This window comes from Siniperca chuatsi, linkage group LG3 (assembly GCF_020085105.1).
Source record: "Siniperca chuatsi isolate FFG_IHB_CAS linkage group LG3, ASM2008510v1, whole genome shotgun sequence".
Taxonomy (NCBI): Eukaryota; Metazoa; Chordata; class Actinopteri; order Centrarchiformes; family Sinipercidae; genus Siniperca; species Siniperca chuatsi.
Window position 1 is genome coordinate 20,450,872 of NC_058044.1, and position 57,937 is coordinate 20,508,808.

At 38.0% G+C, this 57,937-nt stretch overlaps 4 protein-coding genes and 1 long non-coding RNA gene across 10 annotated transcripts; 3 read left to right on the forward strand and 2 right to left on the reverse strand.

The window, feature by feature from the left end:
* Nucleotides 1–7,338: 7,338 nt before the first annotated feature.
* Nucleotides 7,339–11,404, reverse strand: LOC122873351 (CD209 antigen-like protein C). 3 transcript variants are annotated; one of them, XM_044189978.1, is made up of 6 exons: nucleotides 11,140–11,404; nucleotides 10,646–10,835; nucleotides 10,399–10,519; nucleotides 9,477–9,622; nucleotides 8,653–8,753; nucleotides 7,339–8,200 (listed from the first exon to the last, which is right to left on the reverse strand). In XM_044189978.1, the coding sequence occupies exons 1-6, from the start codon at nucleotides 11,319–11,321 to the stop codon at nucleotides 8,056–8,058; spliced, it is 885 nt and encodes a 294-aa protein (XP_044045913.1). In that variant the 5' UTR covers nucleotides 11,322–11,404; the 3' UTR covers nucleotides 7,339–8,055. The 3 variants fall into 3 exon arrangements, with proteins under 3 accessions (XP_044045913.1, XP_044045912.1, XP_044045914.1); XM_044189977.1 differs by having other exon boundaries at nucleotides 7,346–8,200; nucleotides 10,399–10,835; nucleotides 11,140–11,402; XM_044189979.1 differs by having other exon boundaries at nucleotides 7,348–8,200; nucleotides 10,399–10,835; nucleotides 11,154–11,399.
* Nucleotides 11,405–15,032: 3,628 nt separating this feature from the next.
* On the forward strand, nucleotides 15,033–39,688 carry LOC122874120. The gene is made up of 14 exons (XM_044191732.1): nucleotides 15,033–15,294; nucleotides 16,425–16,516; nucleotides 16,583–16,758; nucleotides 24,310–24,515; nucleotides 26,746–26,835; nucleotides 27,144–27,221; nucleotides 31,355–31,515; nucleotides 33,772–33,839; nucleotides 34,853–34,963; nucleotides 35,808–36,041; nucleotides 37,300–37,457; nucleotides 38,645–38,784; nucleotides 38,967–39,067; nucleotides 39,157–39,688. Exons 1-14 carry the CDS (start codon nucleotides 15,033–15,035, stop codon nucleotides 39,317–39,319), a joined length of 2,040 nt encoding a protein of 679 aa, XP_044047667.1. The 3' UTR covers nucleotides 39,320–39,688.
* Nucleotides 31,532–36,263, forward strand: LOC122873355. 2 transcript variants are annotated; one of them, XR_006377406.1, is made up of 4 exons: nucleotides 31,532–32,411; nucleotides 33,772–33,839; nucleotides 34,741–34,963; nucleotides 35,808–36,263. It is a non-coding gene; the product is annotated as an uncharacterized LOC122873355 (long non-coding RNA). The 2 variants fall into 2 exon arrangements; XR_006377405.1 differs by having other exon boundaries at nucleotides 33,772–34,963.
* Nucleotides 39,689–40,457: 769 nt separating the features above from the next.
* Nucleotides 40,458–46,511, reverse strand: LOC122873352 (C-type lectin domain family 4 member M-like). Of its 3 annotated transcripts, none has more exons than XM_044189981.1 (6): nucleotides 46,359–46,511; nucleotides 43,400–43,486; nucleotides 42,985–43,209; nucleotides 42,240–42,403; nucleotides 42,029–42,135; nucleotides 40,458–41,181 (listed from the first exon to the last, which is right to left on the reverse strand). In XM_044189981.1, exons 1-6 carry the CDS (start codon nucleotides 46,438–46,440, stop codon nucleotides 41,022–41,024), a joined length of 825 nt encoding a protein of 274 aa, XP_044045916.1. In that variant the 5' UTR covers nucleotides 46,441–46,511; the 3' UTR covers nucleotides 40,458–41,021. The 3 variants fall into 3 exon arrangements, with proteins under 3 accessions (XP_044045916.1, XP_044045915.1, XP_044045917.1); XM_044189980.1 differs by having other exon boundaries at nucleotides 43,400–43,508; nucleotides 46,359–46,500; XM_044189982.1 differs by lacking the exon at nucleotides 43,400–43,486 and having other exon boundaries at nucleotides 42,985–43,195; nucleotides 46,359–46,502.
* Nucleotides 46,512–51,131: 4,620 nt separating this feature from the next.
* On the forward strand, nucleotides 51,132–55,165 carry LOC122873354 (CD209 antigen-like protein A). The gene is made up of 6 exons (XM_044189987.1): nucleotides 51,132–51,312; nucleotides 51,819–51,908; nucleotides 52,686–52,763; nucleotides 53,695–53,837; nucleotides 53,984–54,084; nucleotides 54,310–55,165. Exons 1-6 carry the CDS (start codon nucleotides 51,198–51,200, stop codon nucleotides 54,452–54,454), a joined length of 672 nt encoding a protein of 223 aa, XP_044045922.1. The 5' UTR covers nucleotides 51,132–51,197; the 3' UTR covers nucleotides 54,455–55,165.
* Nucleotides 55,166–57,937: the final 2,772 nt, after the last annotated feature.

Genomic DNA, 57,937 nt, shown 5'->3' on the forward strand with positions numbered 1-57,937 from the left:
TATGGATATGGAGACTGACAGAAGTTGTTTTTTGTTGTTGTTTGTTTTTTTGATATTTGATATCCCATACTGTTTTCTTGTAATTGGTTGCCAAATCATTCTAGATGTGAACACCAACAACCAAATTAAGATCACCACTGTGAAATCCTGCAAAATGTTATGGTACACTGCCTATAGGTGGCTCAACAGAAACATGATCAATTTAAACTCAGTAACCACTGAAACCTTGTAGATGTCCCAAATATTAGGTATTTTCCAAAAATCATGGGGAAAAGGGAATCTGCTGAATGCGGATGTTTTTATGGTTACTGCTATACCATATTCTGCCAAAAGCTGGGGGCTACCATTCAAATCCGGGGCTTCAACAATTACATTCTTGGATTAACATTGAAATAGAATACTTAGAAAAAACCCCACCTATATTTGAACCTTTTTACCTGTCTCCGTCGGGTTTTTTCCACCACACAATTTACCTTTTAACACAGTCTTCCTGAACACACTTATTGCTGTTGCATTGATGCTGGGTTGGGTTGCTGGGTGGGATGAGTTTTTTAATTGTCTGACTTTGAATACCAGCATAACATTACTGATATCAAGATAATGCAGTGGTAATTGATCCTGTGGTACTTAAGAGGACTGACCCTAAAAATATTAGTAGGCCTATCATTTATAATTTGAATGTTTTTTTTCAGCAGTTGCATTTATATTACCAGGGGCATTTGTTTGGTTATTATAAAGCATAATATTCATACTGAACATAATAGCCTAAACCTAACAACATGTGGGATGCAGGAGGCGACCCCCAGTCAGTCTGTGGTCTCTGGTGTCAAAGCTCTGTGCTTTGTATGTCCAACCATCCACTGACAACCTCACTATGTAACCCTGGCAGCAGTGATGTTTGACAAAGCCAATCTGTAAACATATTTTGTAGGAGATAGGGGTGTGCTGTGATTACTCACAATTGCTTTGGGAACAAAGAAACATCACTACAACTAAGTCCAGTTTGGCAAGCAGTCATGCGATAGTAACCAACTCTCCAGTGTAACAATATTCTGTAAACATTTATTTGAAAGAGAATTGCGCTAATGTAACACAATGAATTACAACAGTGACAGAGTGTGGAAACTGGTTGTATTCAGTAAAATCTTTTGGCACAGAACATTTTAACATATCCCACCGATCTCCATCTTCATCTTGTGGCTTTTCTATCACAACCCAGTCTTCAGTTGATTGATGTAAAATATGTGTGACATGCTGATACATGCAGAGACAGAAAAAAAGCTGATTTCATTTCATACAATTAAAAATGACAAAACAAAAAATCTAAATAAAATATGCAAGGTCTTGCAAGGAACATATGAGGTGATTATAATAATATTTGAGATCCTTTTATTTTCTAGTCCTTTTATTTTCTAGTCCTCCTGTATTTTGCAAATGGTAATTTTCTTGTGCAATACCACAAAAACACCATGACTAAAATGAGCAGTGCTCATCAGGAGAGGCAAACCAGGCAAAAAAGTATTTGGGAAAAGGGGCCTCCGATGGCCACTCATGTTGACACATTTTGCAATGACATATAGATCAGGAGAAAACAGGTCGTCCCTATCTAACTTACTCTCCTCCAAAGCCCCCTTTATACAGCCTCTTTAAGGCGGGAATGTTGCCCGGTATTTCGCCTCACTGTTCTGTATAAAACGTTTCTTTCCAGAAATCATAACCTGGTTACTCAAGATAATCCACAGACTTTATTGTGAGCAGTTTCATGTAGGAACTATCGGTAGAAAGAAAATAGTTCGGGAAACTTTCCCCTTAAGCTGGCACTGGAGGTAGTAACATAGCCGAATCGACGTCTGTGCAAAATAGGGGAGCCTGCAAGACGGGACAGGGGTGTGACATTTTGATGATGTGTTATGTGTGTGTGACCCACTACTGGGGGATTTCAAAAGCAGCTAGCAGCAGTTAGCGTCTAGCTCGAAGAAGAAGAAGTTGGCAGCTAACCTACAGCAACTGAAATTGTCTACGAATTGGGGAGACAACTCAGTCCGGGAGCTCCTTACCCTCCAAGCAGAGGACGAGATCAACCGACAAGTTATACGTCACACTAGACACTGACGTTGTGTTACATGTCACGCCTATTTTGTTTCGTTCAGTGTAAAAGTGCAAAGCTGGTGTAATGACGGGTCTTTACGACAGTATTGCGGGATCTCTGCTTAAAAAGGGCTCAAGAAACTGGCATAGATACACGCCCGGGGGCCCCCAGAGTCTAGGATCGGCACTGAAAATGAGGACACATAGCTGGAGGGAACACATTTATACAGTAAGCCATGCAGAATTTGATACAATACCTACATTACATAAGACATTACCACCTGTGCACCTAATAGAGAAACCCTACATTACCAGGCATTTAGAACAGAAAATGTAAAAATAAGTTGAATCACGGTTATATACACAGTGACAGAGGAATGAATATCATTAATGGTTAATTTTGAAGCATTTAGTTTAACTTAAGATCCTTAAGAATTGCCTATTTTGATCGTTGGTGTACTTTATAATACAATAATTGATGTGTTTTTGTCTACAATGTAGTTAAATGATTTTTAAAAAGTTACTTTTCCACTTTGCTGTGTTGCTGTGATCTGCAAGAGTCAGGCAGCGTATGCTTGTTTACTGTCTAATGTCATCAAAACTGCTTCATTCAGGATGCCTGCTCTGACGTGATACAACTCAGTAAAAGAAATCCTTCGAAAATGTCCTAGAATTACACTTCCAACGCGCACTGCTCTGTGGTCAGCGGTGTCCCATCCACCCATTTCCAGTTTCTTTCTTTATCAGGGATATCCAGACCAGTCCAGGCACTTACATACCTTAGGTTTCTGTCCTGTGTTTCAAAGGGAGAGACATTTGAATCAGCCCCAATTCAAAGCAGTATTTACTCTAATAATTCTCTCTAATTACTACATTATTTTACAGTTGCTTTGGTTCACTTTTCAATGTCCCAAGCTCTTAATGCAAAGAGCCAAACTGACTTGCTAAAATGTTACCTTTGAACACAAAATGCTGTCCTTACAAACAAAAGCAAAACACTAAATCACATGTTCAATGCTCAGAATATAGACACCTCATGTTAGTCAATACTTAACTCAATGCAACATGTGTTTGCAAGCATTTCTCTTTATTTCAACAACTTTACCTATGTGAGCAGCATTGCAACATAACTGCTGATCACTTCACCACCACTGTTATTCATTTCAGGTGCATGGCAGTAGTGGAAAGACCTGGTCTGCACTTTGTTTTGGACAGAAACAGCTTGGGACAGAGTTTTGTTTCTGCTTGGAGATACACATGTGAAGACAGAGTGAACTTGTCTTCCTGGCTCATTGTCTCTTTTTCACTTTATTTCAAAAACGAGAGAGGCAAGTGCAGTCCATTATCACAAATCCCTGACGCACAGGTGGAACTACAGTACAGGTTAGAAGTGTGACCACCAGTGAAGGGTGCACCCAGTGCACCTCTGCCTACTTCCTACTTTTAGAGTGTGCTGTCTTATATGAGATAAATGTAAATATGCAGAAAATCAAACAAATATGACAGAAACATGGAGGATATTGTATAGTAATAGACTGTAGACAGCATAACTATTTTATCAATTGAATTAATTTTTTGGGTTGGTGCATTTTCACATATTGTACACATAAATCTCCCAAATACCTCATCAGTAAACAAAGATGATACAATATAAGTGGTAATATTTTACTTACCACAAAGATACCTCCAGAACTGATCTATTTCTTCGCTGAGTTTAGTGTAATTGGCTGTTAACTTGTCACTTGTTTTCCTGAGATTGGCAGTTTCTGCCAATAACTGGTTTCTCTCTTTTCTCCAGTCGTCGTTGTCTTTTTTCACTATTGTAGCAAGGCGAAGAACAAAACAGGAACTGAATATCCTCATATGTTATCAGAATATTACAGTCATTATTTAATCAACAACATGTAAAGTGCTAATTATGACTAACACCAAACAGAATTAGTAAAAACTCACATTGGGCCCCGAGGCAAATGAGGGCCAGGATCCCAGCAAGGAAGAGAAGACACACCGCACCCAGAAACACTGAATAAGTTCTGACAGGATTCCTCCTCCCTGAGTTTTCACTGACCACAGACACTTTACAAATAAATCATCAACATCAGGATCAGAACTTGTAAGACACTGCCATCTATTAAAATACACTAAATGCATAAAATACTACGTTTAGCTTTTTATTACTGTAAGCTGCGATTCATAAAATATAAGAAAATTACATTTAAACACCTGTTCAGAGACAACAAAATCACACTACCAAACCAAACCATACAGGAAACTAAACATAAATTGAAATTTAAACATAAAATAAAGGAAATGCTTGCTCATGCTTGTCGTGTCCATACCTGGGTGCTGATCCCCTGCAGGCCCTGGTATATTTGCAGACATGCCCTCCACCCAGGGGTTTTCATACACTCTCAGGCTTTCTGCATTCACATAGATGTCCACTATTCTCTCCTTGTCGTACTCCCTCTTGATGATGCCAGGCTCAGTGTACAGGTCCTCCGACATTATTTCTCTCTTCATACATCAACTACCCCAACTTAACAATTACTTTCACTACGTACTCTGTTGTGTCTGTTTTCTGAAAGAGGCCAGACTTCCACACTGGTGACGGCATATAAAAGGGGAAGAGCAGGAAAACAGGAAATCATGAGTACTTACCGTTTGGGCATCTGCTTGTTCCTTCTAAATTCACCTGATAATCAGTGACTCTTGACATTTGATTTTTTGGTCAATAGTCACAGATAATGGTCAAGATTCATTGACCACTTAATGTTAACTGAAAAGTCAACATACAGTAAATTAACCAAAACAGAGACAAGAAACAATGAGTGGGCCCTCTATGATTGTAGAATGGCTAAAAAAAGTACATGTTGAATATAGATTTATTATAAGATACTTTTCCACACAGAAAAATGTTTTAAAGGTTTCTCTTGAAAAGTCAAATGTTGTGAATGTGTTCACATTTATTGAAGTACATTGTCTCTCATATATTAACCACCATAGACTGGTAACTGCTAACTGCTGCTAACTGTAGCTGCCGTTAGCTAGTTAGCTCAGTTAGACTCTGCCCGGACTGGGAGCTCGGAGAAAAACAACAATGCATTTGGCCTTTGCAACCGGAAATGATATACGTGTTTATTTGCATATAGAGCGGGGAAGTGAGATCGGATTGCAAGTGGTCACTCGAGACGCATATGGAGACGCATTCTAAAGCCAGGTGTGAACTGATGTACTTGGAGCTGTCCACTTGTGATCAGATCACCCAAGACGCATGTTAATGCCAGGTATAAACAGGTGTGTCTGATGGCTTCCCAGCATGCACTTGGGCAATGGAATCATCATTGATTCTGATCCGTAAGGCCAGTGACATTGTGGGGGAGGAGCTGGACTCTCTGGCGGTGGTGTCAGAGAGGAGGATGCTGGCCAAACTGCCAATGTCATCTTGGACAGTGTCTCCCACCCACTCCATGACGTGCTGGTCAAGCAAAGGAGCACCTTCAGCGGAAGACTCATCCCCCCAAAAAGCACCACAGAGCGCCACAGGAAGTCATTCCTGCCTGTGGCCATCAAACTCTTTAACTCCTCCCTCTAAGGGTTAGTCTGTATGACCTTCTGAGCCATATGTTATTTCCGCTCAGCTGCTTCCAGCACAACGCCCCAGTATATCAGCTCATTGAATTCTACTTTGAACTGGGCATTAAGTATGCTGCTCAATAGGCATGTATGGTTATGTAAATAGTTAAAGTAAACTTAGGGCAGGTTCACACCAGTCTTGTTTAGTCCGGTTGAACTGAACCCTGGGGTGGTTCGTTTGGGTTGGTGTGACCTCCTGACTTGAACTCTGTTGCGGACCAACCACTCTCTGGTCTGCCTTGAAGGGGTCGTCTCGGACCGCTGTCAAGTGAACTCTGGAAAGGTTCATTTCCAGTGTGAACACCATTCGAACCAATCACAAGAAGCTTACCATTGTATGTGTCATTTTATTGGTTAAAAATGTCTTCTCTTCCTGTTTTGGTGACTGGTGAACTAGTAGCATTTGTTACCAAAATGACAAAACAGTGGACATCATATAAGGTGAGGTGTCCATAAACAATGCTAAATGTATTAACTTGAGAATCGCCACACTTCCATTACAATTAGACATATGGCTCAGAAGGAATGGAAGAAAAGTACTGCGAGGTAACGCAAAAGTATTGCGAGAGAACACAAAATATTGCAAGGTAACGCAAAACATATTGGGAGGGAATGCAAAAGTAGTCCTCAAAATAAACTCTGTAGCCTTCAAAGGAACATAAAGCTTAAAATAGTTGAAATTTTAGAAATGAATTGTATTATCTGAGCTGTATAAATCTGTCTTTATACTGAACTTTATGAACTTAAACCTTGGATAAACCAGGTCTGCAGCAGGTTTAAGTTCAACCTCAGATACATTGACCTCCACAGGAGTTTAGGTGATTTCTATAGGACACAGCATCTTGGTTCAGACTAAACCACAGGAGCAGTTTAAACTGCAGCTTCTGAAGACACAGCAATGGAGTTTAAGTGGTCACTTTGACCAAGACAACACAGGTTCTAAGCTAATGACAACAGCCCCCATGACTTTGGTTTTGATGTACAATACTAGCAATTGAAAAGATGCATGGCGATATCCAGCTGAAACAATCATCTCCTCAACCTTCTTTAAATACTTGACGTGTGGAAAAAATGAAATTCACCTGATAATGATTAACTTTTTAGTATGGAGTATTATTCATTATTAATAATAACAATGTACAAAATATTAACAACAAGAAAGTATTAGACTAAGCTTTATAGCTATGGTATGTGTATGGTCAGGTACTCAGTAAGTATTTCATTGGTATTTACAAAATATTTACACATTAATTTGTGGGTTGTAATTTAAAGTGTTACCATAAAGGTGTATACACATCATAATGCCCCTGTTTTATTACTCACCAAAAAATGTATATTTTTACAGCCTTCTGACCCAAATCAAGATTCTGTATATTGATGAAACAAAAGTATGATTTGTTAATTGCAACCACTTTTATGATTGGAAATGAGCAAACGGGTTACATAAATTCAACTGCTCATATAAACTATTGCAGTACTGAAATAAATATTGTATTGATTCGTATTTGTTACGATTTACAGACAGGCGGGGGACACCGAGGGTGACAGGAGTGAACTTTATTAAGTCACAGCCAGGAGTGGAGAGGGTTAGGATAGGGAAGTCACTGGAGGTAAGCGGAGACTGGGGGACCACTGGAGAAGCCACAAGAGACTGAAGGAATCAAGAAGGACTGGTGGAACCACAGGGGACTGGAGAAGCCACAGGAAACCGGAGACACGCTGGAAATGGGGGAAAACCACTAGAAACAATAGTAACGAGGGTTTTTGCTCAATGGTGTGACAAGTCCTAAACACGAACAAGGTCGGACCCAGAATGTGGTGAGTGGTGTGTTTATATACTGGCTGTGATTGAGGCTAATTGAGAGCAGGAGTGTAACTGGGAGCAGGTGTGGGTGATTACAGGCTGGTGAGGCCATGACAGGCTGTGACAGTATTCTTTTACAAAAAATATTATTTATCAGGATGAATTTTTTTTTTTAATTATCTTTCTCTTTTTTCTCTTTTTTATCTATCTCTTCATCAGCTTTCAGTCCTGTTACTTTATTAAAGTACCATTTGATAATGTTTTGATATATACTAAATCACTCAGTCATACAATTAATAAGGTCATCAGAGACAAATGTATTTAATGATTTGTTTTTTATTACATCACAAACACAACAAATAATGAATATAATATTACTGAAGTATTTGAGCTCAGAAGTTTTATACATAAGAAATACAGCACAGCACTCGTTTGCTTTCAGAGGAGGAGAATGTTCAGCATGATATTGTTATTTTACATGTGTGAGAGCAAAACAAATCAGCCCAAGAGCGTACCATAATAATGTGATTTTACTGAAGTATTTTCTCACAGATAAAGTGTACTGAAGAACTGCAGCTCAAATCATTCCAGTTACTTAAATCAGGATACCTGTCTGAAATCTCAGCACAGTTTTCACTGTTTTGATAATTATCCGGCTGTCCATTTCTCCAGTACCTAAAATATTAACAGATATTAGACATCAAAACTGTTGACATCTGTGAATTGTACTTCCAGAGCATGTTATTATGAGGTCCCAGGTAATTATGATTTTGACAGAACATGGAATATAAACAAACACAGAAAGCTCAGGTATCTCATTTGGGAGTCAGATCTTGGATGCTCATTATCACACAATTTCAGTGTAGGCAGAACTTGCATGCACAGCAGTTCTTTATTGTCAATACATAAAGCACAGAGAAGCTAATCTCTTCATCTGTGTTCTTAAATCTTTTATTTCAAGTCTGTGCAGACTTTGTCTCCAGAGCCACGTTAAGACTGCTGAGAGCCCTGGGCTTTATTGTATTGATCAATTCATTAAGTAGGCACCGTTTGTCTCCCTGTCTTGACATACATTTCTAATGTAGCACAGTGACAGTCAATAAATAAGACATTGGAAAATGTCTTACGTTTTGGTGACTTCCGTTCCATTTACCCATTTCCAGACTGTTTCGGTCTGGGCATCAGTTAGACCAATCCAGGCTTCCCGCTTAAATGAGCTGAGAAGTTCCTAGATTTCAAAGAGACATTCAGTTATAGTCAGTTATTTCTAATTTTTTCTTTAATATCCTTCCAAAGAGATTAGGTATACCTAAAGAGCCCCCCTTTTGACATGTCACAGTAGGAAAAGCACAGGTGTAAATAATGAAATGAATGATGGCTGAATTCCATTTAGCTGCTGCTGTTTCATCTGCTGTGAACAAGGTCTATAGTGATAATGCAGGGGGAAGAGTAAAAAACAGAATTAGCTTTCTCTATCACAATCTTCACAGGTTTCAATGTGCCATTTCCCTCTTACCCTGTTCATATGTTCATATTGTGTATTCACTTCTGCAGAAGTCATTATGGACTTCTCTTCCCTTTTTCACACATTTAAGGAGGACTGAACCTGCTTTGTCACACTGACTTTTCTTTCCTCTTCCATCTTTTTAAAAGGCCAAATGCCTATTTTTTTCTACCACATACAAAATCACAGTAACTGAACATGTAGGTTTCTTAATCCATTATTGAAAAAATAGGTTTGCTTTACTTCTGTGTTTACATATATTTCTAATGCAAACCTTTAACGGCATCAGATCATCATATTAAAATTATAAATTTGGGAATGGAATTTGTATTTTGGTAGCATTTACAATCCTTTAAAAACAGGAGTATATAGTTTGCAGATAATAAAATAAGAGTACTCAGTCAACAACAATGGGTCAAGAGAAAGAAACATTTTTAGTTCACTCACCTGTTCCTCATAGCTAGATATGATCACCAGCTGTGCATCTTCATTTTTACAGAAAGTTCTGCTGTCATTCCAGTTTTTCTTTGAGTTGGAAATTAAATAACAACTATTGCCAAACTTTATCCAGTGGTCAGGACAGCATGTCGTCTCTTTTTAACAACACAAAATGATATGCCTTCAGTCACAATACTGTATATAACCCCATGGCAAAATATAAGACAAAACACAATACAGAGCATCAAGGAGAAATATCACTCTCAGCCGTAGTATGCTGTACCGTATGTTGCCCATCTGCCCTTCTGTCTGAATTAGCTAAAAAGCTCTCAATTTCTAAACAGTGGCTTAAAATGAAAACCTTGTTGAAGGAATAGTTTGACATTTTGGGAAATATGCTGATTCCCTTTCATTCTGAGAGTTACATGAGAAGACTGATACCACTCTCATGTCTGTACTGTAAATATGAAGCTACCAGCCAGCAGCCTGTTCGTTTAGCTTAGCATAAAGACTGGAAACAGGGAGAAACAATTAGCCGGTTTAGGGGAGTTATGTTTGTTTCTTGGCCAGGACCTAGTAACTTACTGGAGTCTCTCCTCGTTGCCTGACAACTGCTCCCAGTCAAGAAATAGTCTGTTACATAACACCTCGATTTTACACTTTACACTAATTTGTGTACGAATCAAACAAATGCATTTCAATTAGTGAGCTTTAGCTTTACTGGTAGGCAGATGTTTTTTTTAAATCTTTGAACAGAGAGAGTCTAGCTATTTCCCCATTTCCAGTCTTTGTGCTGGCTGCAGCTACTGTATATGTTTACCATTGGTATATACATCAGAATGGTATCGATCCTCTCACCTAATGCACCTAGTGTAATTTTCAAAATGTCTATTCCTTTAATTAAAATCATTTTAAAAATCTTTTCACTCACCAAGCTGTGTTTGTAGTTCATCTCTCTCTTTGGTGAGGTTGTTGTTAATGGCCTTCATAAGGTCTTTCTCGTTCTCTAACTGGCTTGTAATTTGGGTCAGGTGGTGATTGAGACTTTCCATTTCACTGTAACTTCTCTGTAGTTTGTCTCTCTCGATGGTGAGGTTGTTGTTAATGGCCTTCATAAGGTCTTTCTCGTTCTCTAACTGGCTTGTAATTTGGGTCAGGTGGTGATTGAGACTTTCCATTTCACTGTAACTTCTCTGTAGTTTGTCTCTCTCTATGGCATTGTCCATCCACAGTTGATTTCTCTCCGTGTTACAGTTTTGTAGGACCACCAGGATAATGACAGCAGCCAGGAGGAGAAGACACAGCAGCCCCAGAAACACTGCAACAGCTTTGAGAAGATTCCTCTGTCCTGAACATTGACTGAAGTGGCTGAGGGCACAAATAAACACTGCTGATAAGAGTTCATTTTAAAATAATTACCTGAATTTAAAACAAAGAATAACTATGTTAGCTTCATTAAAAGTATATCAAGCAGTCTGTAATAGATTTACAGATTTGCTGTAACAAATATAAATATATAATGTCCGATTTTTTTAATAGTAACTCATAACTGAAAAACAAAATGCCTCAAAAGAAAATGTAATGTTTGCCCCAACACTAAAAATAAATAGGTAATCTTAAATACAATATCCCGTGTATGTAGGACATATGAGACAGGCAGATAGACACAGACAGACAGATAGATACTTTGCTGTTGGTCCTCGGTAGTCTTGTCCTGTGATTTCTGTGGCGTACCGCCCTCTGTCCAGGTGTTGTCATAAATCTGCACATTGTCGATGTTATTACAGACTGTGTTTCTGTCCTCCTTCTCACCTGCCTGAAATTTAACTTTTCTGGTGAGGTCTGGCTTGGCATAGAGATCCTCAGCCATACTTTTTTCTCACTTCACCTAATTCAACACCTAATATGTTCTCTGTTCTGCTTGGACCAGTCCCACAGTATGTTAGCATTTATATTACCATACTGTAGCCCTAGGGAATAGGGAAGTAATTAGAGGTCACTTGACATTAGGTTTTAATAAAGGGAAGAAAATAAAGGAAGTCACTAGGCCATGACACAGAATTACTGAATGCCCTGGATAACTGCAGTAAACCTGGAAGAGATGGTGCCCCATCATTAATCATCATAATTTTTATTATTTATTCTATGTCTACTACTTAACATTGTGGTAGTGGATTGTTAAAGTCAGTATCTATCTATGAGTAATACAACATCATCTATACTGTGAAGGTTATTTTGTTTTCTACTGTCGTAGAAAAGGTTTCAGTCGTACTCATCTGGACACTGTTTTCAGAATCAAGACGTTTCGGCTCCCATCCGGAAGTCATTCTCAATTGCGAAAAATAGACCGGGAACTCAGAAATGCAAGCTACTCTGTGTTACATAAGCCCTGCCCTCAGGAAGGAGTCTACCTGAGTATCTGTTGATTACTCTGCCTAGTTTCACCTGAAACTGACCTAATTGTTTCCATGTTGGCCCAGTAATCAGTAATCAGGCCTATTGTTTTCTGGATGCACCTCCCTCATCACTATCGTAGAAAAGGTTTCAGTCGTAGTCATCTGGGCACTGTTTTCAGAATCATTCTTAGAATCATTCTGAAAACAGTGTCCAGATGACTACGACTGAAACCTTTTCTACGACAGAACACTCCTGGACGAATGAGGGACTACACCGCCCTGTTTTCTACTGTCTTTCAGTAAATCAGAAATACATCTAAAAATAATCTGTACATTACTGGTACAACCGAAACCGAAACTGCATGTGGTCATACATTTTTAGAAGACAATGCTTAACTTCCTCAAGTTAAGTGTGTCAAAGTATGGGAAGTATCTATCTATCTATCTATCTATCTATCTATCTATCTATCTATCTATCTATCTATCTATCTATCTATCTATCTATCTATCTATCTATCTATCTATCTATCTATCTATCTATCTATCTATCTATCTATCTATCTATCTATCTATCTATCTATCTATCTATCTATCTATAAACAAAATGGAAAGCACTGTCTTGCAGCTGCAATGTTTGAGGTAAAAGTGATCACCTAAAAACATTCACCCGACAAGCCCTCAGTTTCCTGTTAAGTAGAAAATCACATGGGTGAACAGTGTGTTGCCACCTGTTTGACTGTATTTGTTACTTCATTTGAGCTCAGTTCAGAACAATAATTTCTTATTTCAGAAGTTCTTAAGACATTGTGACATTGAGGACCAAACTGTACGGACTGTTCCCAGTTATTGATTGGACAATTGTTATTAACTGTGATAGTTCACGATTCTATGATATCAGATTTTCACTACACGATTTTCATGGCCAAAAGAATTCACGATAACGATTTAAATTTGAAAAAATTTAGCTAAAAGCTTCTTTTTTACGTTTTACGGCAGGTGGCAACCAGCGTTAAGGTGCATTACTGCCACCTACTATTACAAAGATGAGACAAGAACATAAAGAAACAGAAATGATTTAAGAAGTTCTGGATTATTTACACGATGTTATCATAAGTGTATTATTAACATGATATCAATATTTCATTTTTAAATATCACTGCCAGTATATCACAACTCCCCTTCTACACACACATGTTGGATGTCATTACTATGAGATACACTAGAGCTGGACATTGAATGTTTACCACATAGTTCTAATCATTGGTGCTGATACAGACTGCCTTGTTGTTACTATTGCAGGGATTGTAATGCTATTTATGCATATTTGTGAAGCACAGGTGAAAGCCGGTTCAGCACAGTGCTGGACCACTGAAACATTTTGTTCACTTTTACACCAGGAGTTCAATTAAGTTGGAAATAGATACATTGTTGCCTTTTAGTTCTGACACTTCAGTGATTTACTATTGCACTTCCATAAATTTGGGGGACTCACAAGAGAAAAATTGAAACAAAACTTGTCCAGGTCAACAGCTCATGTGTGCATATTATGTCCACAGCTCATTTCCAGCTCAATACAGTAAAACTGTGCAGCTGAGCAATCTGGCTACAACACAAATATCTGCATGTTTTAAACCTTGATGACATGGCTTTACAAAGGTATTATTCTAAACAGAACAATAATTCTTTTAAATATTAAAGAATTGTTTTTTGCATGCCCACCAGCCTCTCTGAACATAACAACAACATTTTGGGACCACCTTGAAAATGACATGATATGTCTCAAGGGGTTAATCCTGATATAACGTTTGACTATGTAGTTTTACTGATACAGACCCTAAGACTTACAGCTTCTTTCAGTCAAATTATACACCTGATTAGAAAGTTTTGCATATGATCAAATCCACAATTGTTCCATAAACAATAATTTTTATCAATTCATTAATTTTATTACTGTGACATGTCAAAATGGCTTCTGTGAAAAAAGGCCTATGCACCTCTCCTTCACTGCTTAATATGATCAGTTTCCCACAGGATATCATTTAGAAGGTAGGTAAGGTTTTTCGGTAAGCCACCTGGATCATATCATATCAGTTTGGTTACAGTTAACCTAAACAATAGACATGTTAAATACACAGTATGGCACTTGCTGTGTGAAATAGTGACTCTGCCCTTTTTGCATGAAGGTTGGTATATGAATAAATACAGGTGTGTTCACGTCTATCTTCACCATGTTTTGCTCAGCTGCACTCAGGTGGTGAAGGACTGCTACCACATCCTGAAGGAGTACAGCTTCCCCAAATAGGGGCCATAATTGTTGAAGGGAAACTGATAGTGAAGATATACAATATACAATTACAAATTCAAGTCAAAGCTTAGGTCTATTTTCCATTGACTTTCCATAAAGTCTCTGAACAAATTATTGAAAAAATCTTAAAAAGAAAATATTTGTCATACGATGAATGAACATGACAATTAAATTTAGGCTAAGTTTTGTGGATTGAAACTCTGTTTTGATAACTGCGACAAAGCAATCGTAAAATATTGTAATAAAAACCCAAATATGCTGTTAATGGTAGACGATAATTTGATTTGGAGTTGAATTTATGTCTCACGAAACTCTGAAACTCCTCTGTGCGTAATGATTGGCCTATCTGTGCAATGAAACAACCACATTTACTGTATTGTGCCCCTAATGGTGCAATAACATGTGCTTTCATGCCATTTCACGTGTTGTTATTACGTTAATGTTCAGTATGGATATAGGCTGATATGGTGCACCTCCATGTGCACAATATGTCTCTGCTGCAAATACTGTGAGACTTTGCATTTAAGCAACCAAACTGAAAACTGCCTGTAATGATAAAGCTGACAGGACAGAACAAATATTTTGAGTCTCCAGAGGAAATGGTGCTTGAATTTTTATTTATAATACAACTGTGATTGAGCTGGACTCATCCTGAGGATGCTGCCATTCCAAATGTTTTTACTAAATAAACCTGGAATCTGTGTGCAACAGCAAACGTGTCTCATATGTAGAAAGCCCTAAAGGTCAATGCGGTTACATCCTGTGACTGTATAAACAGATGTGTCATTTAAACATTAACAAAACCTACGGTCAAGTTAGTTTTTCACAAGTTTCAATTGACGACCTACAGCCTCTCCTAGCAACATGGTGCCACAGCCTCCACCTACAGCCTCTGCCAGCAACCTGCAGCCGCAGCCTCCACCTGCAGATTCTGGAAGAGACCAGCAGCCAGAACCTCCACCTACAGGCTCTTCCAGCATCCTGAACCTCCGCCTCCACCTGCAGCCCGAACCTCCACCAATAGCCTCTGCCAGCAACCTGCTGTCATCGCCTCCACCTAAAGATTCTTGCAGACAGCTACAGCCTCTAGTGGATGACCTGCACTACCTCCTGAGCCATAGTGTAGGTTTATAACTTTTCATAAAACGCACAGGGAGAACATCTATAATGTTTTATGCCGAGTGTTTTTATGGGCGTTTCATCATTAATTTTCTATTAAATACATTTATTCACTTTCATCTTCACCTGTGGAAGATCATCTGTGGATTAAATGTTGTCACTTGTCTACACATTAAATAACGTCTATAATAAAATTTTAAATTAAAATGTATTAAATTAATTAATTAATTTTCATTACAGGAAACATGAATGAGCATGCCTAAATGTTAAATACCACAGCTCTCCACCTACAGATTCTGCTAGACAGCGTTCTATTTAATCTTGTTTTTCTACCACCACCATGGGTATTTGTGGTCTTATTTATTCATTCTGAGAAATGATGGTTTAAGGGTAAAATTTCAGAGGTTTTGCCACATGGCTCTAAACAAAATGGAAAGCACCATCATGCAGTTGCAACGTTTAGGACAAACAGGTAAAAGCGGTCACCTAAAATCATTCATTCCACCAGCCCCCAGTTTCCTGTCGAGTAGAGAATCACGTGTGTGAGCAGTGTGCTGCCATCTCTTTGACTAGGTGTTACCTTGTTTGAGCTCAGTTCAGAACAATAATGAATCATTTTTAGAAGCACACTCAAGACACTGAGGACCTTGGGCACCACAAGACCTAACTGAACCACCAATAAACATAATGGATCAACTGTCTGACATCTATGCTAATATAGAGAGACCATCAGGTAATCGTTTTTTATGTACTGTGCTCAATTGATTTCACTCACAACTCACAACCACAGTCACATACTGGATCTGGTCATTTTATTGGGTCTAGATATTGTTGCATCCTCTGTGCAGCTCTTTCAATGTACAGAAATGTTATGGAGATGACTGTTACTAATAAATTGTAACTTAGCATATTAATAATTACTAATTATTAATTATTAATAAATACTGCCATTTGATTAAATAGCACCTGCTTCAGTTCCAACTGGGGGATTGACTGACCGACTAACACTACTGTCCCTAAAGCTATGCCTCTAGTGTGGTTAAAACATGAACAAAAATTTGTGAATGAGTTGACTTGATTTTATTTGATTTTACATTGAAGAACAAACACATGAAAAATACTGACTTCTACCTTCAGGTGCTGAAGATGTAAAGAAGAGTTCCTGCAGAGCTGCTGCAGTGTGTCTGGGTCTGCTGTGTCTTCTCCTCCTGGCTGGACTCATAACTCTGGTTTTCCTATGTGAGTACTCTGTTAGCATGCTGATAAAGCTCTAAGCAGGTGATGTTTGTTAACAGTGTTTGTTTGCTTATGGTTTATGTGTCATCCAAGGCAACTCTGAGCTAGAAATGGAGATGGTCTTGTTACAGACCAGTTACAACAACCTGACCAAAGAAAGAGACCAGTTACAGACCAGTTACAACCATCTGGCTGAAGAACGAGACCAGCTCCAAAAAAAAGAGTTGAAGACATGACCAAAGAGAGAAACGATCTTCAGAGAAAGCTTCAAGGTAATTACTTAATAACTAATCCTAACTTAATCACTCAAAGCTTTGTTTTTGGCAAATCTTGGGTAAGTTTAATTCAACACTAAGCACTGTGTAAGCCCAACTGATATCACAATTTTACATGGGAAACGTACCTCAACAACTACTGCCCAGATTGCCATGATATTTTATAAACATGGAGCTCAGAGAATGATTCTTGAAGATTTTGATGACCCTTTGGTCTTCCATCTAACGCAACTGTTGGGTCAAAATTCCACTGTGACCAACTGTTTGGTGCATGACATAGTAGTTTGGAACCTATTGGAACGAAATGTACTCCTCATGGTCCCCAGAGGACAAATCATAATGTTTTTGGTGAAAACACTTCCCCCAACTTCCTCTCTAGCACCACCATCAGGCCAACATTTCAAGTCATATGCAAAAAATATAAAAATGTAATGGCAGATTATCATGAAATGTATTGGTCACATTCATGCTCCCCAAATTTATTTTGGATATTTTAAGTCCCTCTCTTCTGAGGATGACCCCATGAGGACCCCATGGACTTACCACTAGCGCCACCAAACAAACTTTGCATTTGAGTCCCACTACTGTAAGAAGCACTGACACTGACACCATGATATTCTGAGATGTTCTGTAATATCTGAGAAATAAGAAAATATATTGTTGTATCACTGGACATAAATTTATATTTAAGCCTGTATGGACATACTGTAACTTACACTTAATTGTTGTGCTGACATTCATTCAGGCACTGTGAGTTTCTTCTGGTCTTAAACTAAAACCATCAATGACATGAAACCAGACTCTAACCCCATTGCTGTGTTGCTCTTTCCTCTTTCCTGTGTTTGTGTGTGCCCATGTGTCTTTGATGCTCCACATTAATGTTTCTGTTATTAGACATTTTCTCATTTTTGACAAGTTGTTTTAGAAAATATAACCTTTCCTGTGTTTTCACTTATTTCGCCTGATCTGATGTGTGGGCATGTTCAGACCAGATTGACATCTGTCTCTCGTCCCTGTTAGTTTTGTTGAACTTGTTAGGGAGAGACTTCTTTTTTTTTTTTTTTTACTCATTTTTCTTAGTACATAGAGTTTGGTGACATCAGGTAATTCTCAGAAAGCTCAACTCAGCTCAACTTCAACCTGAGCAGAGTCCTAATTAGCCACAATATTTAAAAACACTTGTGTCAGTGTTCATAGACACCAAAATCATTAGCATGTTGTTCATTCTGTCTAACACTTGTGGTAGGTGATAAGAACATTACAGCTGTTAGGTGGGGTTTTACACTTTTAGCCATGTTATTTTATATGAATCTTGTTTACTAAACGACTAACATGGGATAGGAGAAAGCATCTCACAGTGCTTCAGCGCTGGATTTCATGTGAATGTCAAGTCAAGTCAATTTTATTTATATAGCCCAATATCACGGACAGACATGTAATAAATGTTGTGTGTACAGAATAGACCAACATAGTAAAATTACAGTATGGACAATCAGGATGACAAAATTCTAAAGAGATTGTAAACATAGGAAGAATGGAACCGAGAGCACGTTGAGCAACTTCAGGTGTCGCAAAACAGACTTGAGCCACATGACCTCCTCTCCACCATGGAGACCTGGTAGAGGACTGATGACACACAAGAGCATAGTTCAAGCTCACCATTCACATAGGTTGAAGAAAATAACAGACACACACAGAGGGAGAGAGAGAGATAAGGATAACATGCACACCACAAAGAGAGAGAGAGAGGTCCATCTGCTGTGATTCTATGTGAGCAAGATGAGGACAAATCTCTCTGTAATGTATGAAATGAAGAACAGTGAGTCACTGGTTCACTTGAAGTAACAGTTTTTGTTCTTTTAAGGGGATAAGTTAATACAAATTGATTATTGTAAATACTGTTAATTTGTTGCTGACACAGAGAAAATATGAGGAGGATGTCTGGAAATGGGTGCATGATACAACTTTGACCACAAGGTATCAAAAACAAGTTCTACGGGCTAACAGCATGTTAACATGCACACAATAACAATGCTAACATGCTGAGGGACTGTGTTTGTACCTTTTGTCCTTTCTGACTTAATGTAGGAACCTGTTAGCTATCTTCTTCTTTTCCTTTCGGCTGTTCCCTTTCAGGGGTCGCCACAGCGAATCATGTGCCTCCATCTAAACCTGTCCTCTGCATCCTCTTCACTCACACCAATTAACTTCATGTCCTCTCTCACTACATCCATAAATCTCCTCTTTGGTCTTCCTCTAGACCTCCTGCCTGGCAGCTCCAACCTCAGCATCCTTCTACCAATATATTCGCAGTCTCTCCTCTGAACATGTCCAAACCACCTCAATCTGGCCTCTCTGACTTTATCTCCGAAACATCTAACATGAGCTGTCCCTCTGATATACTCATTCCTGATCCTGTCCGTCCTCGTCACTCCCAAAGAGAACCTCAACATCTTAAGCTCTGCTACCTCCAGCTCTGCCTCTTGTCTTTTCTTCAGTGCCACTGTCTCTAAGCTGTACAACATCGCTGGTCTCACCACCGTCTTGAACACCTTTCCTTTCATTCTTGCTGATACTCTTTTATCACACAACACACCTGACACTTTCCTCCACCCGTTCCAACCTGCTTGCACTCGCCTCTTCACCTCTTTTCCACAGTCTCCATTGCTCTGAACCGTTGACCCTAAGTACTTAAAGTCCTGCACCTTCTTCACCTCTGCTCCCTGTAACCTCACCGTTCCACCTGGGTCCCTCTCATTGACACACATGTACTCTGTCTTACTGCGGCTAAGCTTCATTCCTCTGTTTTCCAGAGCAGACCTCCATCTCTCTAGATTTTCCTCCACCTGCTCCCTGTTCTCACTACAAATCACAATGTCATCTACAAACATCATAGTCCATGGAGATTCCTGTCTAACCTCATCTGTCAGCCTGTCCATCACCAGAGCAAACAAGAAGGGGCTCAGAGCCGATCCTTGATGCAAACCCACCTCCACCTTGAACTCCTCTGTCACACCTACAGCACACCTCACCACGGTCTTACAACTCTCATACATGTCCTGCACCACTCTAACATACTTCTCTGCCACTCCAGACTTCCTCATACAATACCACAGCTCCTCTCTCAGCACCCTGTCATACGCTTTCTCTAAATCTACGAAGACACAATGCAACTCCCTATGACCTTCTCTGTACTTCTCCATCAGCATCCTCAAAGCAAATACTGCATCTGTTGTACTCTTTCTAGGCATGAAACCATATTGCTGCTCACAAAGGCTCACCCCTGCCCTTAGCCTAGCTTCCAGTACTCTTTCCCAAAACTTCATTGTATGGCTCATCAGCTTTATTTCTCTGTAGTTGCCACAGCTCTGCCCATCTCCCTTGTTCTTAAAAATTGGCAGCAGTACACTTCTCCTCCATTCCTCGGGCATCCTCTCACTCTGACACTTGGGCTGAACAGTGGAACTTTTGTGCCGATCAGACAGTGCTCACAGAGTGGTTGATGCAATGGATCACATGTATTTCCCATAATCACATACAGATGACTTAGTGAACAGAAAATATTTTTTTGCAGACTCAGTGTGTGACAACACTATATTGTATCAATAAAAACATGTCCACGGCACCATGATAACATGAACATTGATAGTCATTGATTTATACTCATACATTCACTCAAACATTTTCAAAATATGTAATATATAAGTACCATATAGAAATAGGAAATAATATTATATTAGGTGTTTCGCTACCGTTTTAAGAAATGTGATGAAATCAAAAGCAAGAAACATAGAACAGCAGGGTATCTTGACAGTGTATCTTATGGTAACCTATGCTGCACGATTAGCCTCCAGTCAGATAACTGGAAACATGGAGTCATCATTTCTACAGGATTTCAACAGGGACAAAAATACTGAGTTTAAAATGAAGTTACAAGTAATAATAAACAGCAGTAGAGACATTTTCATAGGTCAGTAGAATCACTTCTGTTCTGGGTTTTAAAATAGAGCTTCTGACAAACCAAGTTTACCACTCTAAATACTAAATTATAGCTGCTAATTACTTTTTATACATTCACAAAAGTATTCATCACAGTGTTGATGCTTTTACACTCTTTTTCCATCACTGCAGCTCAGAATAACATGAGGCGACTTTGTGATAGCTGGAAAGAAAAAGTATACCCTCTGTTGTCTTTCATCAGAAAAATAATCCACACACTGTTAATCTCCCACTAAATTATTAGACTGTATCTGGCATGAACTACTTTTCTTCTCCTCTCCCTTCTCCTCTCTGCTTTGGCAGACGTTACGTTACTTTAAACTTTATATACATATATATTTATATATAATATATATATATATTTATATATAGTAGTTTGTACATCATGAGTCTTTGTGATTTTGATGAATTTATTAGCATACAAAAACAGCTCCCATGAAAAGTTTTTTATCATGGCATATCATACTCCATTGTAACTGTTTCTCCCTTATCCATGATTTCCACCCACGTTCTCCTCTAATGTTACCTTTCCAACTGTACACCTACAGCAACTATATCTCTCACCACCATGACTATCACCTTCTCGCTTGGCTTTCCTGACATGATGGACAACACATTGCACAACCTTGTTCTTCTAGTATAGTATAAGTTGATGATTTTATTTCTAAAAAACGACTAGTGACAAAGTTAGCAACTTATTCAGACCATCAGGGAAAAGTCGAGAAATATATCCAAATATATTATATTGTAATTCATTCCCATGCATGCCGCGGCTCTTCTGCCAACAGTGTCTCTCTTCTCCTCCTCTTCCTTTGTGCGCAGGAAGTCAGTGTGTGCGGCAGCTTCACTCTTTCTTTCCGGATCTCTGGATTAGGATGTTACAGCTTGTAAATATGTAAATAGTTAATAATCTTGTAAATTTTACAATTGTTTGTTTGATCTTCTCCCTCCTCCCTCCCTTCGTAGATTTAATTAATTCTTTTTACTTTTTTACTTCAAATACACAATGTCCCTGTAGTGAGTTGTGATTTCTCTGTCTACATTTTATATGTCTTAAGGTGATCTCTCCCTCACTGCAGTAAGCTGTATGCAAATGAATACATGGTGACGTAAATTAGTCCCAAACTCTATGTCAGCACTGGCCTTTCAAGGTTCAGGGTGATTTAAAACAGTAGATGGCATGTTGAGCCATTTTCAACCCATGAAATACTACTTTTCATAAATTTGGTAAGAATGATGTCATAGGGAAAACCTCCCTCTGGGCCAGATGGAGTTAGGTCCCCCACCACAACATTAGAATTATTTTAATCAATACAAACAAACTGTTAAGTTCAATATGACATAGGTTTTAATGTAACTTCAAACAGAGTACATGTTAAAACCGAGTCGGGTCCCGAGAACAACTGAATGGACTCCAATGTGCACCTTCATTATATTATCTCTTTACTCTGCCCTTGCTCCTCTTATTGTGGGCCTTCAATTAGGCCCACCTCTCTTATGCTTCATCTGTCCACCTCAGACACCATTATTTCTTGTTTTCATAGCAGTTTTTTTTTTTTTAAATAGCTGCGATTTCCTTTAGATGGCATCCTTCGCACATTAATTCTCTTTTGATTCTTTCAGCTGTACTTCACAAAATAGCTATTTCATTATTCCATTGTGTGGTTTTAATTACAGAGCAAATTTCTTGCAGTCAGAAAAGTGAACCATTCAGTCAGACTGTTTTTATTGGAACTACCTTCTAACAAATTAATAGTCTCTATGGAAACTGTTGACATTGTGTTCTGAGGATCCAGAGTAACAGGGTTTATGGAAGTAGATGTTGCTGCTGAATTGTTTTAAATACCATTTCATTTTCAAAACTGTAAGAACAAACACAATTCCATTCACTTCTGTTGTATTGGGGTGGAGGCAGAACTCTCAGAGACTGCTATCTCTGTACCTGGACAAATAAAACCAAAACTATTTGTGTTGCTAGAGACCACTGGAGGTAAGTAAGAAATTAAGTATTTTATAATTTGGGTGAAACTACCCTTTAAATTAAGTACCTTTTACTTTTACTGTACCTTGTTCACTCTTTGGATGAAATATCAGTAAAGCATGTACTTCTGCTTGAATGGGTTCAATAAGTGTTGTTTGTTTATACTGACTGCAGTCATGAATTCTCACAGTTCATCACTAGTTGTTTAAACTACAGAGAAAGGATGTATACTGGTTACATCTGGGGACTTGTGCGGGTGCTATTATCTATGTGCCATATAGTAACTGCAAATAATATACTGGGTGTTTTGTCACCACCACAAGTTATAAGAAATGTGACAAAAGCAGAAGTCTGACACTGATGAAAAAGCATATTTTCAAACTAAACAGTCTAGAGAGATCTCAGAACACACAAGCCTGATTTCAACTAAGCATGAATCATTAGTTGAGTGCTAATCTGTAGTTATAAAATTAAAAGCATATCTTGATTGTATATCCAGCCGTGTTTTGGAAAGAGAAATTCTGTGGCAGTTTTCAAATAAAATAATTACATTACTGCTACCTTATGATCACTTCTACCAGCATACCACTAAGAATCTGCATATGCCACTGAAACAGTCAAGACTGCTATAAATTAAGTCGTCCCACTTGTATCAGCCTCAAGTACACACACAGTGTTTTACTATACATTTGGTTTTGTATTGAAATAATTTGGTCCAGGGCAGCAGAGTGGGACAAGAGGTTCTGGGTTTAAACCCGCCGTGTGGAGTTTGCATGTTCTCCGGGTTTCCTTCCACAGTCCAAAGACATGCAGGTTCGGTTGATTGGCGACTCTTAATTGCCTGTAGTTGTGAATGTGAGCATGTATGGCTGTCTGTCTCTATGTTTCAGAATCAGAATCAGTATCAGAAATACTTTATTGATCCCTGAGGGGAAACTCTTTCGTTACAGATGCTCACTATCACGTCAATGCACACAGGAATAGAAGTACTAAGCAAATCAAAATACAATACACTATACACTATAATACAGCTAAGAATAAATTAAGTACAAAGTGGATATAAGTATAAAAGCTAAAATAAATGTAAGTACAAAAGTGGATTTACAGGTTGATAAGTAATGTTGATAATTAATTGGATTTTGTTATTCACAAGGTTGGGCAGTGTTGTTGGGCAATAGAGCCCATGCTCACAGTCAGAGTTTTAGTCCATGCTAAAAGTTTTTGATGGGTTAAAGTCAGAGCTATGCACATGCCAGATAAATTCTTCCACACAAAACTCAGAAAACCATTTCCTCATAGAAAGAGAAAAGGGCCCCAAACTGCTGCCACAAAGTTTGAAGCACATTGTCTCCATGGAGTGTTAAGATCTGCCATGTTGCAGGTAACCAAGAGCATATAATGGGTTCTAGCTAGCGAAGCAGACAAAGCCTCTAATACACTATGTAGCAGTCGTTTAAAGTGAGGAAGGAAGATACTAAAAAATGAGGAAGAACAAAAGTGTATAGAAAAGGGGAACATAAAAAAGAAGAAGCAGATCACAGATTGTTGCTGTCCTGAGAAAAACACCACCACTTACATTTTCATCAAACTCCAGTGCTGATAATATGGCAAGGTTTGTCCGTAAAGAACAACCTGAGATCACAATGGAACATGAAGACCTACCTGATGTTTCAGCCAGGAGTGTTGCCTTTAAGAGCTGCTCTGGTAAAGACTGCGAAATGACTGCTGCAGTGCCTGGTAAGAGAAATCCTACAGTCCAACAGTCATTTTAATGTTCACTTTTAAAGTTGCAATGTGTAAGTATTTAAGAAATTTAAGAGTTTAAAACATTCAACTTAACTAAAATTATCAACAGAATGTAATGAAATAACAGTTTTACGTCGTGTCAAAGACGTCTATGTATTGTGCTGCATCTGCTGAAGTTAGCATGCTAACCAGCTAGCCCCAGCCTGTCCTGTCTCGTAATACCACTTAGTACCTCAAGCGGCTATAGTCCAATAGTGGGAGATGTGTGAGAACGGTGAGTTCGCTACATTACACAAGTTCTTTTTTAGTCTAATAAATATACAAAATAAACTCACAAAATGTCAAGAAAGGAAATATTCTTACACCTATTTTTCTTATCAAACAGAAAAATACAACCGTACACCTTCTGAATTCATGTTTCTGGTGCTCAGTTAGCTAATAGGACCACTAAGTTATTTGCATGGCTAACTGAGCTGACTAGTTATTGGCAGTTAGCAGCAGTTATGATCTGATATGTCAATGCTGCCCCCTATTAATTTGGAGTATGAATTCGACAGGTGGAGAGTAGTCTCAATTGTAGAAAAGGTTTCAGTCGTAGTCATCTGGACACTGTTTTCAGAATCAAGACGTTTTGGCTCCCATGCGGAAATCATTCTCAATTGTGAAAATGGTCTGAGAACTCAGAAATGTAAGCTACTCTGTGTTACATAAGCCCTGCCCTCAGGGAAGAGTCTTCCTGAGTGTCTGCTGTTTACCCTGCCTAGTTTCACCTGAAACTGAGCTTCTTTTGTTTCCATGATGGCCCAGTAATCAGGCCTATTGTTTTCTGGATGCACCCCCCTCATCACTGTTAAGTACATGATTAGCATATGATTGGCTTGACCATGGTGATAATACACTGTGGTAAACAGTTGGGAAGTTGAATCTCAGACCACCATTTCTGTTTAAAGAGGGGTTTTCTTTTTTCACAAAATGGCTTACTAATCTTTTCTACGATGGAACACTCCTGGACAAATGAGGGACTACACCGTCTTAGTAGTCTCAATTCTTACATGTTGCCCCTAAGCATGTACAACAATGTATTACATTAATAATTAATGATGAGAAATCATCATCTCAGTGTGTTAATGTTATTTAAAAGAAATAATAATGATATGATATAATTTTCTTTTATGTAATGTAATGTGGTAACTTTAGATTTGCCTGACTTCGGACTGACTACATCCTCAGCAACCTTCAGTCCCATAGTCACTAACTTTCACTCAATAAACTTGGAATCTGTGTGGAACAGCACACCAGAGTAAATGGTCAATTACTTTTAGATCCCAGTGGTGTGTTATTATTATTGAAGCTAAACACTCCTCTAAGCCATCCATAAATTACAGAAAATTTGAGATTGCAGATGCAAAGTACATACATGCAACTGTATGATGACTATAAATATTTAATGAACTGAAAATTACGTACTTTCTACAGATTCCATAAATATTTCACCTAAAAATAGTTCAAGCACATAATACTCGATAAAACCACAAATTTGTCATTTTGACATTTCTGTTTATGTATGGATTAAATAAACCAAATACAGCGAGCTTTAGAGGTGTTGGTACACATATTTTTTAACAGTGCCAGGCTAGCTGTTTCCCCCTGCAAATCATGCCCTGACTCCAGCTCCATAATTGATGCACAGACATAAGTTTGATATCAATCCTTTCATCTAACTCTCGGAAGGAAAGTGAATAGGCATGTGTTAACCTAACCTTCATTACATTTATAATGTGGTCATTTATTGCCTCAAACATATTAAATAGCACCACCTAGAAACACAAAAACAAGGCAAAGCACAGCACCCATAAGGACAGTTCTCGCGTGAGTAACTGACATCACAGAAAAAGAGTAGAAGAAGAAAATGAAAACACAGAATTGTAACTTGTTCAACAACACCCAAAAAAGTTATTGTTTTTGTAAAAACAGGCGTAAGGCATGCCTCGTAAAATGATTTCTGACCTACTCCATCTTTTTTGTAGGCTTTGTTTTTACCCCTAAAATACATAGACAGATTTATTAGCCAACGCAGTGGAGGTTCTGCCCAAAAGTTCTTTTGCATTTCCCTGCTTAAAAAAACATGATTATTATTATAATTAAGCACAGTGATAATTACTGTGTGTGTGTGTGTGTGTGTGTGTGTGTGCGCGTGTGTCTTTGCGATTTCTGCACACAGGGAGAAAACTCTACAGACTTGTTGCTGTGAGCTTTGGACTCCTGTGTATCCTGCAAGCTGCTCTCAACATTTCACTGCGTCTGGCTCTCTGTGAGTTTTTTAAAATTGTGTTTGTACTTGTCACTCTATGTTTCCCACGTCGTGATTAGCTGGTTTGTAACTGTATGAAAGAATGGTTTGTGTCCACAAATACTAAACTAATGTAAAATGGAAATTAAAGTGTTTTAAACTGAATTGTTTCTTATGTTGTGGGCATGCTGGGATTTTGGTACAACTGCCTACCTCTCTGCCCAAATGGCAACCTAAGATAACATGATTGTTATGAGTTTCTGTGCTTGACTGAGTGTGAATTCAGCTTTTTTGCAGAATTGTCATGTCAAGTCTTTATGCTCTTCCAGACAATTCTGACAATGAGACCATTTGGAAAAACCTGACTGAAGAGAGAGACGAGCTGAAGAGGAAGCTGAGTCAAATGAGTATGAGGATAAAAGTAGTTACACCAATAATCAGGCCTTGGATCCAAAAGAGCATGAGTGCAATGTTGGGCGGTGTTGTATAAACTATGTCAGATGAAAATTCACAGTTAAACCTTGTCAGTGCCAAAAGGAAGGTGTTCTGAATAGTATACTGCATAGGCACATGCTGGAGTCCCCCTGTACAGCTTAAAGTGTAACTTCGGTATTTTTCAACCTGGACCCTATATTCCTATGTTTTTGTGTCTAAGTGACTAGTTGGGACGACAGTTTTTAAAATTGGCTCAGTATTGAGCGAGAGAGCTACTGCCGGGAAACTGGCTGTAATGTAATCAACCGGGGCAATTGCGTCAATTTACATCCACTAAAAGTGCTTGTTTTTGCCATTGACAGGCTCAGATTGTTATTATAAGTGTCTGACAACATTATGGAAAGCTTCTCTACAGAGATAGACCTTTTTGTTAGAGTAAGATCCTTTTTGTTTAACCAGCCATATATTGCTCTCCTCAAAGCCACCAGAATCCATTGACAAATACAGTAATTTTAGCTCACAGATCATCGTGAACATTCAAACTCGACAGCAACAAAATAAAACTCACCAAAACTGTCCTAGTTTGTCTTTCGACTGGTCCAACAATCATCAACTCTGGTTGGGCGACAGAGTTAGATGTGAAAATATTCTGGCTCTACACAATGTTTCTTCCTGCTGCCTTTGATGCCCAACCTCCCTCTCTGTCCTCTCCCGATATTTTCACATCTAATTAGCGGTTTATTTCAGTCAAACCAGAGCTGCTGATTGCTGGAACAGTCGAAAGACAAACCAAGCCGGTTTTGGTGAGTTTTAATTTATTCTGTCGCGTTTGAATTAAGTGTTACGATGTTACGACAATCTTACTCTGTAACAAAAAGGTTTATCTCTGTAGTAATGCGTTCCATAATGTTGTTAGACACATAACAATCTGAGCCTGTCAGTGGCAAAAAGAAACAGTTTTCTTTTACAAGTTTTTTTTTTAAAGTTCTGTGGGAGATTAACGGACTTGGTTCTTGTGTATTTTGTGTACAGCTAAGGGTATGTCCAGTTTTGCTATAGTTTAAATTCAGTGGTGGAATGTAACAAAGTACATTTCTGAAATACTGTATTAAAGTACAGATTCCAGTACTTACTTGAGTATTTCTACTTTATGCAACTTTATACTTCTACTCCACTACATCTCAGAGGCAACTGTGTACTTGCTCCACTACATTGGTCTGATAGCTTTAGTTAGGTCCAGTGAAAACCATGAATTTTATTTTTTATTAAGATAAATAAACTATTTAAAAACCCCTTGCATTAGCTGTAACATACATTGTCACAAAGCTGAAAATAGGGCTGTTTTTCTGAGCTCATGAAAATTTGTGTTTTTAGAGATACATGGTTCTCACAGGACAGCAACGCTACAAACATATGATGATATTAGTTTTTAGTTTAGTTTATTGACCTTTCAGCATTATCACAGCAAGACAATTGTTATTAAACACACTGAATTATTTTGCTGTTACAATAAAATGTCAATACTAAATAGACCACAAAATTTTTCAGATAGACCCAAATTTGAAATTTGAAATTATCTAAGCTAAAAACTAATATCTCATTTAACAAATGAAATATCCGCTGTTATTTAGGAGTCTACACATGTAGGGGATTGGTGATCTCCTATATATCTCAGTTCGACATCTTGGGATGGTCAGTTTGACACAGTTGAGTGCATCTCTCTGCTAGAGTACACAATCCAAGAGTGCAGAGAGCCTCTGGGTAACCTGAGTACCTCTGGCCAAGTATGATTTTACATGCCCGTTTCTGCGTACTTTCCAGCCTTTTAGCCTGGTCTACAGTCATGGAACTGTGCCAGACAGGGATTGCATTGCATTGACCCCCCAGGACATTGACTGTGTCACAGACTTGACTGACGCACACCGGATACATGACCAGGATGCATGTCTCTCTCTCTCTCTCTCTCTCTCTCTCTCTCTCTCTCTATTTTTTAAACTTTATTACAATAAAGAGCGAGATACATGTGAACAAAATGCCAGGTTGGTTCACAAACAACACATAAGAAATAGAAAGAACATATAATAACAATATAATTTAAATAATAATACATGTAATGAATACAAAAATAAGTAAATAAATATATAAAACACACTAGTTAAAGAAAGACATTTAAAAAATACACTAACAGTGTTTACAGCCTTCTTATTAGTGCAGGATTTAATAGTCTAAGTACAGCTCACAATCTTCATGAAAAACTGAGGAGAGGGTTTTTTTTTGCAAACTTACATTTATGAATATGAAACTTAGCTAAAATAATAAGATTAATGATGTATGCTTATTTCTCATTCTTTCTGTTGTAACTTAAAAAAACAAACAGAACATGTTAATACAATAAAGTAAAATCAGCCATAATTGTAACATTAACAAAATTAAGATAAACACGCCACACCTCTTGCCACAGTCTTTTAGTATATTAACAATGCCACAGTTTCAGGATGTGCAGAGCAAAATGAACATGAAACATTAATATCATTCTTAAATCTTTTAAGAAAATGTTTTACAGTATAGACTTTATGTATAAGCTTAAATGACAAGTCTTTTATCTTATTGGTGATGAGATATTTGTGAGGCAACAGCCAAACCTTTTGCTGTGGAATATCATTACTACTATTCCAGTAGGTGGTGACATAAGGAATAGAAATCTCTTGTTACAGCTCTACTATTATTTTTAGATGGTACAAAACAGACTGAGAGGCAGGCCAGAGTCTAATGATCCTGAGGCTAGCAAACTGGGAAGCAGGCAGCAGGCTAGCAGGTGGGGATTCAGGTTCGTTGCTGGCTGGCAGGGATGCAGAGGAGGCTGGAGTGAAGGGGTCAGGAGAAAGGTCTGGAGCAGTGCTTGCAAAAAAACTTCCACCGGAAAACCCCCACTTCCAGATGGATGGAAGCCTGGTTCTTCATTTAAGAAAACTTCCTTAGTTATGTCAAACTCATGCCAAGAAAAAGGTAGGCAGGGCAGGTGATTGTCTGCTGAGTTCATATCTGGCCAGATTGTACTGTCAAGTGGCAGCAAGGAAAAGGACCCAAATGCAGACAACGAGGCACACAGGAACAGTTCAGTGATTTATTGGCAAAATGATGAAACATAAGCTTAAAGGAAAAGGCAGCAAGTCCAAACGGAAGTAGCTGAAGATCCACAGTTTAACAGAGATGGGGCAGGTAAAAGGGGCAGGCAGGCACAGATTTAGATTCGGTTACAGGGTACAGGGGCTGGAAAGCAAAGGCATGAAACAACATTGACGATCTGGCAACTGAGGAGAAGGGGTTAGTATATGAACTGACGGGATTTGCAATTATTAACAGTTGCTTTTGTTGAGTGCTTTGTAATTATCTGCTGCATACACCTGTTTAGCCTAATTTTAGTTTAATAATTTAATCAGTGTAGAAATACAATAATAGTAACAGCAATTTTCCTAGTTTTTTTAGTTGATGCAATGAAAGTGATATGTTTCTTTTTTGTATTATTTCAGTTTTAGAACCACATTCACGTTCACATACACAAGTGTATGTTGGAATAAAGAGTTAAAGTCAGGTCCATGTGCATTCTTACCGATGCCCTACAGCGATCGCAATCTATTTAACATAAATTGATATGATGATATACCGAAAAAACAACCTACTATAACAGTGAAAGTGGGCTTTTAAGCCATGGAGGAAACAGCTGATGCTGATCAGCTGATTCAAGTGAGTCTTCAGTGCTCTGCCTGAAGAAATATATCATCTCACAGATGTATAAAGTCTATCCTAAATGCTCAAATTCTTGCCCAAATATAGCTCCACTCTTTGTCCAAAATCCCTCCCTCGTTCACTCATGCACTAATCCCTACATAATAAACAGACACACTCACATACTTACGAAAAATATCTTACAGGTACGAGATTCATATCTTATAATGATGAGATCCATATTTCCTCATTATGACATAATAATGGTATGAGACAACTGACTGAAACACGCTTAAGTTCTTTCAACCTCTTTTGACTATCTAGACTGAATTTTGTAATTACTCAGACATTAAGATTCTTTTTTTTCTTTTTTTATCAGCAACAGATTACTATTCCCAACAAGGATGGGTGTATTTCAGCAGTAGTGTCTATTACATTTCCACAAACATGAAAACCTGGAAAAACAGTAGAGATGACTGTCTGCAGAGAGGTGCAGACCTGATGATTATCAACAGCAAAGAGGAACAGGTGTGTATGTATGTATGTGTGTGTTAGACAAGAAGTGAGAAAAATAGTAATTAATGTGAGGTCACTGAGGTGGAGGATGCTGTATATATAATTTCTATTACTGTTTGTTTCTTTCTATATGCTCATATGGGGTGCTTTAAAAGGTTGTTGTTCAGCTTGTAGGACTCATTACTTAAAAATGTTGACCAGAGCAGCTTTAACCATGGCAGCAAAACAGCCATATAAATCTGTGTTGTAACTGTCTGTAAACAACGTTGTTCTGTTGATTGAGGCGTCAGATCAGAAATGGCTCATATGGGGTGCTTTAAAAGGTTGTTGTTCAGCTTGTAGGACTCATTACTAAAGACACAGTTAATGTCAGTCTTTTTTGTGTGTTTCGGGAATAAGCAAATGTGCACACAAAAAAATCAATAAATATTAGCAAAATATAAGATATTGTATTTTAGCCAGATTGCCCAGTTCTACCGTTTGGTTGTGTTGAGCAGGGAATGAGCAATGGATGTAATAGGCGCCATGGACCTGGATGGGTTTTGTCTCATGAGTCCCCCAACTTTATGGAAACGCAATACTAAATTGCTGGAGTACCCTTTCAGTTCCTTTGTACTTGTAACTGACTAGACATTAGATTTCTAATATATACATATAAATAGTATAAAAATGAATCTGTACTGTCAATAAAAGACTTTCTAAGGAAGTATTTCCTGCACATTGTGTGTTGATGTTGGGTTGAAATGTAAGCATTTGACAGACAGCTACACATCTTACGTGTGTGCCAATACTATTGGTGTGTGTCATTTGTAAAAGGCTAATATTTTGTTTTGGGGTTTCAGCTACTGGGCCTAGAAGACTAGAAGCCATTGGCTCTATAACTCAAACCCATGAGTGAGGGTCAGTGATGTATTAAGAAAGTAAGTAAGGTCTTTTCAAAGACATTTAGTTAGTAGCACAAATATGTTAGTAGCTTGATGTTTGTTACAGTTATACATAAAGTACTATAGAATGAATATGGAGTGTTTTCTATAACTTTTTTGAGTATTTCAACATATCAATACATTTTCAAGTGAATTTTATTCTGTGTTTCCCAAATTCATATTAGATTTAGATTTGTATTTTATAATTTTTTTGTGTGATTGATTAACTGCTTTTCAGTTTCTTTTACTTTTCTATTGTAAACATGAGCATGTGGAATTTCTTCTGCTGATTAAAGGAAATTGAAAATTATTAATTTCTACATCAGTTATTCATATTTTAATTCACTGCTAAATAAATATATGTTCTACAATTATTTCCATTACTTTGCTCAAGAAAGAATTGCACAAGATCAAATCTACAATTGAAAGATCAGACTTAGTGTTCATGTGCGAAGGAATTAACTTCTTCCTACTAAAACCACCTAACATATTTTTTCAGTCCATTTTAAATGTTAGCAGACAAAACAGCAATTCTCAAAAATGTTCTAACTTATAGTATCAATATCAGGAGGACAATTATCTGAGCGTGCTCTCAACATGTTTGCTGCATTATTTACCTCAGCTTGAGTGAACTGAAACTATCCCTTTAACAAAATAAATCATAGTTTATATTTCCTAGTTGCGGATGAGTTGAGGAATCTCACAGCCTGAGGGAAGAAGCTGCTCTGTAGTCTGGTGGTACGACAGCGAATACTTCTGTATCTCTTGCCAGATGGCAGCAGGGTGAACAGGCTGTGGCAGGGTGGGTACTGTCCTTTAGTATCCTTTGGGCTCTGCGCAGGCACCTCACCGATATTACTGATGCTCGGTAGGTTGGTACCAGTGATCTCCTGAGTGGTTTTAATCACCCACTGTAAAGCCCTCTGGTCCTGGGCCATGCACATCCCATGCCAGTTTGTTATGTTTCCAGTCTGGATGCTTTCTGTTGCTCCTCTGTTAAAGTTAAGCACTTGGCACTCCACGCTGCACGAGTGTGTTAGGAACATGGGTTAATAGGGGCCCCTTAGTTCATTTTTGCCATGGGGTCCACTGGAATAGAACTATTCCTAGACAGGGGACATTTTGACTGTCATAACAGGAAAAGCACAGGGTAAGTGTCCCAGTAAGCCATGACAGTGAGCCAGCATACAACACCAGGATCCTGAAACTAGCTTACCTAAATGGAATGCAGTCATTTTTAATGTTACCAATATATCATATGCTTTTCCTGGTGAGCCAAGATGTCTGTCAAAAAGGTCTATCCGGCTTTTACTGTACTTGTAAAAGCTCATTCTAACACAAGTGTGTATTGTTGCAGTTTGATGTGCCCATCCACCTGCAAGACAACTGGAAAGGAGGAGAATCTCTGCACACCAGGCAGAGGGTGTAAGGAAGCCTGGAGCCTACACAAGTGTCTGTGCTGCAGGGATGACCAGATTAGACACTTGATTTTCATGTTTTGGATAAAGAAACTGTATTTTATATATTAGTACTATATTTGTACTTTATATCCCAAATTGTTCAGTGTAAGCTGTAAGAGCCAGAGAATATCACAGCTTTACAAAATGGCAAATACACAGCAGAATATATTGACAATACTGAAAGTTTTTGTACAGTCTAGGCCCACTGTACAGTTCTATTGCACAGCTTATTGGATTCACATTTCAGTTACGTTCCTGTTAAATTCCATCAAATGTGATTGATTTATAGCTTCACTCTGTAACTTCAGTTCTTAATTTCATTTCAAGTTAATTTGTATTGTCCTTGAATTCAAATTCTTCTTGCAGTCAGGTCTTGTTGTAATTAGTCAAGCCAGGAAACAATGAATACAATGGAATAGGATTGGCACTGAATTGGCAGGCAAAAGCAACTCTCAGCATGTAAGCAGTCCAAAACAGAACAAGTCCAATGGTCAGCAGGTGGTGCTTGACAGTGATATAATGATGATCTGAGATAGGACAAAAGGAGTCACAGACTTCAATACACGCAGCTAGGGGAGACAACGAGACACAGGTGAAACTGATCAAGAAACAGTTGAAAACAATCAAAGCGATCAAAGACAGGAAGCAAAACTAAAAGACACATGAGGGAAGGAAACTATTTCAAAATAAAGAAAACAGGAAATGCACAAAAAACACAAACCCAAAACCATGACAGGTGTAAAATAAAATAAAGTTGTATAGTAGTCCTCTGCAGTGCATCTGATACAGATTCTTCTCTTGTGAGATTATAAGTAAGACGTTTACTGGAGCCTGACATCCTCTCATGTGTTGCTGACCTTCCCCAGGTGCTGAATTTAAACCCAAAGCGGCAGCACTCTGCTGCTATTGCCAACCTTCCCCAGAAGCGGAAGTGGACCTCTGTGGCTTGTCCCTCCAAAGCTTCTGTTGAACATCCAGAGGTGATGAATTTGGTTCCCACTCCTCAGCCCTTTACCCCAGCTGCTGCCACAACCGCTCAGTGGAAGAGTACCAGCAAATCTACCACGAAGTGGTAGATGACATGCTGAGGTATGTTTGTATCAAAAATCATGACTCTTTCAGTCAGATAATCATCACATTTTTCATTAACTTAAAATGTATCACTCAGTACTTCCATACATAAGCTTCAGAAATCATGTGGATCATTCTGATTTAATTTCTGTTTCCTCGACTCCTGACACAAGAATGGCCGGGTTTGTTCGTACAGTTTAGAGCTCGGACATCTTATCAAGCAGAAGCTGTGAGATTACACGATTACAACATCAGCCAATGAAGACAGACTGGTGCATGTGGACGTATTATTAGAGTTGGGCATCGCCACTGCTTTCCTGATTCGATTCCGATTCACACGGTTTCGATTCGATTTCCGATTTGATTCAATATGAATTCGGTTAGGGATATTTAAGTAATACCAATTTTGCTTGGATATGAAAGAGATTCTCAGAAAACTAATGCTGTAAATTGTACAGGTACCCTCTAACCTGGTGCTTTATTAAAAATATTAATGTTTACATTAAGAATTGACCCTTTAAATCACCTGTTACAGAGCTGATATTTCCACTCAGATGGCCCAGTGTATATTATATTAACCATTATATTATAAATTTAAAGAAAAACAACTTGACATTTAAGGTTGAAATAATGTGCATTAAAATGTATTTCTAAATGTTGTGCTGTTATTTCCGCATTAAAAGAAAAAAGATAGATTGTTAGAAAGATTAGACATAGATTGTTCGATGACTGCTCTCAGGTGAGAGTGAGGAGAGTCAGGTGAGCCGGGAACTCAAAAAACCTCTATATGTTGTAGAATTTTAGTGTTATTCACACTTTACCGCCTCTGCCAGTAACCTGCAGTCACCTCCTCCACCTGCAGTTTCTGGCAGGAAGCTACAGCCCGAACCTCCACCTACAGCCTCTGCCAGGAACCTGCTTCTCCGCCTCCACCTGCAGATTCTGGCAGAAAGCTGCAATGTGAACCTCCACCTACAGCCTGTCCCAGTAATTTGCAGCCGCCGCCTCCACCCGCAGATTCTGGCAGAAAGATGCAGCCAGAACCTCGACCTGCAGAGTCTGACAGAAAGCTGGAGTCCGAACCTCCACCTGCAGAGTATGACAGAAAGCTGTAGCCGCCTACTTGCAGGCACACAGGACCAAACTGAACTGCCAACGCAGCTGAACATCATGGATCAGGTGGCTATCTATGTTAACTTTGAGGGACCATCAGGTAATCCTGGCGAAAAGAAGAGTTTAGTAAAATGTTCAGAAAGTATTCATGAAAATGAAGACAAGATCCACACTCAGCCAAACAGAACTGGACCTGCACTCTCAGGTAATGAACACATGCAAACAGGTATACATGTGTTCAAACTATAATCGTAGAAAAGGTTTCAGTCGTAGTCATCTGGACACTGTTTTCAGAATCAAGACATTTCGGCTCCCATCCGGAAGTCATTCTCAATTGTGAAAATGGTCTGAGAACTCAGAAATTTAAGCTAATCTGTGTTCAAACTATAATACCATGTTGACTGCAGGTTCATGCAAATATGTGAACATTCTTTCCACATCAGCATACACAAACATAGAATAGACTTTATTTTCTAAAATAACTTGTCTGAAGGAAAAAAAAGACATAAATGGCTTGTGTGGGAAACTACAATGTGAAGTGAAGGAGGTAGAGAGCAAAGACGTTAACCACAGTAGATCAGACCTAATTGTACTGAATCTTGCAATAGTGCCACTCAGCTGTTAGATTCTGCTGCTGAGATATTATCAGTGATTGTGAAATTGATTTTCATTATTTTCCTGTTGATACACAAATATGCATTTCCATATCACCTGATGATAGCAATGCTTTGTTGTTTGTTAAGGGAATGATCGGAAGAGAGGATTCATATTTCTTTCAGTGGGACTTTTACTTTTTACTTTACTTTACTTTTTCTATAGTTCCTAATTCATTTGAGTTTGTTGCATTGATACATTTGTCTCTGCTGTGCAGATTTGTAGTTTCTGTTGTACATTGCTGTGTTTGTGAGATGTTAAGGGTGAATAGGGAATTGGAGCCTTGGACACCGACAGTCAGAAACCTGTGAACGTAACACTTCTTGTTTGTTGGACATATTTTTCAGTTTGCTGTAGAGGATATTTTACTTTACTATTGGTTGACAGTACATAACTCTCAATGAGAAATTAAATGTTATGGTTCTTTCTTGTCCCACCTACACTCGGTTCCCATGTTGTAAGCAAAAAAAACAGGGCTTGATTTAATTTGATTTGATTTATTATTGAAACACTAACACATTACACATATTGTCTTCTAATTTCAGGTGCTGGAGATAGTAAAAGAGGAAAGAAGAGGTCCTGTAAAGCTGCTGCAGTGTGTGTCAAACAGTCACCAAAAGCAACTCTGAGTGGAAAATGGAGATACGCACCAGTTATAACAACCTGACTAAAGAAAGAGACCAGTGGCAGAAAAGATTTGAAGCCATGACCAAAGAAAGAAATGATCTACAGGAAAAGCTCCAAGGTAATTAATTCTTAATTCTTGTGTCTCTAAGCTGATTTGTTTGGACTTCATCACCCAAAACTAAATCTTTTCAGCAAATATTTTTGGAACCATTGTTGTTCACTTTTCTCTTGACAGAGTTCTCACATTCTGCAGTTTATGAGTAGGTTTTTTATTTCCCTTTTAACACAACCACCCTCATATTCCCAGCTTATAAATGTATGGCTTATGATGATGATGCTCGACTGAGTCAACAAGCCGCTGCCACTGGGTGCTGGGCATGTAGCAGTCTACGGGTCTGTGGGAAATGGCTGCCTACAGGGTTTGATGTTGCTCAGATTCAACCATACAATCATTAAAAAAAATAAAAATTAAGTGCCTCCATTCACAGTGTCATATCATTCCATTTTTGGTTATATAAGAGCTTTTCTCTGGTGCTACCTTCAGGCCAATATGATCAAATCATACAGAAGATATAACTTCTGGATTTTGTTGAAATTTATATAGATATATAAAGATATTTTAGGTCACATGACCTTTCCTCTAGTGCCACCAAACAAATATATTTTTTGAGCCACTGAAAACAGCAAAATCAGTATGTCGTTCATTCTGTCCAAATACAAGTAACGAAGACGATTGTGATGGATAAATAGCCACCTGGGCACAGACACATAAAGGGCTCCCTACCTCACCTACATATGTGTAAGACTGCAGACTGAAAGAATCTCTATGGTCATTTTAAATCACTTCATAGTCACGTTGTGTCTCTTTGTAGACGTTTTGCATCTGTGTGTTAGTTTTGCATTCTTTGTGGCCATTTTGCCTCTCTTTATAGTCATTTTGCTTCTCTTTGTGGTTGATTTGCGTCTATTTGTAGTAATTTTTAGTCATTTTGTTTGATTGACTTTCCAAAGAGAAATGTTACAGTCACTTCAAACAGTGGCTCTGGCCCACTGACCCCTCGGGCCCCTGGGCCTGTGCCCGGTAGGCCCGTTCAGCAATATTTCCATGGCTTCAGCACCCTTCGATTTCATCCATCTTTAATTCTGTGCAAGCAAAATGGTGGCAAATCAATGTAGAAAATGAAGAACAGTAAGTCACTGGTTCACTTCACCAACAGTAACTTTTTTGTGCTTTCAAGGGGCTCAGTTCAGGACATTAATAAAAACTGATTATTGTGAATGATGATGTTACTTTGTTGGTCACAGAGAACATGTGTTGTGACGACTGGAGAAAGTTTGGCACCAGCTGTTACTATATATCTACTGAAGAGAAGACCTGGGAGGAGAGCAGAAAGGAGTGTCAGAGGAAAGGAGCTGACCTGGTGGTCAATAGTGAAGAGGAACAGGTGAGAGAGAAAGAGCATATGAATACTACTAATAAGTGAAGGAGGAACCCTTGCACTGACAAAAGCACAACTAGTGTCTTTGTTTTCTGTGTTAGTACAGCATAGATGGCATCAGTGACACATATTGCCAGGAAAGCGTGCTTTATTATCATCTCATATAGCTCAACTTTTCTTTCAAACAGAAATTTGTCATTGAATTCAACAAAAGGGTTTGGATTGGGCTGACTGACCAAGATGAGGAGGGTGTCTGGAAATGGGTGGATGGGACAACTCTGACCACAAAGTATACAAAAAGAAAGAAAGGCTACTATGTACTTTAAAAGCAATAAAATGAAAAAGAAATGTGACTTTTTCTCAATTATCTCCTCATAGGTACTGGTACTCTCCACAGCCTGACAACAATGGAGGACAAGAGAACAAAGAAGATTGTGCTGAGATCTACGTTGATAACCCTGACCCTTTATTAAAATGGAATGATGCATATTGTTTACATAGAACATACTGGTCCTGTGAGATGATAATGAGAGTGAGCTAATAATAAAGATAGGTAATATTAAAAAATTTAATCCAACTCTCAATCCAAACATAATCACTGAGAGTTGAAACCTGAGGTAAGAGAACTCCTTGACTATGTAATGAAAATCTGTCCTCTGCACCATGAGGACATAGATGATAAACATTGGTATATATTCATAAATTAACATTTTCAATATGTTTAGTTTACCTCAAGAAAAGGTCTTATGCATTAGTGTCACTTTTTTATCATTTTGTGATGCTCATATGAATTCATTATAATAATGTTTCATTTCTTTACTATACTCACTGTAATAATCTAAGATGTTAAAATTGTCAGCAGCATCTTTATATAATCTCACAATAATAAATAATATGTTGTTACAATTTCTATTGATATGTCCTATTATTTCTTTGGTTTAGTTTATTGACAACAATCTAATACTGTATATAAAATACAACATATCAGACTTTGTCAAGGACAGAATATTGAAGTACTAGACTTATTTCCATTGTTGTCCCTGGTGTTTTACAATCTTCAAACATACGAACTGTGTGTATTTTGTCACAGCATCATATTCGTTTTTGCCACTACCACTAAGTTATATCTTCCAGAGAATAGTTTGATTGTATTTCACATAGAAAGAGCAATGGAACTTATCTTTCCAGTCATTGATATTTTTCACCTTGCTGCTGTGATGTAGTATCACTGTTGGGTGTGGTCTAATTTTCCCCCGTGCCATGTAAAATCTCTCACAGGTGCCAATTCCAGAAGCAAACATTTTCAAACTCACAGCCACTTTTTAAATCAGGTACAGAGTAAGCCAAGATTAAAGTGACTTTCTTCAGCGCTCCTTCAGTGTGACAGGATGGACTGGCTTTCGGAAACAAATTACTTGCAAATATTGACTCTTTTAGTAGCATTTCATGTGCATGGAAGGGAAACCCATCAAACTTTTAGGCATTTGTAATAAATGCCTAGATCAGGAGACCTGGAAGCACTTTGATAATCTCTTGATCTGCCCCTTTGCCTGATCTCTTGCCTTTGTGTTGAGCATCTACCTCACCTGTCCTGCCTCCTGAGTCTGTGATCCAACAACAAATTGACAGAAGAAGGAGAAAAGTTGACAGAAAAGTATTGATGCTATAAGAACACAAACTATCATCAAATTATTTTATTTTGTATTTGTTGTCTTGTTTACACTATAATAATAAATAATAATAACATGAATTGTGTTTAATAGCTGCTTTGGCATCTCCAGGGGAACATCTTGGTCAGATTGTGCATAACATCTTAACCTCCCCTGACAAATTCTCTACACGAACCTGCTTTAAATGATATTCATATAATATATCAATCAATCCGAATCCATAGGGTAAATGGGAACTAAATAACATTACATTAGTATGTATTATTGATCCTTAACTGATTTTTCTATTTCTATTAATTTATATATTATGTTGGTTAACAAATGAAGGGCCCCACTAAAGCTATTGAAGACAAAAATATACCATAAAAAAATACATTATATACATTAAATTTAGCACAACGTGTATCACAAAAGACCTCCAAGCAACACAAAGTATGCCACTAAGCACATCGTATAATTTAATTTCACAAAGTAGCTGAAAGTTTTTTCATTCACAATTGTTTTAAATGTGAACTTCTTTGTTTTGCAGCATGCAAAAGCACATGTACATAATAGTATGTTCTTGAGCTGATACTATGAACTGGTATATGGATCTTTCTCACACAGCCAGCGCCGCTTGGCTCCACAGGGGGCGTCATTCCAGCTGGCCACCACTTGGTTGAAGTGATACATCTCCACACAGTCCTCTCTGTTGTTGGGACCACCACGATCCGGCTGGCCAGACTGCCAAAATCTAAATGGCAGTACAGTGATGGAGCGCAGAGAGATACAGTTTAATATACACACATACAGTATTTCTCCTTCCAAAACTGAAATTGGTGTTTTGCTAACATGTCAGGACTAACTTAATGAGGATGATGGCTTGTTAGATAATTAAACTGTTTTAACTAAACTTTATTTACTATTAAGGTTAATCACATTTTGAATTGGGTCTAATTATCCTCAGGTCTATTCACATTGGATCTGACTGTCTTTGAATCTCTGTTATGGAAGATTTAAAATGTCTAAATTAAAGCAATTCAAACAAAGAAATAGTGAAATACAATACAAGTAGTTATATGTTTTCCTTTTTGAGGCTATTCTCATTTATTTTTCGTAGTTATACCTACGAAAAGTAATGCACTATAATTTGTATATAACCCACGTAACAGGTAGCCACGAGGCAGTTACATTTATCATTAGGCGGCGACCTCTAGTGGCTTCAGTAATTATGACGGGATCAAAGGAGGAAGTCAGATGAGGAAGCATAAAGAGTGTCAAAGTCCATGTAGGAAAGTATTGCCCTATGTTGCTTTTATGTTTTATGTAAAGCACTTTAAATTGCCTTGTTGGTGAAATGTGTTATACAAATAAACTTGCCTTGCCTTAATTTAGGCATTTTAGATCTTCCATACCCTGTCAGATCAGGTCTCTTTAAAACTTATTTATGCACATTGGGTTTAGGATGGTTTTCTATTGGTCTGTTTTTGAAGCTCTTTAGAGCCTAGGACTGGTACACAGCATTTATTTCTGTGATACCGAGGTCTTATTTGAGTCAACCTTTCTAGCAGAAACATTCATGGTCATTCGAAAGGCCTTACGGTCTGGTCAGCGCAGATCCATCCACCCATTTAAAGGTCCCAGCTGTGTCATACAGACCAATCCAGAACAAGAGATCGACTTTCCCATCCAGACGGTACAAAGCCCTCTGTTGATTGAGATCATGGTGAATGAAACTATGACTTCAAAAGTTCAAGAAGAATGGCATACACACATGCACACGGACCCAGACACAGATTTACAGTACTGTACCTGTTCCTCTTCGCTGTTGATCACCACCAGGTCAGCATCTTTACTCAGACAATATGTTCTGCTGTCCTCCCATGTTTTACTCTCAGTGGAAAGGAAGTAACATCTGGAGTTGATCTCCTTCCAATCTGCAGGACACTGCTGAGAGGACGCACAACCACTCAGCTCTGGAGTACAAAATAAACACACACATCACAGATTAGACTCTGAGGCATTTGGATAGGGAGCCATAAGTACAAATATAACTCCAACTTTGACAATTAATTTAACTTAGACAATAAATGTAAATATTGCATTGTGTATCTGTGACCATAAAACACTACTTGTAATTAGTACCTACATAACAGACTACAACTATATAACTATATAACTACAACTGTACAGTCATCAATTACAAAGACATATTCATATGTAGAATGATAGCTATACACATAACTAGTAATTTCTTACATAAAATGACTCCTGGTGCTAGTATCAGAAAAGAAACTGCAAGGCAGTAACTGTCCCTAAATGCCGCTAACGCCAGTACATTTAAAGCTTTCATATTTGCTGTTCTAAATAGCTTTCTAAGCAACTTTACTGAACAAGGGTTGATGCTTTTTAACTTTCCCAGCACAAGAAGCACTAGGTAGTTACCACGAGATGTCACCGTAATCACAGCAAAAACTCAGTGGGTAGCTTACAGACAGAAAGTAGGCAGATTACTTTAGATCAGAATGAAAGTTAAGGTCAGAAGATTTTTTCTCACCCCTCAGCTTCATTTTCCATCTGTCCCTGTCCTCCTCCACTGCCTTTATCGTGTTGGTGAGTTCGGTGTTTCGGTTTTCAAGCAGGTCCCTGTCTCTGGTCAAGGCGTTGAGTCTTTCTTGTAATCTGTTGTACTTACAATCCATTTGCACCTCCTTCACCTGGTTTTGGTCACTAAAATGAGTTACGTTGCAGCCTGAGTGGGTCGATTCCTTGTTTGAGTACACTGATAGTATAGAAACAAAAACTTCCATTTAAAATTATTTTTAAAATTAAGTTAAAGCAAAAATAATTTTCAGGCTTTTGTGAAAAAAGTTTGACAGCAACATGTCAAATTACTCCACACAGTGTGTGTGTGTGTGTGTATTTGCAGTATTGTGATGTTGTCTATGCAACTGTCAAGAAACTATACTCACAAGTAAGGCGTAGAGCAACATTGAGAGTGGCTTGTAAGATACACAGCACGCCAAAGCTGAGGAAAAGCAGCTGACAGAGTCTTCGCTCTGCAAAATCAACACACATAGACTAACAACAATAAAAGTCTATAACCACAGTAGCAGCCACGTGAGGCTGTAATGTATTGTTGACGTACCATAAATGAAGAGACATCTATTCTTTATACTTGAACTTTTACTATATAAAGTTTATCAAGTTAGTTAAACAACAAACGTTAGGATAGTTACATTTTATTACAACTTGGGTCTTATTTTTGCAGCTTTGGGCTTTGTTTCTGTCAGTTACAGCATTACTCCCAAATTAATATTTGACATTGCTACAATGACAGACAGGTTGTAAACAAGCCAATAGTTTTGAAAGATTATTTGACCCAATTTATTTGGAAGTAAAAATCCAAAACGTCCACCGATAACGTCCAGAAAGAAAGAAAGAAGAAAAGTCTTTGCACAAGAAAACTGTGTGTGCACAGTACAGCAAGTATGTTTCGCTTTTACAATAGAAAAGGTTCTGAGGATGAGGACAACCTGTGAGTTCTCAGGTTAACTCCCAAACCCAATACAGAGAAGGATAGAGACATTAACATTAACCCTAAATCTGATATAGCTGTTAGTAGTATCTGAGACCATTGTTACACTGGCTTTCACACAGTGGACAGTCCTGAGCAAGACTTTATTTACTGTAAAATATAGTTTGTCAGGGTTAGGGTCTAAGGGTGCTAAGTCTTGGCCTTGGAAGTCATGCTAGCGCCAGGCCACTACTGTTGTAGCCAGGCAGGTTAATGTTTGTGGTTTACATTAGAGCAGACAAACACATGAAATCCACTGCTTACACTAATACTTGGTTTTTGAAAGGCGATAAACAAATACACCAGATAACACCCTAACGTAGGTTCAGTGTCAAAACACGCTCCTTGAATAAAGAGTTGACACTTCCAGTAAGTCTTAATGTGGTCAAGTTTTCAAACATGCTAGCATTTAGCATACTAACAACAGCATGTTATCATGCTATGTTAGCATTTAAAGGTCCCATGAAATGGTATCACTACTTCCTTAATGTTATGTAATTCATCTATATATTGATACAAGAGACCAGGGTTCACATTCTGAGTCTGTGTGGTTATGTTTAGGAAATAATAACACTTTGGTTAAGGTTAGGCAAAGATTGTGGTTTTGATCAACTATTGAGAAGTAAATATCTCCTGTCTAGTCAGGTCAGCATTGACTTTTTTTAATATTTAATCAAGACCACAATCTTAACCTAACCTCCACCTGCTTTGAGTGCCTAAATATAACTATAACCATCGTATTGCTATGAGGGGGTATTGTTAACACATTAACATGTTATCAGGGAACGTTTTGCAGATACGTTCAGTATCAACATTTTCCAACTTTATAGATACATTTACTGTCATGGTACAGCTATACCATTCCTAGTGTCTCTGTCTGTTTGTTGGTGTAATGTTTCTCTTAAAATGTATTTACATTTTAGATTGATATATTACTATTACATTAGTAATACATACTCAACTTTATTTGGGCTATATAGCACTTTACACACAACACAGTTGATCCAAAGTGCTTTACAGCACGCACAGAGAAAAACAAGAAAGAAGGAGACAAACACAAGAGAGGAAAAGTCAGGGTGATGACAATAATAATAATAATAATAGTAATAGTAAAGGCACATGGTTACACAGAGCCCATAGTGACAACACAGACCTATAGAGACTTCTGGGGAAATACCTGAGCTGGTTAAGTTAGGCACAGTTAAAGGCTAGTGATTCTTGAAAGTCTCAATAGTGGGGGGGAATCGGATGGTGGGAGGAAGAGAATTACATAGTTTTGGGGCAGCGATAGAGAAGGCCCTGTCCCCATAACACTTAGTCCTGGATCTCGGGACAGACAGAAGTCTTTGGTCAGATGATCTAAGTTCTCTCACAGTGTGATATGGGGACAGGAGTTCTGTAATATTACAGGGGTTGACACCGTTTAATACTTTGTAGACAAACATCAGGATTTTAAAATCAATCCTGTAGCTAACAGGCAGCCAATGTAGGGAGGCAAGAATGGGAGTAATGTGTTCCCTCTTTTTTGACCTTGCTGCTACATTTTGAACTAGCTGGAGACAGGATAAACAAGGCTGAGTAATACCAAAATATAATGAGTTGCAGTAATCGAGGCAAGAAGATATGAAGGCAAGGATGACTTTCTCCATGTCAGAAGTACAGAGAATACATCTGAGTTTGGTGATGATGCAGAACTGCATAAAGCTCAATTTTTGTTGTTAGTATTTTTCAGTAATGCCGATTCAGTACTGTGAAGAGCTCTGAAATCAGATTGGAATTTTTGCAGTTACCTTGCAAAAATGCAGTTTGGAGCCAGGTGGGACATCAATTGGTTAAAAACAACTTTTTCAAGAATTTTAGAAAGAAAGGGGAGTTTGGAGATAGGTGTGTAATAGACTGAAGGATCTGGCAATGATGCCAGTAACTTCTTTGAAGAGTTTAGTTGGAATAATGTCGAGCGAACAGGTGGAGGTCTTCATAGAGATAATATGATGAAGTTCTGGTAAGGTGTTCAGGGAATTTAGAACTGCAGTGTTCTCAGAGGAGATGGATAGACTATTTGCAGGTGGAATAATACTAGCTCTGAAGTCAAGTATTGTTTAAGTTAAAGAAATCCTCACATTTAGAGACTAATGCTTCTAAGCAGGAGGTGGGAGTGGAGGAGGTGACAGAGTTTAACACATTAAAAAGTACCCTGGGATTATGAAGGTTTGTCAACAACATCCAAATGTAATTTCAAGGAGACAGGTTGTGTGGCCATGCTAGTGTGGCTAAAAACAAAACTACTATACAATTACTATATCAACCTGTGTTGTTTAACAGTACATATACAATAAAATAATGTGTGTTATTACCTGTTTCTTTTGCATCCCCACTGCGTCTCTGCCAACGTCTTGGTTGCTCATTAATATAATCTGATATCGCCATTCGCTGCATCCCCTTGGTTGCCTTAATATTTGGTGAGAAATCAAGTTCAGGGTAGTCTGACAAGTGAACTGCGTGTTCCCTCTTTTTATGCGTGTCTTCATCAAGGGTTGGCTAATACACTCATTACAACATGGTTAACAGATTTAGAAGAAGTCAAAATAGAGGAAGAAACAATTATGTGGAAGTAGAACATATGTCACACTAGCTCCACTTGAATGACTGAATAAGCTATTTAATTTTCTATAATTCAAAACCTTTAATACATGTCATTTCTTCATCTTCCTTTTACCTTTGTAGTTATACTCAAATATACAGTGTAATTTCTCAAAATTGCCTTAAAAGTCATCTTCATGCACCTATGGAGAAAAAGAATATTGAAAGGGTCAAATGTAAACAGTCTGTTTGTGTAAAGAATGGTGGACTGATGTGAATATAGAAATAACAGTACAGTCAGTACTATTCTTATGCATTATGGGAGAAGGTGCCTGCATCTATTGGGCAGGTTAGGATGTTTCACTGTGGTTGTTCTAGTTTATTTTCTTAATATAATACACTACACAGAAAAACTGAATTACTCAGAACCAACACTGCACCTCAAAAAGCAGAGGTCAGATGCATAGATGCACGACTAAAACACACAAAGACAGAACTATGCGTACACATCAGATTTATAAAGCTGTGAATACACATGCGTCTGTATTATAAGCCTGACCCATTGTGAAACTTGATGCACGTGCCCCAGCCCCAGCCCTTAGTCCTGTCCATGAAAAGAAGTACAATTTCACTGACTGTGTTGCATCAGCGAGGATATGACAGTGCTACAGCAGCCTTCATTATTGTAAACACGACCATGATAGCCAAGTTATAGCACCTGTACTATACTGAATTCATCACATGTAAAAGTAAAAAATGTTTGGCAGTGATACCTCAATCATCATAATCAAATGTCGGAAACACAATCAGTCAATTCATAGCTTAAATTCACAATGAAGGATGAACTGAAAATAACAAAACTATATACATACATCCGTCCATACATACATACATACATAATCATCATCAAAATTAAGTACAGTATGTAAATGTAACTTGGACTGGCATTTTACAAATCACTGTGTAGACATGAACATTGTTTTTTATTATACAACATCTCTCACCTTATCTTTCATTTCCACTTCATCATATCACCCTCTGCTCACTCTAGAAACCTGTGTGTGCACATTGTCTGTCTACATTTAGTTTTTATAAATGTCAGTTTATGTGTACGAAATGCCGTAAGTATAGTTTTCCTGCTCACGTATATTTCATACATCTGGCCTGTAGAAGTAGGCCTGAGAAAGCTACAGTACATATCAGCTTATATGAAACTACCATGAACAATTGACCAAACTGACTTTCTTTCATTTTTGTTAAACTGTTGTTGGCACCATGCAGTATGTTCATGTACCCAGAGTGAATATACTATTTTTGTCTAGATAGATAGATAAAAGTTGGGTGTATTGGGTATGTGATGTTCTCATGGTTTCACATCCTTTAAATTCATCATGACGTCTAAGAAACTTTGAGAACTTCCTCTTCTTCTGTCTCCCGAATTGCGAGTCTTGGTTTTATTTTATAAGATAGAAGGAGGGAAGGAAAAGCTCTGACAAAAATGTTTTGACAACAGCGTCATAACTGAAAACCATCATCTGAAATAAGCATTTGAAAGAGTAATTTTACTCTGCTGTGTCATACTTCTGCTTTGTATTAGGAAACAGATTGGGTCACAGCATTGGAAATTTGGATTTATCACCTCGAGCTCTACCAGTGATGACATTTTGTGTTTTAAAATAGGACATATTGTAGTGTTTCTGTTAAAAAAAATCCCTTTTATTTTGATCTAAATGGCTCACAAGGGCCCAGATATCACATCTATGCAATATGTATTATTACAGTGTATATTATAGCTCGTAGCATAAGTCTTTACATGCAAAATGGTTGAACAAGTTATCATAATATGTCAAGCATATTTCTATACTTTCTATATTTCCATTAGACTTTTTTCTAAATCTGTCCTGAATTGGTAAATTGCTCCCAGGTGAATCTTGACTTTCTCTAACGAAGGTGCTTCTCATGAAGCATCAACTAGCAGGTATATATATATAGCCGGAGCAATAGAATGTTACAATGTTTGACAATGGAAGGACAAGGAATTGGACGGGGTCAACAGCCAGAGAGAAGAAGAAGAAGAGGAGTGAGGTGGAGGTGGAGGAGTTGGAAGGCAAAACCGAGGAAGAGGCAGAAGAGGCCGAGGACATATGCGCGTTCCTGATGAGATTAGAGCCACACTCGTAGACCACGTTCTCAATCATGGGCTTACAATGGCCGAGGCTGGTCGAAGGGTGCAGCCAAATGTTGGAAGAACAATTGTGTCCTTGATTATTCAGACTTTTCATCGACAGAATAGGTATGTAATCTAACAATAGGCATTGTACACTGTACTTTCCTTACTAATTTTTTTCCCACATAGGACTGCAAGACAAATTCACAGGGGTGGCAGAGGGCCCCTTTTCACACGTGAACAGGAGGAGGCCATTTGCACCATGGTAATAGAAAACAATGCAATAAGACTAAGGGAGATAAAAAGTGCCATTATACAGGACAACAACATCTTTCAAAACAACAGTCAGCATCTCAACCATTGATAGGGTGCTGAAAAGACACCAAATGAATATGAAGCAGCTCTACACTGTTCCGTTTGAAAGAAATGGTGAAAGAGTGAAGGAGCTGCGTTACCAATATGTACAGGTAAAACATGTATGAGCATGCAGCAACTGTACCTCAGAGTAAACAGTACAACATTGTATAGTGATATACAGTACAGTAAGTGTGAACTTGACACATTGCATCTTCTTTTCTACAGCCATAGCAAATATGTGCTGTATACATTTGATGTAACTGTATCTTGGCCAAAATGAAAATGCATGTAATTCATAAAACTCATTTTGTGTCTTCTGGATATAGCGTATAATGGAACTGGAAGCAAGTGAACCACCGCACAGCTTCCTCTACATGGATGAAGCTGGCTTCAACCTAACAAAAGCGTAGAAGGCGTGGTCGAAATATCATCGGCCACAGAGCTACAGTTGATGTGCCAGGCCAACGGGCGGAATCATAACCATGGGTTGTGCAATCTCTGAGAATGGTGTGCTAACGCATATTCCCATTATTGGGCCATACAATACAGAGCGTCTTGTCACCTTTTTAGACACTCTCTACAGGGATCTCATCCCTGAACAAGAGAGGGGTCAGATTGGAGATGACCTGCCAAAGTATGTGATCGTTTGGGACAATGTCAGTTTCCATCGTTCCAACATCATCAGGCAATGGTTTGCTGCCCATGACAGGATGCTGATGGAGTTCCTCCCACCCTACTCTCCATTCCTTAACCCCATTGAGGAATTTTTCTCAGCATGGAGATGGAAAGTATACGATCGTCAGCCACATACACAAATGACCCTTCTGGCTGCCATGGATGCAGCATGTGACGACATCACAGCAGATGCCTGCAGAGGCTGGATAAGACACTCAAAAGATTCTTTCCACGCTGCATTGCAAGAGAAGATGTTCGTTGTGATGTGGATGAGAATTTGTGGCCCAACAGACAGGATCGTCAAGAGGTGTAGGAAGATTGTAATTCCTTAATGTAATTTCTACAGCACCGCATGTACAGTTTTTCCTATGTTCACATTTCTTCTTTAGGTTTTTTTTTTGTGTGCTATTCAGTGCTGTCTTTTCATTTCTGTATCTCAATGACATGTTCTGTCAATAAAATACAGTACAAACAGTAAGAGTGTAAATTTGAATATTTTCCATTCTCTTGCAATTACACTCACACATACACTAAGATGTAACTTACAATTGACAATAATTGTCATCAAAACTTTAGCCATAGTTTCCATCAGAACATCCCTCCAGAGTAAACTGTTATATTGACAACATGACTAAACAATTTGACTGTCTTATCTGTACACAATGACACAAGGACTTGTCATTCTGATGGCACTGACATGTTCATTGACACAGATATTTACTTTTGAGAGATGAACTAAGGATTTTGAGTAAGAGATTGGCTTTTGCAGGTTATCCATGGTGTTTTGCTATTTGTACAAATTGTTTTGAGAAATGCACTGTTTTGCAAATTGTGAGTTTGATTCGAGAAATGTACCAAAGCGACTGAGAAAAACTGTATTATAGTAATGCAGTGATGTGTAATAGTTGTGTGATATTAAAGAAACATAAATAATGAAAGGACTGTTCTGCAAATGTGAGAATTCAGTTCACCTGTAAAAGTTATTTTATATTTCAAAACTGCACAAGGAAGAGAACTGTATAAAAAATGTGCTTGTTTCAAAGGGGAAAGAGAATATTTGACAAAAGTGTGGATTTAACTCTATGGCAATTTTAAGGCCTAAGTTTGCTTAACAAAAAATAACTTAATACAGAGTCTAATGAACCCCTGATGTAAAACAGAGGGAATTGAAGGCCTCTTTGAAGTGTTAAGACCTTCCACTTTGCAGGTAAATCAAGAATCTGCAAGTTCTAGCTGTGTCAGCGGTCAAAGGCTTTAGTACTGAGAAGTTGTTTCAGTCAAGCAAAAAGGGGGAAGAACAAAAATATGTTGGCAAAGAGAAAACTATAAAAGAAGAAGTGCATTATACATCAGTGTCATTCTTAGAAAACACGTTCTCCATCACCATTGTCACTCTCCAGTTGGTGGGTAAAATATGGCGAGGATTTTCCATAAAGACCAATCTGAGATCACTATGGACTATGTGAATCTTCCTGATGCAAAAAAGAGCAGTTCTAGCGAGGGCGGTGGAGTGACTGCTGCGGTGCCTGGTGAGACAGAAATCCTACAGTTTAACAAACGTTTTATGTTTTAACCATTAAAGCAAAATGGATAATATAGTTTATAAATTTAAAAAATAGATAAATGTTCATTTAAAAAATTCTCTGAAAATATATAAAAATATTATTTATCTGATTTTATGTGATGTCACTTTATTTAGTCATATTGCACTGTAGGCCATTTACTTGCTATGTGCTTGTTTTACTTTGTTTAATTTACATGGTTCACTTTGAAAAGTATACATAACGGTTTACAGAACTGCCTGACTTTGGCCTGCACACATCCTCAAATTTGGTAAACATTGGATTTTACAATTTCTGCAGATTTTGGTCAGGACTTGTGTGGTTGTAAAACCCAATGCCAGGTCACGGGGCCACTTACAGTCTTCCTAAAATGCCAACAGAGCAGAATTTCCCTGATAACTCTGTAAACCTGCTTTTTGGAACAGACCGCTGGGCTTATTTTGTGTGCGTGTCTGTCTGATTTCTGCACTCAGGGAGAAAACTCTACAGACTGGTTGCCGTGAGCTTTGGACTCCTGTGTATCCTACAAGTTGCTGTCAACATTTCCCTGCGTCTCACTCTCTGTGAGTCATTTTAAACTCTGTCTCTACATTTGCCTCGTGTTTCCCCAGACTGTTTTTGAAATAATCTATTATAAGACCAGAAAATTAATCTGGCTACTACCACAGTTGTTGCCATTGCAAGATATGAAAATCATTTTATTTGAGGGCTCTAAGTATGTTTTTGTCGACATATAATTTTATCAGTGTTTATCACTGCCATGCCATAGGAACAATTTATTATAATTCTGTGTTTGAGCTCTCAGGCTCACTCACATTTTCTGTCCAATTCAGTAATAATCAGTTACATTGCAGTTCCTCATACCTACAGTGAATTTCCCCGGTGTGGGATCACTAAAGTTGATCTCATGTTATTATTGCATAAGATATTGCATTTGTGGTTGGCTGAAATTCAGACAGATACACAAGTTTGGGGAAGTTTAGAATCAGAAACAATCCCGAGACACAATAACAGTACTAGAAATGAACGTATTACTGTAAGATTAAGTAAGAAGAGGATGAGACTTTCCAGTTAGTTCATGTGTCATATTTTTGCCATTAAAATAAAAAACCCAAGTCACAACTTTCAGCCTTAAACTTGCTTATAGTCCAGTATAAATTACACATACAGATTTGGGTCTCTGGTTTGTTCCCCAATCTCCTCCTGTCCATACGTCAAGGTGTCCTTCAGCAAGATACTGAACCCAAAAGTGCTCCGAGTGCATGTGGGCAAAATTGTTGGTTTAATGTCATGTAATGCTTGACACATGAATTCTCAATGAAGTATTTCTGCTCTTTCAGACAGCTCTGATAGTAAGGCCAACTGCAAGAACCTGACTGAAGAGACTGACGAGCTGAAGGGAAAACTGACTAACTTTGGTAAGTATGAGGATGTGACTCGTCATACCAACCCACAGAGCAGGTTGGAGGTCTGCCCACACATAGCAACTGGCCACTTAGAGCTCCTGCTGGTGCTTTGTGGGTTGGATTTTATTTAGTTGTTTGTTTTGGCCGTGCAGAAAGTCTGATTCAAATAATTTTTAAGATTTAAATATCCATTAAAGAGAGCTGTCTTCAAATTAAAGCAATCACGAAATGAAAACTGTAAATGTTAAAGCTGGAAACAAATTAACTGTGAGATGGGATTTACACTCTCGGTGCGCACTTAGTGTGCACATTGATAGAAATGTGTAAATTCAATTATATGTTTATTACTGAGGTCATAGTTAAAGGTGGTGTAATGCTGGGCTACATTATATTGAGAGATGTTTCTAAATGTTTGTCCTTCACTATTTACATACACGAAGGGAGCAGAATATTAGAAACGCCGTTGAATATAATGCAGTCCAGCAGAACACCATCACTAATTATAACCTCAGTCATAAAACATAGAATATAATAAACACCTCTATGACAGTGTCAAAAAAACCCTGAACATTATCAAACATCATAAAAGTAGACTTTATAGCAGAACAGTTGTATTGGATTGTATTAGATTGTGCAGGTGTAAAGTGGCTACTGAGGCAGACACGTTTGTGAAAGGAATAACAAAGTTTAATTTAAAATATAATTATTAATTCATTATTTAAAGACAGACATAAGGACATGGAGTTATTAAATTTACTGACCTTTTTTCATGTCCTTTTTTTTACTTTGAGCTTTATAATGCATAATTTACATTTTTGTAAATCAAACACTGTTAAAGTAAGTAAATAAATAATTATTCCGGTGGCAAACTCCAGGCTTTTGTCTAGATTTTATTTCCTAATTTCTGAGATATTAAGGTTCTCTTTGTTGTTATCCATGACAGATCAATATTTCCATCAAGGATGGGTGTATTTCCGCCCCAGTTTCTATTACATTTCTTCTGTCAAGAAATCCTGGCAAGAAAGTAGAAATGACTGTCTGCAAAGAGGTGCAGACCTGATGATTATCAACAGCAAAGCAGAACAGGTGTGTGTATTGTGTGAATGAGTACGAGTTTGAGGTTAAGAGAGACAATAACAAGAGAAAGAGGTGAAAATGTAATGAATGTGAGTTGTAGAACGAATTTTAATCAGTTCCATTTCTATTGGTTACTGTTTTTCTCCGTAAACAAGGAATTCACAAGAAAAATCCACAAGCGGACATGGATTGGACTGATTAAAGGAAAAACCAACGGGTCGTGGAAATGGGTGGATGGCACTCCACTGACTCAAAGGTTCACGCATTACTATTTTATTCAAATGACATCAGTGCTGAAACTAAAGGCCTTACAGTTTCTTATAGATTTTAATGCTAGATAAATAAAATAATTTATAATAATTCACAGGAAACATTTTATTTATATCAAATTAAACCTGGCCACATTCCAGAATGTTCCTGTCCATCAAACACTTCTTGGGTTGTGTTCTTTTTTTAAAGATGATTTGTTTTATAATTTCAGCTACTGGGGCTACGGAGAGCCAAACGGTTTTGAAGGCAAAAATGAAGACTGTGTAGAAACGAACTTCTATGATACAGTAAACAGCTGGAATGATCAACCATGTGAAGATCAAGACTTCTGGATCTGTGAAAAGATGGTGGCTTAATGACTCAGCATATAAAACCCTGCAAAGCTGAAATTCACTTTGTGTTCAGTCTGAATGCACTAATTCACATTTCACATACAGTACAGTATATTCTGGGAAACAATTTCACACTCTGTACATTTGAGTGACTAAGCTGTATCAGTGTCTTTATGGGGTTAATAACCACTGAGCTAGATGTATTTTGTGAAAGTGTTGTTTCTATATATAATTTAAAACAGAAAAGAACTGAGAGTGATATTTCTTGACCAGAGGCGTTATCTATATTTAGTCTTCTAGTTAGTTAGTTTAGTTGTTGTCATTATTGTCTTTCGTCCAGAACAACAGTGCTCTGAACCCCACCTGACCAGGAAGGGCCCGCCCAGCTAAAAATTTATTTACCAACATTTTTACTGTCCACATCTAATAATAAATCTTTTGTCTTTTAACATGAGTGACAATATTCTTGGCATAATGTCATGGGAAGAGAGGTGAAATACTAATCAAATCTAACCACAATAGCTGGATAGCTTCAGCATAAATGGTTTGTTAAGTTATGCTACTTGTGCTGTGAAATGTCAGAATTTGAGTCAGAAATGACTCAAATGAATCAATAAGGTATCATGGAAGGATTCAGATGTGTAAAGGTACATGTACAAGAGTTTGGTATTGCAAAATTGATAGTATTGAATGTTGGGACTTTTTATTAAAATAAAAACGAACCAAATGCTGTGATGGAGCTATACTTCAAATGATTTCACTGTATTACTTGGAATCTGTGTGGAACAGCTTGTCTGTCTTGTGTGGAAAAGCAGAAGGTCATTTGCCATTACATTCTGGTGTCATGTTGGAAAATTTAAATAATGAAGTTACCAGTGCTGTCACCTGTGTGTAAATAAGGCAGCACTCGCTTTTCTAACATAATTGAAAGTGCAACAGACTGCAGTTGTGAACACTGAGAGAGATAGATAGATAGATAGATAGATAGATAGATAGATAGATAGATAGATAGATAGATAGATAGATAGATAGATAGATAGATAGATAGATAGATAGATAGATAGATAGATAGATAGATAGATAGATAGATAGATAGATAGATAGATAGATAACCAAAATGGAAAGCACCATCATGCAGCTGCAACTTGTAGGCCAAATAGATAAAGGTGGTCACCTAAAATATTTCACACCACCAGCCCTCAGTTTCCTGTTAAGTAGAGGGTCATATGCCGCAAACAGGAAGTAACTTATAATTTCAAAAACCCACTGCAGACTTCGAGGGCTTCAGGCACCACAGGACCAAAGTGCACCGTCAGTACATCTGAACATCATGGATCAACTGTTGGATATCTATGTTAATGTAGAGAGACCATCAGGTAATCCCAGCAAGAGGAAAAGGGAGATACAAAGTTCCAAAAATATTTATGAAAATGTGTTTATCCACACACAAACCTGCACTGTCTGGTAATAAATACATGCAAACAAGTTTACACTACATTTTCTACACACAGGCACACACAGATAGACTAGGCTACATTTTCAAAAACAGCTTGTCACTTGAGTTACAGAACAACATAAAAGTATTGTTAGTTAGTAGTAATAATAATAGCAATAGTAGTAGTCAGTACAGTGGTAATATTAGTGAAAACATTGGGGGGGTGGGGGTCTAGGTGTAGTATAAAGGAGATCTTTGCCGTCAAATCTCACCAGTAAAACAGGGTAAATCACACATTTGGTTAAGATTAGATAGAACCCTGGGCATAACTGATAGAGACCTATATCTCTATGCTATTTACATATCCCCAGTAGATTCTCCTTATTTTGAAGAAGACATTTTGAAACTCTCCACTCAGAAATCAGCCTATTTCCAGGACCAGGGAAACGTGCTTCTAACTGGAGATCTGAATGGATGAACAGGAATTTAACCTGATGTCATCGACCCACAGGGCAACAACCATGTGTTTGGTCAGTCTCCCCTGTTTACCACACCAACCATCACCCCTTGGAAGAACCTTGACTCTGAAATAAACCAAAGTGGCAGGGAGGTAGTGCAACTCTGTCGGGCCTTAGGCCTCTTGGGTCTAGTGTGGTAGACTATGCAGTAACTGACATTGACCCCTCCACTATCAATGCATTCACTGTCAGACAGCAATCCCCCCTTTCAGACCACAACAAAATATATGTGTCCTTTAAACTCTCAGATCGAATGCTCAAAAAGGGAACCCAGTAAAATGTATAAATTAAATCCTATACAGATGGGCCCCAGACAGTGGAGACAAATTAATCATGGCCTTGAACTTACCTGATCTGATGACTGTCATATCAATATATGACAAAAATCAATATATCCCTATCAGAGATGGTGTAAACAAGGCTACTGATGATATCAATATGATATTTCATAAGGCAGCTATTAAAGCTAACCTTATAAAACAAAAACGGAAGCCTGTTAAAAGGCAAAACGCTGACAAATGGTTTGATCAAGAATGCAAGACCATCAGAAAAGATCTGAGAAAAACAGCAAATGAAAAACATGTGCCCACGGTTTTGTAAACCGCACAGATTTATAAAACGTGCACACGGATTGGCAAACAACTTCTTTCTTCACAGAACAAGAAATGGAGAATTTCGACAGCAACAGCATCAGGTTTCCAGTTTATTGCATTCAGCCTATATAGCACAAAACGTTAGCAGGTTTTGCACCAAAGTGCTTCAGAAAGAACATTTACTCATGTACTGTACTTAAGTACAATTTAAAGGTACTTATACTTTACTTGAGTATTTCCATTTTATGCTACTTTGTACTTTTTTTACTTTGTACTCCAGCACATTTGGGAGGCAAATATTTTTACTTGCACTTTTAACTCAACTACATTTATTTGACAACATTAGTTACTAGTTACCTTGTAGATTCAGATTATTAATACAAAATATAAATCAAGCAATAAATGATGACATATTGTTATGGATTAAGGTACCCAGCAGTATAAAGTACTTAAATTTAGCCCCACCTTTACCACCTGCAACATTAGTGATGCTTACATTAATGCATCATTAATTATAATCAAATAATAGAAATTATTCTGAAATGGGCCATTCAGCATAATGATTAAATTTACTTTTGGTACTCAGTACTGTATATTTTAATGCTAATACTTGTGTACTTTTACGTAAGTAATAGTTTGAATGCAGGACTTTTACTATTTTTACACTGTGGTATTGCTACTTTTAAGTAAAATTTCTGAATATTTTTTCCATCACTGCAGATGTGGAAATAAAGCCAGATTAAAATCTGCCAAGTAAATCCAATTTATCTAGATTTAAGCGTAGACTTAATGCTATATTGTGTTTTGCTTTGGACGTTTCAGCTTTCATTGTGTAACGTTGTATTTATCACCGTCAAAATGCTCCATTCTATCCTTGTTCTCTGAAGAAAGAAGTTGTTTGCCAATCCATTCACACAGTTTACAAATCTGTGGGCACGGATTGCAAAACCGTGTAACCCAA

Bases quoted from the DNA above. Each gene is read 5' to 3' on its own strand.
- LOC122873351 (XM_044189977.1), bottom strand. From the start codon at position 11,321: ATGCCAAGCCAGACCTCACCAGAAAAGTTAAATTTCAGGCAGGTGAGA. The intron at 9,623-10,398 runs GTGAGTGAAAAG...GTTGTTAAAAAG, and splicing joins TGAACTACAAACACAGCTTG to AGACGACATGCTGTCCTGAC. The intron at 8,201-8,652 runs GTAAGACATTTT...TTAATATTTTAG, and splicing joins GGAACGGAAGTCACCAAAAC to GTACTGGAGAAATGGACAGC.
- LOC122874120 (XM_044191732.1), top strand. From the start codon at position 15,033: ATGGTGCCACAGCCTCCACCTACAGCCTCTGCCAGCAACCTGCAGCCG. The intron at 38,785-38,966 runs GTGAGAGAGAAA...TCTTTCAAACAG, and splicing joins TCAATAGTGAAGAGGAACAG to AAATTTGTCATTGAATTCAA. The intron at 39,068-39,156 runs GTATACAAAAAG...ATCTCCTCATAG, and splicing joins GGGACAACTCTGACCACAAA to GTACTGGTACTCTCCACAGC.
- LOC122873352 (XM_044189981.1), bottom strand. From the start codon at position 46,440: ATGCAGCGAATGGCGATATCAGATTATATTAATGAGCAACCAAGACGT. The intron at 43,487-46,358 runs GTAATAACACAC...TTGATTTTGCAG, and splicing joins TGGGGATGCAAAAGAAACAG to AGCGAAGACTCTGTCAGCTG. The intron at 42,404-42,984 runs GTGAGAAAAAAT...TTTGTACTCCAG, and splicing joins ATGGAAAATGAAGCTGAGGG to AGCTGAGTGGTTGTGCGTCC.
- LOC122873354 (XM_044189987.1), top strand. From the start codon at position 51,198: ATGGCGAGGATTTTCCATAAAGACCAATCTGAGATCACTATGGACTAT. The intron at 51,313-51,818 runs GTGAGACAGAAA...TTCTGCACTCAG, and splicing joins AGTGACTGCTGCGGTGCCTG to GGAGAAAACTCTACAGACTG. The intron at 53,838-53,983 runs GTGTGTGTATTG...TCCGTAAACAAG, and splicing joins TCAACAGCAAAGCAGAACAG to GAATTCACAAGAAAAATCCA.